Source organism: Loxodonta africana, chromosome 21 (assembly GCF_030014295.1).
Source record: "Loxodonta africana isolate mLoxAfr1 chromosome 21, mLoxAfr1.hap2, whole genome shotgun sequence".
NCBI lineage: Eukaryota > Metazoa > Chordata > Mammalia > Proboscidea > Elephantidae > Loxodonta > Loxodonta africana.
The window spans coordinates 27975383-28045820 of record NC_087362.1 but is presented as its reverse complement, the minus strand read 5'-3'; the positions used below and the strand labels follow the sequence as shown (position 1 = coordinate 28045820).

Genomic DNA, 70438 nt, shown 5'->3' with positions numbered 1-70438 from the left:
AAGCGGCCTATGTGAGTATGCCTGGCTCCTAATGGTTGCAGCTGCCAGTGCTGTGGATGGAGGGGCACATGGCTCGGTGTGGGTGTGGGGACATGTGTGGCATGAACTGAGTTTGTGAGCCTGACCATGGGTGACCCCCAGCCATGAGCTGGTGTGGCCCGTGGTGGGGCCCAAGCAACAGGACAGGCCACTGGGTGACCCGACTGTGGGCAGGGCAGGGTTGGAGGGCCTGTCCTGTGCTGAGGGTGTGTGGTGGGTTTGTTGCGAGTGTGTCTGATGGATCTGGGGTGTGCGTAGTTATGACAGGTTTGGGGTGTATGTGTGTGATGGGGTTGGCATGTGTCTGTGTTTGCACGATGTGTGTATATGTGTGATGTCCTCTGCAGTTGTGAATGGAGGTGGGGTCACAGGTGAGGGTCCTATGTGTCTGCATCTGTGAGAGGGTTGAACTCACTGGGTTTCCCCACCCAGAAGGAGCCGTGTGTGTTCATCCAGACGGGGTGAGGCTCCCGTGAGTGCAGAGCTTGTCTGTGCCTGGCAGAGGTGGGCAGCAGGCTGGAGCTGCGGCTGAGACCCCAGAGTCTCCAGGAGAGAGAGGTGCTGCAGTGGCTGGGCCGGGGTCTCCTGGGCTGCTCCCTAGAGGACCATTTGCCCTGGCCCTTAGGAGTCCTGTGAGTGGGCTAGGTCCAGAGTGGAGTGGGAAGGGCAGTCCCCATAGACACAGTTCGACACACACTCTCAGACACCCAGGTGGACAGAGTGTACCCAGTTCCTCCTAGTCCTCTCTTGGGGACCCCTTCATCAGGGGTCCCAGGGCCAACGTCAGCCCGCCCTCCAAAAACAGCCCAGGGCTCTCAGCAGGCTCCCGGTGTTTATTGGGGTGGCTTCCCAGGGTTGTTACATAGCAGATGGAGAGTCTGGCAGTTCCCCTACTTCCCCACCCTCCCACTCCACCCCAGGAGACAGGGCCTGGGAGGGGTAGGACAGGAGGGTGTCAATTACCGGAGTCTTTAATCGACACCGATTTCTGGAGAGTTCTTGGTTCAGACAGTGCCTCATGGACCACACGGCAGGTGAACTGCTGCTGCTCCCATTCAGACTTGCTGACCTCCAGGAGGCTGAAGGTGAAGAAGGCGCGGCTGGAGCCGCTAGCTGGTTGGGGCTCTGCGATGTAGAACTGGTCCGAAGGCACGAGCCTCTCATTGCACAGCCACTGCACCGAGATGTCAGGGGGGAAGAAGTTCTGGACTAGACAGGTAAGGGTGAGCCTGTCCTTGTTCCTCTGCGTCTCAGGTGGCTTGAACAAGTGGATCTCGGGGGGCAAACGCTTGCCTGTGGGAGAGCACTTGGGGTCAGCAGACCTGTCCTGACTGCCTCGCCCCATTCAGCCCACCTGGTCCCAGCCAACCCCCACCAGCCCCTGGCTCACCGGGGGTTCTGTTGATAGACCTCTCAATCTTCTTGGGCAGGTGTGGGTGGGACACTATGCAATGGTAGGTCTCACCCTCAATCCAATTCCTGGTGTCCACTGGCAGGGTGGACGTGACGCTAACTGTTGCATTGTGTTGCTTCTTGGCAGTATGTTGGTCAGCATGCACAGCAGTCCCCCTGTCCCGGGACCAGATCACTTTCACCCCATCTTCACTGGCCAGGTCCACCACCAGGCATGTGAGCTTAGGCGCCTTGTTGACATACAGGTCTAAGGGGCTGGGTGGGATGAGGTAGGCATTCACTCCTCGGGGTTCAGAATCTGAGGGCGAGAGGTGTGGCATGGAGGAGTGTATGAAACCCTGCTCCCTCTCAGACTGTGAGTGTCTGTGTCAGGGTGGGACCATACCTAGGCACCTCTGGGCAGTGGACTCATAGGACCTGCCGTGGAGAGTGACGCGGCAGGCATAGGTCTTGTCAGGAACCCACTGGTCCTGGGTGATGTTGAGCTCACTGTGGGTGGAGGCCAGCTTGCCCTCCTGCTTGGGCAGGGCCGTGGTAGGGTAGAGGCCCCGGGTCTTCTCTCCATTCACGAGCCAGGTGACGTTTATGTCCCCTGGGGTGTAGCCAGTGATGAGGCACAGCAGCTGGATGGTGAACTTGGAGTTGCCACGGGGGTCACAGGCTGTGTGGTAGAGCTTCACAGTGGGTGAGGTTATGTCTCTGAAACATGCTAGGGGCGAGAGGGCTGGGTGTGAGTAAAGGGCTAGTGGGTGCTGGGACCATGAGCCAGCTTTAACAGGGGTGTTGTTAACCTCCCTGAGCTTTGTGTCCCAGCCTATGTCCCCTTCTCTCAGTTCCCACTGCCCCCACATCCCAGCCCAGAGCCCCGAACACACTGGGGAGCTACCAGCAACAGTGGCATTTGAGCCTCTCATTCCCTGCCTCCACAGGGCAAGTCCCCTCTTCTCCCGCCCTCTGTGGGGACAAGCCCTAGGAGACTGCTCAGGTTCAGCCTGACACATTCTGGAAGTCCTTCCTCTTCTGTAATTGTGGTCCCTCTTGGTGTACTGTGATGACCCCAGCCCTTGCTCACCAGTGAAGGTCTTATTGAGGCTGGTTTTGGATGGTTCTTGTACCACGCTGCAGGTGAACTTTTGTTGGGCCCACTTGCCTGAGGCAGTCACCTGGCTCACGGTGGTATAGAGGCTGGAGGAATTGTGGAGGGTAGCAGGGAAAGTCACATCACTGCTGTTCAGGGGACCAGTGTCCCACTTCACGGACACTTGCCCCTGGATGATGCCAGTCACCAGGCAGCCCAGGGTCACGGAGTCTTTGATTTCATCTTTGCAGCAGTGGGCCAAGGGGAAGATGGTGGGGTCCTGGCTTGAGGCTGTGGGGACAAGGCTGAGGGTCAGCACTGGATGAAACTGTCACCCCCAGGTACCAGGATGACTGCTCCCTGGGCCTGTGTGTTGGGTAAGATGAGGACCTGGGGCAGAGGTGGGGTTGGCTATGACATGGTGGAAGGGCTGAGGCATGTTCCTCCTGCTCCAGCCTAAGGGATCATTTTGGATCCTTTCCCCACTGTCTGATGCTGCCACTTCCCCTACAAACCCCAGTCCCAGGATGCCATCCGACATCCCCCTGTACCCCCATCAGAAGAAATTTCTTCATCACTACCTTCAGGCCACGCTCAGGAACAGGGGTAGTTCCTAGGACATACCCACCCTTGGCCCTAAGTGACTGGACTGCGAGGCTCTTCCCCTTGAGGAGCAGAGGCGCTGGCTCACTACTCAAGGCTCAGGCTCAGAGCTTGTAGACCCCCGCTGAGGCCCAGAGACCCCTTCAGAAATCACCAGGCTGTTTCATCTGCCCACCACCCATAGACCACCAATGGGGCCCAGAAACCTCCCAGGAATCATTAGGCTGTCCTCTCTGCCCACCCACCTGTAGACCCTCATTGGGGCCTGGAGGCCCCCCCCCCCCAGGAATCACCAGGCTGTTTCTTCTGTCCACTCACCCATACAGCCTCACTGAGCCCCAGAAACCCCCACTAGGATTCACCAGGCTGTCCCACATAGACCCCCATTAAAGCCTGGGAACCCATAAATCTCTTTCCTAGGGATCACCAGGCTGTCCTCTCTGCCCACCTACACACAAACCTCGGTTGGGGACTGGAGACTTCCCCACCAGGAATCACCAGGCTGTCTCCTCTGCCCATCCACCCGTAGATCCCACTGGGGCCCTGAGAACCCCCAGGAAACACCAGACTGTCTCCCAAACTCCACCCACAGACCCCCACTGGGACCTGGAAACTCAGAAACCCCCTTTCTAGGAATCACCAGGCCCTTCCCTCTATCTACCAGCCTATAGATCCCTACTGGAATCTGGGGACCCAGAGACCCCACCAGGAAGCAACAGGCTGTCCACTTTGCCTACTACTCATCGATCTTCATTAGGGAGCAGGGGCCAGAGATATCCCTCAAGAATCACCAGGATGTCCCTTCTCTGTCCCTACCCCAATGTCCTTGTAGGCTTACTGTAGACAGGTCCTACTGCTGCCACTCTGGGCCTCCTGTTTGCTGAGATCCTTGGGCTCAGCTTCTTAGTCCCCAGACTCCTCTGCCTTGGTTGGTTCCTTCATCTGGCCCTCGCCTGATCAGCCAGGACTCCTGGTGCTCTACCTTCCCCTACTGGCCTCCAAAGGGACCCCGACTACTGACCTCTCAGGAAGGGGCAGACCTGGCCCTGACACCTATGTATAGAGGGCAAAGTCCTCACCAGCACCCACCATAAGTCCCTCCCCAAATAGCACACTGGTTGGTATACATGCCTGGCCCTCTCACTTGGCCTTAGAGCTCCAGATCCACTGGCCCATCCTAATCCTGATTCCCAGCTTAGCTCAGTATTGAAGTTAGTTGCAAGTTTTTTTTTTTTTTTTAATCACAGTACAGCTCTATCCACCCGGCTCAGCTCTGTCCAGCCGAGCCCAGCCAACCCGAGCCCAGGCTTCTCAGCTCAACCAAGCTCAGTGCAGTCCAGCCCAGCCCTGCTTAGCCCAACTCAAACCAGGCCAGCTCAGTTTAGCTTAGTCCAGTTCAGCCAAGGCCAGTTTAGCCCAGCCTGCCCCACCCTGGCTCTGTCCATGAAGCCCCGTTGAGCAGAGTCCTTGCCTTATAATAGTCAAAAATGGAGAAGACAAGCCAATTCAGATGAGTCCTGCTCCCCACAGCCTAGCCTAACCCAGCCTAAAAAGCCCAGCTGAACTCAGTTCTGTCAAGCTTAGCTTAAGTCAGTCCAGCTTGATCCTGCCTATCCAATTTAAGTCTAGCCCATCTCAGCTCAGTCCAGCTCAACACAGATCAGCCCAACTAACCAGAGCTCTGTCCATTCAATTCAGTCAATTTTATTCAAGCTCAATCTAGCCAAATCAGTCCAACCCATTATGGCCAGTAGGCTCAGGCCAGCCCAGCTCAGCCCAGCTCAGCTAACCCGGCCCAACTCACCTCAGTCCAGCTCAGTTCAGCCCAGCTTAGCCCAGCCCAGGCCAGACCTGCCTAGCTCAGGGCAGCCCAGCTCAGCACAGCCCAGCCCGGCTCTGTCCAGCTAAGCAGAGTCCAGATGACCTTGTCTTAGGAGAGTCAAGCCAACTCAGCTGAGTCCTGCTTCCCACAGTCCAGCCCAGTCCAGCTCATATAGACCAGCTGAGCCAGATCAGTCAAGTTCAGCTCAAGGCAGCCCATCTTGATCCTGCCTGGCCCAGGTCAGCCCAGCCAGCCCAGTTTAGTCCAACTCAGCATAGATCAGCCCAGCTAACCATAGCTCTGTCCACTCAACTCAGTCAACTTCATTTAAACTAAGCCTAGCCCAGCCTAGCCTATTACAGCCCACAGACCCAGCTCAGTCCACCTCAGCTAGCACATCCCAGCCCAACGCAGCTCAGTCCAGCCTAGTTCAGTCCAGCTTGACTCAGCCCAGTCCACCCCAGCCCAGTCCACCCCAGCCCAGGCCAGCCCAGCCCAGGCCAGCTCAGCCCTAGCCAGCCCAGCCCAGCCCAGGCCAACTCAGACTAGCCCATTTCAGCCTAGTCCAGCCCAGTTTAGCCCAACACATCCACACTCTGCCCATTCAAGCAGAGTTCAGCTCAGCCTAGCCCAGTGCAGCACAGTCCAGCTTGGTTCAGCCCAACTTAGCCCAGCCCAGGCCAGCTGAGCCCAGCCCAGTCCAGCTTGGTTCAGCCCAGCTCAGATCAGCCTAGACCAGGCCAGGCCAGCTCAGCCCAGCTCAGCCGAGCCAAACCAGGCCAGCCCAACCCTGCCTGGCCTAGGCCAGCCCAAGCCATCCCATTTCAGCCCAAGCCAGTCAGCTCAGCTCAGCCCAGCCCAGCTCATCTCAGACCAGGCCAGCACACACCAGCCCAATCAGGCCAGCCCAGCTCAGCCCAGCTCAGCCCAGCTCAGCCCATCTCAGCCCAACTAGCTGAGTCTAGTCCAGCTAGCTTAGCCCAGAATACCATAGTCCAGCCCAGCTAACCAAGCCCAGAACAACACAACCCAGCTCAGCCTAGCCCAGGGCAGCCCAGTCCAGGCTAGTTTAACCCAACCAGGCCAGTACAGTTCAGTTTAGTCCAGCTTAGTCAAGAATAAACCAGTGTAGTTCAGCTCAGACCAGGTAGACCAGCAGGGCCAGGAATGGGTCTACTCCTACACAGTTGAGCCCAGGTTCTTCTGACTCACCCAGCTCAGTCCAGCTCAGCCCAGCTCAGCCCAGCACAGGTTAACCCAATTAAACTCATATGAGCTCATGCCCAACTCAGCCTAGCTCAGCCAAGTTCAGCTCAGCCCAGTCCATCCTGGCTGTGTCCATGAAATCCAGCTAAACAGAGTCCAGAAAATCTTGACCTAGGACAGTTGAGACCATGGAAGACAAACCAACATAGCTGAGTACTGTTCCCCACAGTCCAGCCTAACCTAGCCAAAATAGCCTAGCTGAACCCAGTTTAATCAAGCTCAGCTCAAGGCAGTCCAGCTTGATCCAGCCTGGCCCAGGTCAGCCCAGCACAGCCCAACCGAGTCTAACTCTGCTCGGCTTAGCTCACCTCAGCTCAGCTTAGCTCAACTCTGCTCAGCTAACCATAGCTCTCTTCATTCAATTCAGTCAACTTTATTCAAGCCTAGCCTAGCTTAGCTTAGTCAGCCCAGACTAGCCTATTACACAGCAAGCAGGCTCATTTTAGCTCGGTCAAACCAGCCAAGGCCAGCCAGGCCAGTCCAGCTCAGGCTAGCCCAGGTAAGCCCAACTAAGCCAAGCTCAAGCCAGCCCAGACCAGCCCAACCCAACCAGGCCAGCCCAGTTCAGCCCAGCTCAGCCAAGAATAACCCAGGGTAGTTCAGCTCAGACCAAGCAGACCAAGACAGTCCATTTCAGATCATCTAGCCCTATCCAATTGTGTCTAGACTTCTTCTGACTCAGCCCAGCTCAGCTTAGGTCAGCCTGGCTCAGCTCAACCCTAAACATTTCATCGAGGCCTCAGCTCAGCAATTCCTGCACCAGCTTCACCTTGCCCTGCCTAGCCAGCCCAGACTAGCCCTCCCAGCTTAGGAAAGTCTAGCTCTCTCAGCTCAGTCCAGCTCTGTTAAGCATGGGTTAGAACAGCCCAGCTTAGTCCGGCCCAACCCAGTTGTCTATAGCCCATTTCGCTCCACCTAGTTCACCCTAGCTTAGCTCAGCCAGGCAGAGTCCAGCTTCTCCCAGCTTGGTCCAGCCTAGCCCAGGACAATTCATTCCAGGATAGTCCAGTACAGCCCAGCTCAGTCAGGCATGGCTGAGGACTGCCCAGATTGGTCAGTTTGGCCCATCTGAGCCCAGGGCAGCATATCTCCCTTCGCACAGCTCAGTCCACTCTGGTAGTCATGCTGAGCCTAGCCAGACCAGGCCTGCCCAGCTGGACTCAGTCCAACCTGTTATTAGTTAGTATGAGTCAGCCCAGCCAGGCTCAGCCTAGTCCATTCAGATCAGCCCAGCACAGAAGCCATAGCTCAGGCCTGCCTCCATTATGCAGTTCAGCACAGGGACAGCTCCCTGCTGCTACACCCCTTGCGAGGACTCTGGGCAGGCAGGCCCCTGTCCCAGATTGTTGTAGACAGATCCTCCCCTCACTGTCCCAGCCTAGCCTGGGCCCTGCAGGACCTTGGAGCCATCCTTGACAGCCTCCCCCTTGGGCCCTTTCCTGTCCTATCAAGGCCTTGGCCCCTTGCTCTCTCCAGGTTAGCATTAGGCAGTCTCCTGACTCCCTGCTGCCCTGGGTCCCCATACAGGGGAGGAACAGCGGAAGGACCAGCAATGACCAAGAGGCTCAGTCCACATGAGGGGGCAGCCTGGGTGTCCGCTCTCTCTCCAGCGGCAGGAGGTCTGGTCCTCACTGCCATTTGCTCCAGCCCCTATGTCGAGCTCCCAGAAGGCCAGAATACCTTAGGTGCAGGGTCCTAGGGCCTGAATCCCAACTGGCTGTGGCTGTCCGCTGGCTCCTTGGATACTCTGCAGACTCCTGCCCTGGGGGCGGCTCCCAGACAGAGCCAATTGTTAGAAACCCTTGCTGTTATTTTTACATCCAGAGAAGAGGGCCTTGGGGCAGGGTGCTCTGCCTCAGTGCGCTCAGCTAAAAATGGGGCGGGAACCCCCGGGGGCTCAGCAGCCCTGGAAGTTCCCTTTTCTCTCTGTTCTTGGGAAGTCAACTGAGGGCGGTGGGGTCCAGGTAAGTCTTGTTGCTGGAACTGCATGGGGGTCCTGGTGAGGCACCCCTCTTTGCTTCTCTGCCCATGCCACTCTTGGCCTCTTACCCCAGATGCCGGGTGTAGACTTGGTGGTCTTGGCAGCAAGCACAGATAGACATCACCCCAAAGCATGGAGGCCTGCCTGCAGCCTGGATTAACAGAAGGATCTGTCCTGGCCACATCTGCTCCTTAGGAGACTGCAATGAAAGGGTGGGGCCACTTCTTACACTAGGAAATCGGGCACACAGCAGTGTGTGTCCCAACCTTGGATGCTCAGTGCTCCTGCTGGTGTTCCTGGTGTGAGGCTGCCTCTAGGAGAGGCTCTGGGTGTGAGTTAGCTGGGGGTCAATCCACTAGGGTCAGGTAGGCCCTGGTCCCCCACTGGCTCCTGGTGCACCCTGTTAGCATGTGGCCTCCTCCATCGTCCTTTTATAGGCCCTCAATTTACTGTCCAGTGGCCTGAGAGTCCCAGTTGGGTGAGCTCTGCCGAAGGCACAGAGATGGGGGTAGAGAACATCAGGGCTGGGAGGGGAATGGGGGCTGGCTGGGATCCACAGGAGCCTGGGCCTCAGGGACACTTCTGTGTCGTGGTACAGCAGAGACTCTGCTGTGCGGTGCTGGGGCCACAGGAAGGCTGGACTTGGTGGCCCTCCTGGAGGCCCCCACTGCCTCAGGCCTGGATCTGTATGGAGGCTGGACTGGCATGAATTCTCCACTAGTATCTGGTGAGCGAAATGATGGTGGGTCTGGGTTCTCCTTCAGTGTTGCTGATGTGCTGAACGCCTTGTACCTGAGAGCACCCAGGGCTGTGTGCATCCTTGTTTGACTGCCCAGGGAGACCTGCCAGGACTGGTGGGCGAATGTGGGATCAACAAGGGCTCTGGAGGAGGGTGGGCAGCTGGGCATTGTCTGGAGCCTGTTTCTGGGCCTGGTGACTGAGCAGAGACAGCTTTTTCAGGCCTGCCACCTCGGTAGGGGTGTCCAGGCCCCTCAGGAAACTCCAGAAAGGCTACCTGCTAGATATCAGGGGCTGGGTGGGACTGACCCAGTGCACTGACACAGGCCGGGGAAACTGAAGCTGGGGAAGCCAGGGCTCAGCCTGACCTGTCTGCTTCTCTGGGCAGGCTGTCCTGGCTTGTGCCACCCTGCCCCCATCCCCACCCCAGTGACAGATGCCACGTGGGAGGGCACATGGGGAGCATTGAGTTCCCTGGAAGGACTCATGCTTTTGAGAGAAACCACAGAAGGAAGGGCACAAAGCCAGCTGGGAGTGTCTTCTGCCCAGTCTGGGCCCAAGGCAGGGATGCCAGGGCCCCAGCATGCACATGTGTGTAGCTCTCAGAGGGGGTGGGAGCCCCCAGCACCTCCCTCCTTGTTCTCCCTAGGCCGAGGGGCATGGGGGCAAGGCCTCAATGCCCAGCAGCCTGCCCCAGGGTCTCGCCTGACATCCTGTTACATATAGGCTTCTGGGGGGGGGGCGGGTATTGTGAGTGGCAGTGGGTGGGCCCTAGGGAAGGGGGTTCAAATTTCTACTCTGGTGCTTTTGGGACCCTTCGTTCCTGGAGGAGAATGCTGTTCACCTCTTTCCTGTTCCCATCAGGCCCAGGCTAGCCCCTCAACTCACTCATATTCTGTACCTCCTTGGGGCTGTGTGCTTGCCCAGACTCCAGGAATTTCCTTTCTGCCCGCTCCCTTCCAGTCCAGGGAGTGGGCCTTGCTGCCTCCTTCTTGCCCAGTGTCTGTCTGGACTAGTCCAGCAGGCACATAGCCCAACCCTCCTTGCCTTTCTGTTCTGGCCTCGTCCACACCCAGTTCTGCCCCAGCTCTGTGAGTGCCTAGTGCCTGGGCCTGGCTTTGTGTCCAGCTGCCCCACCCCTGAGGGGCCACAGTGCTGCTTCTTCACTTCAGCATCTCCAGACAGATTCTGCACCTAAACGTGTGCCTACGCATGTGTGCATGTTTGTGTGTGCACATATGTATGTGCGTGAGTGCATGTATGTGCGTGTCTGCCTTTCTACCCCAGCTCTTGAATGGCCCCCTGACCTAGGAGGAGGGGCAGGATGTAAAAGGGAGGTATGCTTCCCTGTTGGCATGTGGCTGACATGGGTGGGTGCCACTGTCCTGGGATGTCCACATGAGCCCTCCCTGCTGGCCACCACTTAGCAGAGGACATGGCAAGGCACAGATCTGGGAGACTCGGTTTGGGAAGGGCCGTCAGCTCAGCCTGCCTTGGTTCAGGGTGCTCTTTAAGCTAGCTGGCTTAGGTGGGCCCAAGGGCAGGATCTGACCTGGGTTGGGAAGTCCAGGGGGTGAAGGCTTTGGGAACCAGCAGGATCCTAGGGGGCCTGATCAGACAACATGGGCAATGGGAAGTTGCTCATTCCTGCCTTCCTGCCATTTCCTGGCCTCAATTCCTCTCTACCCCAAGGCAGGCTCAGCCTCCTGCCCCTTATGTTGTTCACTCAACTCCAGCTCCATGCCTGCCTTCCCAGCAAGGACACCCTTGCCAATGGGTCATTATAATTTTGCCATTCTGAAGAGTGTAGCATGTCATCTATTCCTTCTAATTTAAATTCTCCAATTACTGATGAGCTTGAGCATCTCTTCAGAAACTTGGGGGCCATTTGGTCTTCTATTCTTTGGTGTTGCCATGTTTCTACTGGTTTTCTTGGTGTTTCGCTGCCACTTAGATTGTATATCAATATACTGGTTGCCAGTTGCTTTTAAGTCAGCGCTGACTCATGGTGACCCCGTATACAACAGAATGAAATGTTGTCCAGTCCTGCACCATCTTCACCATCACTGTTATGCTTGAGTCTGTTGTTGCAGGCATTGTGAATTTTGAGGGGCTTTTTTTTTTTCATCTTCCAGCTCTATATCAGACAGTATTCTGTTGTGATTGATAGGGTTATCCTTGCCTAATTTTTAGAAGTAGATCACCAGGCCTTTCTCCCTAATCTATCCTGGTCTGGAAGCTACACTGAAAATTCCCCATCATGAGTAGGCTTGCTGATATTTGACATACCTACTGGTGGCATGGTTTCAAGCATCACAACAACATGCAGGCCACTAAAATAGGACAAATTGAAAGATGAATGGTGGATCAATATACATACTTAGGCCTATTTCTAAGCTCTTTTTTTCTTTTCGTCTGTTTGTTCATGCACTAGTACTATGCTTTCTGTTTATCATACTTTCTGTTTTATTATGGCTTTGTGTATGTGTTAATGTTTAGTGGACAGTCTCCCTGAAACCCTCCCTCCTTTGTTTTTTTTTCAAAAATGTCTAAGCTGTATATGGATCTCAAAAAAAAAATTTAACTGGAGTTTTGATTGAGAGTACATTGTTGTTGTTGTTAAGTGCCGCCGAGTCAGTTCCGACTCATAGCGACCCTATGTACAACAGAACGAAACACTGCCCTGTCCTGCGCCATCCTTACAATCATTATGCTTGAGCTCATTGTTGCAGCCACTGTGTCAATCCACCTCACTGAGGGTCTTCCTCTTTTCCGCTGACCCTGTACTCTGCCAAGCGTGATGTCCTTCTCCAGGGACTGATCCCTCCTGACAACATGTCCAAAATATGTAAGACGCAGTCTCGCCATCCTTGCCTCTAAGGAGCATTCTGGCTGCATTTCTTCCAAGACAGATTTGTTCATTCTTTTGTCAGTCCATGTATATTCAACATTCTTCGCCAACACCCCAATTCAAAGGCGTAACTCTTCTTCGGTCTTCCTTATTCATTGTCCAACTTTCACATGCATATGATGTGATTGAAAATACCATGGCTTGGGTCAGGCGCACCTTAGTCTTCAGAGTGACATCTTTGTTCTTCAACACTTTGAAGAGGTCCTTTGCAGCAGATTTGCCCAATGCAATGCGTCTTTTGATTTCTTGTCTGCTGCTTTCATGGCTATTGATTGTGGGTCCAAGTAAAACGAAACCCTTGACAACTTCAATCTTCTCTCCATTTATCACGGTGTTGCTCATTGGTCCAGTTGTGAGGATTTTTGTAAAAAAAAAAAAAAATTTTTTTTTTTTTTATGTTGAGGTGTAATCCATACTGAAGGCTGTGGTCTTTGATCTTCATTAGTAAGTGCTTCAAGTCCTCTTCACTTTCAGCAAGCAAGGTTGTGTCATCTGCATAACGCAGGTTGTTAATGAATCTTCCTCCAATCCTGATGCCCAGTTCTTCTTCATATAGTCCAGGTTCTCGGATTATTTGCTTAGCATACAGATTAAATAGGTATGGTGAAAGAATACGACCCTGACGCACACCTTCCCTGACTTTAAACCAATCTTGATCTATGTAAAGGTTCCTCATGAGCACAATTAAGAATTCTGGAATTCCCATTCTTCACAATGTTATCCATAGTTTGTTATGATCCACACAGTCGAATGTCTTTGCATAGTCAATAAAACACAAGTAAACATCCTTCTGGTATTCTCTGCTTTCAGCCAGGATTCATCTGACATCAGCAATGATATCCCTGGTTCCACATCCTCTTCTGAAATCGGCCTGAATTTCCGTCCTTTCCCTGTCGATATACTGTTGCAGCCATTTTTGAATGATCTTCAGCAAAATTTTGCTTGCGTGTGGTATTAATGATATTGTTCTACAATTTCCACATTTGTTTGGATCACCTTTCTTGGGACTAGGCATAAATATGGATCTCTTCCAGTCAGTTGGCCAGGAAGCTGTCTTCCATACCTCTTGGCATAGAAGAGTGAGCACCTCCAGCACTGCATCTGTTTGTTGAAACATCTCAATTGATATTCCATCAATTCCTGGAGCCTTGTTTTTCACCAATGCCTTCAGAGCAGCTTGGACTTCTTCCTTCAGTACCATCGGTGCCTGATCATATGCCACCTCTTGAAATGGTTGAACATTGACTAATTCTTTTTGGTAAAATGACTCTGTGTATTCCTTCCATCTTCTTTTGATGCTTCTCGCGTGGTTTAATATTTTCCCCATGGAATCCTTCACTATTGCAACTCAAGGCTTGAATTTTTTCTTCAGTTCTTTCAGCTTGAGAAATGCCGAGCATGTTCTTCCCTTTTGGTTTTCCATCTCCAGTTCTTTGCACATGTCATTATAATACTTTGTCTTCTTGAGAGCCCCTTTGAAATCTTCTGTTCAGTTCTTTTACTTCATCAATTCTTCCTTTTGCTTTAGCTGCTCGATGCTCAAGAGCAAGTCTCAGAGTCTCCTCTGACATCCATCTTGGTCTTTTCTTTCTTTCCTGTCTTTTCACGGACCTCTTGCTTTCTTCATGGATGACGTCCTTGATGTCATTCTGCAACTTGTCTGGTCTTTGGCCACTAGTGTTCAATGCATCAAATCTATTCTCTAGATGGTCTCTAAATTCAGGTGGGATATACTCAAGGTCATATTTTGGCTCTTGTGGACTTGCTCTGATTTTCTTCCGTTTCAGCTTGAACTTGCGTATGAGCAATTGATGGTCTGTTCGACAGTCAGCCCCTGGCCTTGTTCTGACTGATGATATTGAGCTTTTCCATCATCTCTTTCCACAGATGTAGTCAATTTGATTTCTGTGTGTTCCATCTGGTGCGGTCCATGTGTACAGTCGCCGTTTACGCTGGTGAAAGAAGATATTTGCAATGAAGAAGTCATTGGTCTTGCAAAATTCTATCATTCGATCTCCAGCATGGTTTGTGTCACCAAGGCCATATTTTCCAACTACTGATCCTTCTTTGTTTCCAACTTTTGCATTCCAATTGCCAGTAATTGCCAGTGCATCTTGATTGCACGTTCTAGCAATTTCAGACTGCAGCAGCGGATTAAAATCTTCTATTTCTTTATCTTTGGTCCAAGTTGTTGGTGCGTAAATTTGAATAATAGTTGTATTATCTGGTCTTCCTTGTAGGCATATGGATATTATCCTATCACTGACAGTGTTGTACTTCAGGATAGATCTTGAAACGTTCTTTTTGACGATGAATGCAACACCATTCCTCTTCGAGTTGTCATTCTCAGCATAGTAGACTATATGATTGTCCAATTCAAAATGGCCAATACCAGTCTATTTCAGCTCACTAATGCCTAGGATATCGATGTTTATGAGTTCCATTTCATTTCTGACGATTTCCAATTTTCCTAGGTTCATACTTTGTACATTCCAGGTTCTGATTATTAATGGATGTTTGCAGCTGTTTCTTCTCATTTTGAGTCGTATCACATCAGCAGATGAAGGCCCCGAAAGTTTTACTCCATCCATGTCATTAAGGTCAACTCTACCTTGAGGAGGCAGCTCTTCCCCAGTCATCTTTTGAGTGCCTTCCAACCTGGGGGGCTCATCTTCCAGCACTGTATCAGACAATGTTTTGCTGTTATTCATAAGGTTTTCACTGGCTAATGCTTTTCAGAAGTAGATTGCCGGGCCCTTCTTCCTAGTCTGTCTTAGTCTGGAAGCCAGGTGAAACCTGTCCTCCATGGGTGACCCTGCTGGTATTTGAATACCGGTGGCATAGCTTCCAGCATCACAGCAACACACAAGCCCCCACAGTACGACAAACTGACAGACATATGATATCTTTACCGTGAAATGCCATTCCATCCTTAAGCACAATGTATCTCTCCAATTATTCAGATTTCTCTTATGTCCTTTAATAGAGTTTGAAATCATTTTCCATAAAGGTGTTGGGCATCCCTTCCCAATAGTGTCACGTTTTCTATTATATTTTCCTACTAGGCTTCTGCCGACATGGAAGAGTACAGTTGCTTTTGCTAAGTACGTCTTGCTTTTGGAAATCTAGTTGATTTTTCTCATTAGGTGTAGTAGATTGTCCGTTGATTCTGTTGGGGTTTCCATGTAAATGATAATATCATCTTCAAAAAATGACCACATCTTCTTTTTTAATTCTTACAGCTTTTTTTTTTTTTTTTTCCTTGTCATGTAGCATTGGCCAGGATCTCCAGTAACATATTAGGTGAGTATTTTTTAAACTGTTTTGACCACAACTCTTAGTATACATACTCTGTATATTTATGTAACTGAAACACAATTTTCCTGAGAAATATCTACCCTTATTATGCACAATGCATACATTTTCCTCTTCCATTTTGTTTTATAAAAAAGGCTGGCCGTAACCTTAATATGACTTCACAATCCGCAAATATATTAGTTCACATATTTGAAAAACCCTGTGGTAATAGACCAGCAGTGATAGGGTGCATCCTTATCTTGTCTCTGATCTTACGGAAATACCTTGAAGTTTCTCCATTAATCTGTTTGCTGTAGTTTTTCCACTCATTTCTTACAGTTTTTGGATTAATTAATTAATTAATTAGAATTTCCTCCTAATTTCTCTATTGGCTTTTTAAGTAAAGCTCTTTGCATTATGATTTCAGTGGTTGCTTTAGGGAATAAAACATGTATCCTTAGCTTATCACAACCTGTTTAGACTTAATATTTTATTAATTCATATAAGTTGGAAGAACCTTGAAAAAGTATAGTGTTAGGGATTGAATTATGTTCCCCAAAACTGTATGTCAACTTGGCTAGGCCATGATTCCCAGTGTTGTGTGGTTGTCCACCATTTTGTCATCTGATGTGATTATCCCACGTGTTGTAAATCTTAACCACTCAGAAGTTAATGAGGCAAGCTTCGAGGCAGTTATGTTAATAAGGTAGAATTCAATCTCATTGTGCTTTAGGTGAAGGTTTACAGAGGAAATTAGTTTCTCATTAAATAATTAATACACGTATTGTTTTGGGACATTGGTTGCCAACCCTGTGATGTGTCAACAATCTCCCCTTCTGGACCACGCGTTCCCCATTTTCATTTGCCCAGCTTCCCTCTCCCCTCCTGCCTTCTGGTCCTTGCCCCTGGGTTTGTGTGCCCATTTAGCCTCCTATACACGATTGAGCTACATGTATTATTGCTTGTTTTATAAAGCCAAAAAAACAAACCTGTTGCTGTTGAGTTGATTTCGAGTCATAGTGACCCTAAAGGACAGAGTAGAACTGCTCCATAGGGTTTCCAAAGAGCTCCTGGCCATTCAAACTGCAGACCTTTTGGTTAGCAGCTGTAGCTCTTAACCACTACATCCTCAGGGTTTCCGTTGGCTTTAGAGACTTGTCTAATCTTTGGCTGAAGGGTGAACCTCAAGGGTGACTTCAGTACTGGATTCAAAGGGTGTCTGGGTGCTATACTCTTGGGGTTTCTCCAGTCTCTGTCAGACAAGTAAGTCTGATCTTTTTTTGTGAGTTTGAATTTTGTTCTATATTTTTTCTCCAGCTCTGTCTAGGACCCTCTATTTTGATCACTGTCAGAGCAGCTGAATACCATCTAGTTGTGCTGGACTCGGTCTGGTAGAGGCTCTGGTAGTTGTGTTTCATTAGTACTTTGGACCAATCTTTCCCTTGTGTCTTTGGTTTTCTTCATTCTCCCTTGCTCCAGACAGGGTGGGACCAGTAGACATATCTTAGATGACCACTCACAAATTTTTAAGGCCCCAGACACTACTGACCGAAGCAGGATGTGGAACACTTTCCTTACAAACTATGTTACGCCAGTTGAGCTAGATGGCTCCAAGATCATGGTTCCCAGCCCTCAGCCCAGTAACTCAATCCCTGTGGGAGTTTGTATGTGTTTATGAAGCTTCTATGACTTTGCCTTGGTCAAGTTGTGCTGGTTTCCTGAGTATTGTGTACTGCCTTACCCTGTACCAGAGTTACCATTTATCTATTGTCTAGTTAGAGTTTTTCCCTTCCCACCCCTCACCTCCATCATAATCGTTAAAGTTTGTTTCCGTGTGTAAATCTTTTCATGAGTTTTTATAATTGCAGTCTTATACAATATTTGTCCTTTTATGATTGACTTATTTCACTCAGCATATGCCCTCCAGGTTCATCCATGTTGTGAGATGTTCCACAGGTTCATCGTCATTCTTTATTGTTGTATAGTATTCCATTGTATCTATGTACCAAAGTTTGTTTATCCATTCATTTGTTGATGGACATTTAGGTTGTTTCCATCTTTTTGCTATTGTGGATAATGCTACAATGAATATGGGTGTACATACACTCATGTGATGGCTCTTATTTCTCTAGTTTATAGTCCAAGGAGTGGGATTACTGGATTGTATGGTATTTCTATTTCTCGCTTTTGAAGGAACTGCCATATTGTTTTCCAAAATATTTGTATCATTTTGTGTTCCCACCAGCAGTGCGTAAGTGTTCCTAATACATAGTGCAGTACAACCTCTCCAACATTGGTTATTTTCTGTTTTTTTGATTCATGCCAGTAATGTTGGGGTGAGATGGTATCTCATTGTAGGTTTGGTTTGCATTTCTCTAATGGCTAGTGATCCTGAGCATTTCCTCATGTGTCTGTTAGCTGCCTGAATGTTTTCTTTGGTGAGTGTCTGTTCATACCCTGGTTTATGTGGCCCTTTTGTCTCTTGGGCTAATATTTTCCTTGTGTCTTTGGTGTTCTTCATTCTCCTTTGCTCCAGGTGGGTTGGGTCCAACTGATATATCTTAGATGGCTGCTCAAAAGCTTTTAAGACTCCAGACACATCTCACTAAAGTGGGATGCAGAACATTTTCTTAATAAACTTTGTTATGCCAGTTGACCTAGTTGTCCCCCCAAAAGATGGTTCCCAGATCCCTGTGACGGCTACCCTGTTCTTAGAAGTGTTTGGTTGTGTTCAGGAAACAGCTTTTTTCTTCAAGTACAGTTGTGCTGACTTCCCCTTTATTGTGTGTTGTCCTTCCCTTCACCTAGGTTCTCTTTTTACTCTTTTGGTGGAGTCTTTTGATGAGCATAAATATGTAATTTTTAGAAGATCCCAGTTATCTAGCTTACCTTCTGGTGTTTGTGTATTGTTAGTTATGGTTTGTATTCTAATTATACTGTTTATTAAGGCCTTTGCATTGACCCTATTTTTTTTTCTAAGATCTTTATAGTTTCGATTTTATATTTAGGTCTTTGATTTATTTTGAATTAGTTTTTGTGTGTGTTGTGAGGTAAGGACCCTGTTACTTTTTTTGTGTGTGTGTGTATTGACATATGGTTTTGCTAACACAATTTATTTAAAAGACTATCTTTTCCCCCATTTAATGAACTTTGGACCATTATCAAAGATTAAGTGACTGTAGGTGGGTGGATTTACAATGGGGTTCTCATTTCTGTTCCATTGGTCAATGTGTCTGTCGTTGAACCAGTTCCAGGCTGTTTTCACTACTGTAGCTGTATGTAAGTTCTGAGGTCAGGTAGTGCAAGGCCTTCTACTTTGTTCTTCTTCAGTAACGCCTTACTTATCTGGGGTCTCTTTCCCTTCCATACAAAGTTAATGATTAGTTTTTCCATCTGGCTAAAGAATGCTGTTGCTTTAGGATCGGGATTTCATTGTATTTGCAGATTGCTTTGGGTGGAATTGACTTTTTCACAAAGTTGAGTCTACCTATCCTTGAGCATGGTATGTCTTTCCATTTATATAGGTCTCATTTGGTTTCTTGCAATAGTGTTTTGTAGTTTTCTTTGTATTGGTCTTTTATGTCCCTGGTTAGATTTATTCTTAAGTATTTAATTTTTTTTCAGGGGCTATTGTAAATAGTATTGCTTTCCTGATTTCCTTTTTATACTTCTCTTTATTTGCGTATAGGAACTCAACTGATTTTTATTTGTTTATCTTGTATCCTGCTACTCTGCTAAATCTTTCTTTTAGTTCCAGTAGTTTTCTTGTGGAGTCTTTTGGGTTCTCTAAGTATAGTATTATATCATCCACAAATATAGTTTTACTTCTTCCTTACTAATTTGGATGCTCTTTATTTCTTTTTGTTGCCTTATTGCTCTAGCTAGGACTTCCAGCACAATGTTAAATAGGAGTGGTGTTAAAGGACATTGTTTTAGTTATCTAGTGCTACTATAACAGAAATACCACAAGCAGATGGCTCTAACAAAGGGAAATTTATTCTTCCACAGTTTAGGAGGCTGGAAGTCCAAATTCATGGTGCCAGCTCGAGGGGAAGGCTTTCTTTCTGTGTCAGCTCTGGGGGAAAGTCTTGTCATCAATCTTCTCGTGAACTACTAGCTTCTCAGTGCACAGACCCGGGTCCAAAGGACACACTCTGCTCCTGGCAATACTTTCTCAGTGGTATTAGGTCCCCTGTCTCTCTACTCACTTCCTCTGTTTATATCTCAAAAGAGATTGACTTAAGATACAACCTAATCTTGTAGGTTGAGCCCTGCCTCATTAATATAACTGCCTCTGGTTCTCCCTCATTAACATCGTAGAGGTAGGATTTACAACCCGTGGAGAAAAACACGTCAGATGATAAAATGGTGGACAATCACACAGTAGTGGGATCATGGCCTAGGCAAGTTGACACATATTTTGGGGGGACATAATTCAATCCATGATGTTCCACGCTTGGGCCCCAAATATTCATGTATTTGCCACTTGTAAAACATTTTCACCCCATCATATCATAGCACAAATCTTAATTCACCTCTAAGTCTAGAAATACAAGTTATCTGCTTGCAAAGTGCAATGATGGAACAGGCACAAGATAGAAAATCAATCAGATCACAAAACCTGTGGCAACTTTGTCAGGCAGTGATTCCAAGCATTATGTTATTGTCTACAGTTTTGTCATCTGGTATGATTTTCCTAAGGGTTGTAAATCCTACCTCTATGATGCTAATGAAGCAGTATTAGAGGCAGTTATGTTAACGAGGCAAGACTCAATCTATAAGATAAAGTTGTGTTTTAAGTCAGTCTCTTTTGCAATATAAAAGAGAGAAGCAAACTGAGAGACAGGGGACCTCATATCACCAAGAAAGTAGTGCCAGGAACAGAGTGTGTCCATTGGACCTTGGGTTCCTCTGCTGAGAAGCTCCCAGTCCAGGGGAAGATTGATGACAAGGACCTTCTTCCAGAGCTGACACAGAGAGAAAGCCTTCCCATGGAATTGATGCCCTGAATTTGAACTTCCAGTCTACTAGACTGTGAGAAAATAAATTTCTGTTTTTTAAAGCCCTCTACCTGCGATATTTCTGTTATAGCAGCACTAGATAACTAAGGCAGGCATACTTGTCTTGTTCCTGTTCTCAGGGGGCATGTTTTCAGCCTTTCTCCGTTGAGAATGATGTTGGTGGTTGGTTTTGTATGTTGTCCTTAGGTGCTGTCGAGTCGGTTCTGGCTCATGGTGACCCTATGCACAACAGAACAAAACACTGCCTGGTCCTGAGCCATCCTTACAATCGTTGTTATGCTTGAGCTCATTGTTGCAGCCACTGTGTCAATCCACCTCCCTGAGGGTCTTCCTCTTTTCCACTGACCCTGTACTCTGCCAAGCATGATGTCCTTCTCCAGGGACTGATTCCTCCTGACATGTCCAAAGTATGTAAGATGCAGTCTCACCATCCTTGCCTCTAAGGAGCATTCTGGCTGTACTTCTTCTAAGACAGATTTGTTCATTCTTTTGGCGGTCCATGGTATATTCAATATTCTTCTCCAACATCACGATTGAAAAGTGTCAATTCTTTGGTCTTCCTTATTCATTGTCCAGCTTTCACATGCATAAGATGCGATTGAAAATACCATGGCTTGGGTCAGGCACACCTTAGTCTTCAAAGTGACATCTTTGCTCTTTAACAGCTTGAAGAGGTCCTTTGCAGCACATTTACCCAATGCAATGCATCTTTTGATTTCTTGATTCCTGTTTCCATGGCTGTTGATTGTGGACCCAAGTAAAATGAAATCCTTGACAAGTTCAATCTTTTCTCCGTTTATCATGATGTTGCTCATTGGTCCAGTTGTGAGGATTTTTGTTTTCTTTATGTTGAGATGCAATCCATACTGAAGGCTGTGGTCTTTGATCTTCATTAGTAAGTGCTTCAAGTCCTCTTCACTCTCAGCAAGCAAGTTTGTGTCATCTGCATAACACAGGTTGTTAATGAACCTTCCTCCAATCCTGATGCCCCATTCTTCTTCATATAGTCCAGCTTCTCGTATTATTTGCTCAGCATACAGATTGAATAGGTATGGTGAAAGAATACAACCCTGACACACATCTTTCCTGACTTTAAACTGAAGAAAAAATTCAAGCCTCGAGTTGCAATAGTGAAGGATTCCATGGGGAAAATATTAAACCACGTGAGAAGCATCAAAAGAAGATGGATGGAATACACAGAGTCATTATACCAAAAAGAATTAGTCAGTGTTCAACCATTTCAAGAAGTGGTATGTGATCAGGCACCGATGGTACTGAAGGAAGAAGTCCAAGCTGCTCTGAAGGCATTGGTGAAAAACAAGGCTCCAGGAATTGATGGAATATCATTTAAGATGTTTCAACAAACAGATGCAGTGCTGGAGGTGCTCACTCTTCTATGCCAAGAGGTATGGAAGACAGCTTCCTGGCCAACTGACTGGAAGAGATCCATATTTATGCCTAGTCCCAAGAAAGGTGATCCAACCAAATGTGGAAATTATAGAACAATATCATTAATACCACACGCAAGCAAAATTTTGCTGAAGATCATTCAAAAATGGCTGCAGCAGTATATCAACTGAGATGATCATATGATTCTTTTGCTTTATTTACGTGGTGGATTATGTTGATTAATTTTCTAATGTTGAAACATCCTTGCATACCTAGTATGAATTCTACTTGGTTACAGTATATTATTTTTTTTATATGACACTGAATTCTATTGGCTAAAAGTTTTTATGCAAGGTGTTATTCAGTTTCCACGTATTTGATTTTTTTCCCCTAACTCCTACTGTTATTAATTTCTACTTTTATGGTGCTGTGATCAGAGAAGATACTTTGTATTATCTCAATGTTTTGGATTTTGTTGAGGGTTGCTTTGTGGCCTAAGATGTGGTGTATTCTGAGAATGTTCCATGTGTGTTGGAAAAGGATGTATTCTTTGGTGCCGTTGAGTGGAGTGACTATATAGATCTATGAGGTTAAATTAGATGATTGTGGCCTTTTGATGCTCTGTATCTTTGTTGAGTTCTTTCTGTATATATTCTGCTCTTTAACAAGAGTGTTGTGTTAAAATCTCCTGCTATTACTGTGTGTCATGGATTGAATTATGTCCCCTCAAAAATGTGTGCATCATTTTGGCTGGGCCATGATTCCCAGTATTGTGTGTTTTTACTGTATGTTATAAACCCTGCCTCTATGATGTTAATGAGGAAGGATGGGTGGCAGTAGTGTTAGCGAGGCAGGACTCAATCTGCAGGATTGGATTGTATCTTGAGGAAATCTCTTTCATGATATTAGGGAAGTTTTCTGCCTGCAAATCTTCAGTGATCCTCACTGTTCTCTGTTTTCTCCCCCTGTTCTGGAACTCTGATCAAGTGCACATTTTTGCTCTTGATTGTGTCCCCTGTTTTTCTTTATTTCTTTTCATTCTTTGATTTTTCTTCCAACAAAGTGGTATCCAAGGATTTGTCTTCAATTTCACTGACCCTGTCTTCCATTATTTTATGTTTTCTCCTAAAACACTTGATTGCATTGTCCATTTCTGAAATATCATTTATTTTTTGGGTTTCTAATTGCTGTTTTTATATGATTTCTAGTTGTTTATTTATTTTGACATTTTGTTCCTGTAGTGTTTTCCTGAATTCTTCCATTGCTTTGTCTGGTGTTCCCTGATTTTGTCTGTATTTTCCATGGTTTTGTCTATTTTTTCCTTATTTTTGTCTGTATTTTCTTTCATTTCTTTCCTAAACTCTTGGAGAGTCCTGAATATTAGAGTTTCAAGTTCCCTATCAGGTAGTTCCAATGCCTTTTCTTCTACCAGAAGGCCATCTGGTGTTTTATTTTGGTCACTTTCTGGAGATATCCTGTTCTTTTTTAAGACATGTTTTGGTGTTTTCTGCCATCTTTGGGACATTCAGGAATCATTTTCTTTGTTGATTGCAGGTTTGTTTGTTTCATCCTGATATATATATATATATATATATATATATATATATATTTAATTTGGTCATGTCTGGGCACATGGGCTGTGCATGTTTCATTGCTTGCTCATCCGTGGACATGATACTTCTCATCCCCTTGACCAGCTGTGCAGGGCCAGGCACTCAACTATGGTGCAGCAGGGTACGTCCAGGTGTGTGGGGGGAAGGTGAGGATGGGTCATTTGCAGCATGACCTGGGCCAGAGGGTGGGGCTGGGGAACACCATAGGGTGGGTTTCAGGGGCCTAGGATCTGGGGGTCCATGCTGGTGCTGCTTAGGGGTGTAGTGCTCAGTGTGGTGTAGATAGGCAGGAGAGAAGTAAGATGTAATGTGTGGAGTGGGTACTTTGTCTTCTGTTAGAAGCTTGGTGAAGTTGCCATCCTGTACTCTCTATCTGGGGTTCTTGGTGGCTGAGGTTCAAGATGGTGAATCCATGCTTCATTAGTTGGCAGGAGACCACCACTTCATACCGCTCCTCCTCTTCTGTTCTCTGTCAGTTTCTTTTTCCATTTGGTGCTTGATAGAATTCTTTATCACTTCTTTTGATGCTTAGGGTTCCAGGATGGACCTTTGTTTCTGTTTTACTTAGATTTTCAGGTTTTGCTGCACAGGGATAGCATGGTGCTTCTGTCTATAGTGCCATATTGGCCTCTGTCTCTAGGTTGTATCTTGAGTCAATCTCTTTTGAGCTATAAAAGAAAGAATTGAGCAGAGAGAAAAGACTCCTCATGCCACCAAGAAAGAAGCACCAGAAGTGGGCTACATCCTTTTAACCCAGGATCTCTGTGCTAAAAAGCTCCTAAGCCAGGGAAACGTTGATTGCAAGGGCCTTCCCCCAGAGCTGGACGTGAGAGAAAGCCTTCCCCTGAAGCTGGTGTCCTAAATTCAGACTTCTAGCCTCCTGAGTGTGACAAAATAAACTTCTTTTTGTTAAAGGCTTCCACTTGTGGTATTTCTGTTATAGCAGCACTAGATAATTAAGACAGAAATTGGTTCCAGGAGTGGGATGCTGCTCTAACAGATACTTAAAATTTGGAAGGGGTTTTGAAACTGTGAGTGGATAGAAGCTGGACGAGTTTTAAAGTGCCTGATAGTTAAAGTCTTGCTTGCCTTGAAGAGACTCTTGGTGGAATTATAGACATCAAAGACAATTCTGGTGAGGATTCAGAAGGAAGCGAGGAGAGTTGTAATGCTGGAGATGGTGCTGATGGACAGAAGCAGCAGCAGAGAAACAGGAACAGCAGAACCAGGAGACTGGCATGAGACAGCATGGGAGCTGGCCCACAAAGCAAGAGAGCTGAATGGCTTTTCACAGGAGGCTTCCTGCAGAGTGGGGTGCCTCCAGGCACTCATTGATGGAATTAGGTTTGCTGACACATGGAGCAAGAGAGCTGAATGCCTCTCGGCTGAGGCTTATTGGCAGAGTGGGGTGCCTCCACATGCTTATTGGTGGAGCTAAAGAGCTTTGGGACAGTTGTCCGAGCAGGGCAGATGCAGGGCCAGTCCAAGGTCCCAAGGTGCCAAGAGCCCAAGGAACCAGGAAGCAGAAGCTGAGAAAATAAAGAGCACAGGAAGCAGAGCAGAACAAATAGCATAGGGTAGAGCCACAACTACCGGGTTCTCAAAATGTGGGGCCACTACCTCCTGGATTGCAGAGTTCGATCTTCACCAACATGGCTCTGGAGTGGGGCTACTATTCACAAGTGCCAATGTGTTGGGGCCAGATCCACTGCCCAAAACTGAGGGGACAGATCTGCCATGTCCCTGGGGCCTGCCAGCTATGAGGGGTTGAAGTCTTCCCTCAGATGGACTAGGACAATGTGGCTGCTCTAAGCCAAAGCAGCAGAGTTGTCATTCAATTGGGCCTGGAAGGTGGAGCTGAAGCCCAGGGCCCAGGGGTCTCCACACAGAATCCAGAGAGTGTGTCCAACACCCAGAGTCTGGAGGGCAAGTCCATTGCCTAAGTGGTTTCAGAGAACAGAGGAGTATTTTTAAGCCTTGAGAACTAACGTAACATGTTCTGCTGACTTGCTTGTTTCCCTTTATCCCTTCTTTCCCTCCAATTTCTACCATGTGTAGTAAAATATCTGCCTTGTGTTTGTTCTATCATTGTACTTTAGAAGAAGATGATTTGTATTCTAGATTTCACAGATGAAAAGGAATTTTGCCCCAGGATTGAATTTGGACTTAGAGTTGATTTAAGATTTTTGGGATGATATGATGGGGTGAAGTGTTTTATATGTAACAAGGAGATGAATTATTGGGAGCCAAAGGGTAGAATGCCACGGATTGAATTTTGTTCCCCCAAAATGTGTGTCAAATTGGCGAGGCCGTGATTCCCAGTATGGTGTGGTTATCCATTCTTTTGTGATTTTATGTGATTGTCGTATGAGTTATAAATCCTAACCTCTATGATGTTAATGAGGTAGGATTAGAGGCATTTATGTTAATGAAACATGACTCAATCTATAGGATTAGGTTGTATCTTGAGTCAATCTCTTTTGAGATATAAAACAGAGAATTGGGCAACAGAGAAGTAAGGGAATTTGTGTCACCAAGAAAGAAGCACTGGGAGTGGAGTGCATCCTTTGGGCTTGGGGTCCCTTGCTGAGAAGCTCCTAGACCAGGCAAAGATTGATGACAAGGATCTCTTCCCAGAGCTGACACAGAGAGAAAGACTTTCCTTTGAGCTGGCACCCTGAATTTGAACTTCTAGCCCTCCCAGACTGTGAGAGAATAAATCTGTTTGTTAAAGCCATCCACTTGTGGTATTTCTGTTATAGCAGCACTAGATAAGTAAGACATATAGTTTCACTTGTGGACTCATCTTTTGTGCTATTGTCATATGTTTTTCTTCAATACATATTATAAACCCCACAAAGCACTGTTATAATTTTCACTTTAAACAATCATCTTTTAAAGAAATTAAGAGGAAAGAAACAAAATATAATTATTTATATGCACATATTTCATATTTCTTGTGCTCTTCATTCCTTCTTGTAGATCTGAACCTCCATTTGGTATTACAAAGACTTTCCTTTAGCATTTCCTTTACTGCAGGTCTGCAGGTAACACATTCACTCAGTTTTTGTGTATCTTACAATGTTTATTTCACTTTCATTTTTGAAAAATATTATCACTGTATATATAGCACTTTAAGGATGTTATTTCATTGTTTCTGGTCGCTGGTTTTTCCAATGAGGAAAATCCCAAAAACCAAACCCGTTGCTGATGATTCCATTCTGTCTCATAGTGACCATATAGGACAGAATAGAACTGCCCCATAGGGTTTCCCAGGCTGTAATATTTATGGAAGCAGACTGCCACGTCTTTCCCCTGAGGAGTGGCTGAGGAATTCGAACCACTGACTTTTCAGTTAGCTGCCGAGTGCTTTACCACTGTGCTACCAGGGCTGCTATTTCCAATGAGAAGCCAGATATAATTTGTTCCCCTGTATGTAATGTGTCGTTTTCTCTAGCTGCTTTCAAGATATTCTCTTTATCCTTTTTTTTTTTTTTTTTTATCAGTTTGATACAATGTGCCTAGGCACAGTTTTCTCTCTCTTTATGTTTGGAGTTGGCTGAGTTTCTTGGATCTGTAAATTGATATTCTCACCATATTGGGAAACTTTTGGGCTTTATTTCTTCAAATGCTTGTCTCCTTTTGTAACTCCAGTTTCACATATGTTAGAATGTTGTCCTACACATCTTCGAGTCTTTTTTTTTCATTTTTTCCCCAGTATTTTTCTCTCCGTTCTTTGGATTGGATTATTTCTATTAACTCACCTTTGAGTTTCCTGACCTCTCTTATGCCTTCTCCAATCTGCTGTTAAGTTCATCAGGTGATTTTTTTTCTTCTCAGAAGTGTACTTTTCAGTTCTAGAACTTTCACCTGGTTCTTTTAAATAGTTTTGGTTTCTTTGAGGATATTCCCATCTAGTCACATATTATGACCATATTTTCCTTTAAGCTTTTAAATATATTTAAAACAGCTGTTTTAAGGTTCTTGAATGCTAATTGGGCCTGCACCTGGATCATCTTTGGGTTTTTTCCATTTACTACTTTTTCTTTTGACTATGGGTCACATTTTCTTATTTCTTTGCAAATCTCATTATTTCTGAATGCATATTGAACATTGTGGATGCTATACAGTACAGACTATGGATTTTGTAATCTTCTTCTGAAGAGTATTGACTTTTATGCTAGGAGGCAGTTAATTTGACTGAAGTCAAACTCTAAAATCTGTCTGTCCTGTGGTTGGCAGGAACAAAGTTGTTCTGTCAACACTCCAGTATTTTTTTTTTTTTTCTCTGCTGCACTCTTTTGACATTTCTCCTGTACATGCACAGATAAGGGATAGGTAACAGTTTGAGAGGGCTTTATATAAAGACTTTAGAGTTCCCCTCCTGCTGTTGTTAGGTGCCATCAAGTCAGTTCCTACTCACAGCAACCTTATGTATAACAGAAAAAACACTGTCCAGTCTTACGCCATCTTCACAATTGTTGTTATGCTTGCGCCCATTGTTGTAGCCACTGTGTCAATCCATCTCATTGAGGGTCTTCCTCTGTTTTGCTGACCCTCTACTTTACCAAGAATGATGTCCTTCTCCAGGGGCTGATCCCTCCTGATAACATGTCTAAAATATGTGACATATAGTCTCACCATCCTTGCTTCTAAGGAGAATCCCATTTGTACTTCCCCAAGACAGATTTGTTTGTTCTTTTGGCAGTCCATGGTATATTCAATATTCTTCACAAACACAACTCAGAGGTATCAATTCTTCTTCAGTCTTCCTTATCTATTGTCCAGCTCTTTCACATGCATGTGAGACAATTGAAAACACCATGGTTTGGATCAGGCACACCTCAGTATTCAAGGTGATGTCTTTGCCTTTAGACACTTTAAGGAGGTCTTTTGCAGTAGATTTGCCCAATGCGATGTGTCTTTTGATTTCTTGACTGCTGCTTCCATGGGTGTTGATTGTGGATCCAAGTAAAACAAAATAGTTGACAACTTCAATATTTTTTGTATTTATTATGATGTTGGTTATTTGTCCAATTGTGAGGACCTTTGTTTCCTTTATGTTGAGGTAACCATTCCCACCTTGTCTTTGTTGATTGAGTGCCAACACTTGGCCCCTACCACCTAGGTGTCCAATCAGCCCCATTGTAGTTAGGTGTCTTCGTTCAGTCAGGGCAGTTCCCACTGTGAAATCTGTCTTACATAAATTAGCAATCACAGGGGTCTTCAAGGATGCTGGGGCTCCCTTCACAAATTTGTTCCTCAGAGTTGTGGTAAAAGGTGTGTTCTCTGGGCATTCCATGTGTGGATCTGTGGGTCTAAGCTGATAAATCCACTCTAGTATGCCAATTTCCCTGAGCCTTTGGATACCTTCTTCTACAGTATACCAAGGCAGGTCTGGTATTTCAACTTGATTTAATGTAGGCCACCATGTAATCTATGCTTCAGCAACCCAATCAAATAAACTATTAGACCCTTTCCAAACTTCTTGAGTTGAAACATTGAATGAAGAATCTGTGCTTAGTGATCCCACATCAATAAACTCAGACTGATCCATCTTTATATTCCTTGCATTATTATCCCACACCCTTAATAGCCATTCCCACACATAGTCCCCTGGTGTCTGTACATATTAGAAAAGTCAAGCAGTTCTTTTGGAGTGCAGCATACTTCCTCCTGGTTCACACTTTGTGCTTCACCCTTTGGAGCTCTCTGAGATTTAAGTCCAGTTATACGTCTAGAAGCCAAAATCGGTGGGGAAATGTTTTGAGAACATTCAGTTTTGTCTTGATAAATCTCCAGGCAATGACTCAGACAAAGGTGTTTTAGATGCAGCTGGGTTAATCTCATTAGATGGAAATGGATAAGCTAATAGTTTCACTGGGCAGGGTGATTTAGTAGACAAACATGGAATAATCTCTTCAGATGGAAGTGAGAGGGCTGATTCTGTTGGCAGGAGAGTATCAATGGAATTTAGGGACTCGTGTCTCCAGCTTCCTGATTATTTACCTATATGTCCCCATCCCGAGTTTCAGGATCCCATTTCTTCCCAATAAATGTTGGCATTTTAACTTTAGACACCTCTTGATGCTGGCAGTTGAGTTGCATTGTAATTCAGCCAGACTCTGGATTTGGTTTTCTGCAATGCCAGCTCTGTTACTACAAGAAATAAGGCTTTATTTCAAGGCACAAGTGGAAACTTTGAGGTCATTTATGTGGCACTTGAGCTTTAACTCTGAAGGCCTGAGCTCATCTTTTTCTTTCACCAGTTACTAGTAAAAGTAGGACAAAACAACCAGCTTCCTTATACTTCTCCTTTTCATTGTAGAGCATGTCACGCATGCATTTACGCAAAGCCTCACCTTTCACCAATACCTGATCTATTGTTGGTGATATTTTGCATATTTGAATTGTCATCTCATGCCATGGATTAGTAGTGCCCTCTTTGTTACTGGGAGCGAAGTCGTCAACATCTTTAAGACTAACCACACTTGAGAACCAATTTAGAAAACTCATCCTTACAATTTTGTTTCTCTCGAACGGCTCTTGGAACCAAATGTATTAGACTGGGATTACTAGAGAAGCAAAAGCAGTAAAGCGTGTAAATATATACAGAGGTATTTATATCAAGGACTTGGCTCACACAGTTGTAGAGGCTGGGACATCCCAAATCCACAGGTCAGAATAGTGGCTTCTGCTGATCCATGTAGCCGAAGGGGCTGGCAAACCCGAGATCAGCAGGTCAGAGAGCAGGGCATTGCTCACAGGCTGTGAAGATCAGCACATCTCAAGACTGGCAGGCAAGAGCACAGTTAAGTTGCTAGCTCAAGCCCCAAGAACCAGAGATCAGATGAACAGGAGCCAGATGCAGGATCCAGAACATGCAAAAAGCCCCCAAGCCTTACCAGAATGTCCACTTACATTTGGATTCAGGCCACACACCCCTGGAAAACTTCTCTGAACTGATTGGCTACTCACAGCAGATTCCATCATGGGGGTGATCACGTATCAAATATCAACAGGTACGTGATCACATTATATGACTGCCAAAACACTGAGAACCATGGACTAGCCCTGTTGACACATAATCTTAACCATCACAAGGTTTTTCTTGTATTCTCTGCTTTCAGCCATTATCCATCTGACATCAGTAATGATATCCCTGGTTCCATGTCCTCTTCTGAATCCAGCTTGCATTCCTGGCCGTTCCCTGTCAATATACTGCTGTGACCGCTTTTGAATAATCTTCAGCAAAATTTCACTTGCCTATGACATTAATCATATTGTTCGATAATTTCTTCATTTGGTTGGATCACCTTTCTTGGGAGTAGGTGTAAATATGGATCTCTTCCAGTCAGTTGGCTTTCTCCTTTTATGTACAGTAAAATTGTGAAAGCCAGAACTTGTGTAAGGTAGAAACCTGTCAAAGGAGGAGAGCTCAAATATTTTCCACTAAAACAAGTGATGGAAAAGTGGTAAGACTTTACTCTGTCAAAGGCAGAAAACCTAGGAGACCCAGAAAAACAAGGCAGTGCCGTTGAATTTCAGCTCTGTTAGGTTTCACTGTATATCTCACCTTAACTTGGCAGCTCTGGAAATGCAGCCCAGAGTTTCATTATCTGACTCCTTTAGCCAGTAAGGCCTCAGTGTTCTGCTTGAGCTCTGGCTGCACTAGGCTGTGCGGAGTGGAGAGTGCCTTCAGACAAATATTGAAAGGAAAGAATGCTCTCCAGTGCCTGCCTGCATTTGATCATGTTCCATGCCTTCAAATATTTGTTTTAAAAATAGTTTTCCCAGAGTTTATAACTGTTCTCTGTCAAAGGGTTAGCTTGTGCTACTCCACCATTGTTGGAATTGGAACTACTTTCTCTAGTGTGGTTTTTCATTTTCATTTCCCTGATGACTACTGTGGTTCACCATCTTTTTCGTATGTGTCATGGCCTTCTGGTTATCTTTTGTAAAATACCTGTTCAATCCTCTGGCCCGCTTTTCTATGGAATTGTTTTATCTTTATAATTGATTTGCAGGAGCTCTGTATATACTCTGGATATATTTTAGTCAGTTACCTATGTCTGTAGATGAAAATTGTAAAAGACTTTGAAGTGGACCAAAAGAATACTGGGTGTCTTCAGGGAAAAACAAGGCATTGTCTTTCACATGCTTCCAGGTTATCTGATTCTGTGCGGGCTCTATGCCTGTGTTTCATTGTCTTTGAGCTACTTCACAACTATATAGGTTATAGATAATTGATAGCAATATATATTCTGTTTGGTGGAGGGACAATTCAATCTTCCCCTCCTTCCATGGAAAAAAAACAGATCATTTGTATTTATGAATTTATTTTAGCATTCCTGATTTAACTACGTAAGTATAGGTTTTGAATTCTACTTTGAACTGGGTGTAACATCGTAAAGAGTTAAATACAATTTTTGAAATGAGTTCATTGTGTATCTATACGACAGTCTTGACTATACGCTTATGAAAAATTATCCTTTAATGTGTTGTAAATGTTTTATCCCGTGTGATCCTACCCAATCTCAGTGTCTAGCAGATTTAGTCTCCTTTGGCCCAAAAGGACAGGAGACCAGGTGTTCATGAGCAGATCTGAGCTCGACCACATTCTTCCTCTGTGGGTCTTGTTCAAGGGCACTCCCTTGAGAAAACCTTCTCTAACCCCATGTACTGGGTTCAATTCTTTCTGTTATGTGACCTTATAGGCTCCCATACTTTTCATTCATAGCACTTACCTCAATTGTACTTAAATAATTGTGGAATTACATACTTGATCCCTGCCTGTGTCCCCACACTCCAAATTTCTTGAAGGCAGAAGCCCTGTCTGTGTACCTGATGCCTAGTGGTACCTGGTGCCAAATTGCCATTTGTGAATATTTGTTTAAGAAACAGATGGTGTCTTCACAGAACTTCCTAGGGCCCTCTTTCCTCTCTGAGCTGGAGGAATCTCCTTTGGGTTTGACTTTTAGTGGTTAGGTTGAGCCCTGCCTTTCCCCTTGGGCAGGAATGAGATCAGGATGGTTTTATGGAATGTTCTAAAAGGCAGTGTGGGGTAGTAGAAGACATATGAACTTTGGAGTCCAAATACCTGAGTTCAAGTTCTTGCTTCTTACCCACAAGTAGGATGGTGAAGCCTCTTTAAAGTCTTCGTTTCTTCACCAGTAAGATTGAGACAGTGATTCCTACTTCTTAGAGGGTATTATCAACATGAAATGAGAGAAGGGTTTCTGTTGTGGATTAAATTGTGTCCCCTAAAAGGATATGTTGAAGTCCTAACCCCTGTACTTGTAACTGTGATTTTGTTTTAGAAAATAAGGTCTTTTAAAAAATATATTATCAGTTAAGTCACACAAGAGTAGGATGTGTTGTAGTCCTAATCCCTTCTGAAAGGTGTCTTAGAAAAGGGAAGAAGTTACACAGAGACAAGGAGACAGAAGAAGGATGAGGCAGATATGGTAGCAAGCTAAGGATTGTCATGGGTTTCTGGCAGCCTCTAGAAACTAGGAGAGAGGCATGGAGGGAGCCCTTGGAGGCAATCGACATGGTCAAGACCCTGCTTTGGACTTCCAGCCTTCAGAACTGTGAGATAAATTTGTATTCTTTGAAGCCACCCATTTTTTGATATTTTTTATGATAGCCCTAGGACAGTAAGACAGTCTCGGAAAACTCTGAAAAGTCAAAACACTGTGCAAACATCAGGCATAGTTATTACATTTTATGGCTTATTCGAGTTACTTCAAGTACTGGAGAAGCATTTTGATGATGCTTTTGCTAGGACATGCCATTGTAACAAGCAACCCCCTAATGAAAATGGCTTGCAGCGTAATCGCTTTATTTCTCTCCCATTTCTATGTCTTCTACAGTTGTCTGTGACTCTGTGTAGCTCTGCTGTTGGTGCATTCCTTGTTCTGGAATCCAGGCTGAAGGAGAAGTGCTTCCTGGAACATGCCATTCTCAAGCAAGAGAAAAGGAACAATGGTGGAGCCACGCTTTGGGAACAAGGTGGGCCACCAAGGCCAGTGTCAGTGGTGGCATGAGTATCCTCCTCTCAGGGGGATAGCATGCTCACAGTAAGTAGGGGGCAGTGAATAGTGAGGAGCAGTACTGTGATTTACCATCAGGATGAGGATACAGCTGGAGAGCTCAGCACAGTCTGCCTGAGAGCCAATGCGTCTGCTTGGTCTTGTGCATTTTTTGTGCATCATGCCTTCCCAGGTCTGTCTTTGTATTCCCTGGTGCCGCTGGACTTCTTTTGGTGTGGCAATTTCTCATATCCTATGTGGACTAGCTCTTACCTCCCCTCTGGTCTCTTTCCTCTGGCCTGACCATCCGTAGCCTGCATTTGAACAGAGCTTGGGGGGTGGCCATATGTCGGGGAAGGTTACTAGCCTCTAATCCAGAGGTCCAGGTACAGACTCACCACTCCACATTCCAGTGGGGTGACTTTGGTCACGTCACTGACCTTTGCCATCTACCCAGCCCTGGCCACATCCATAGCAGAGCCTGGGCTGGACCCTGGGATACAACATGAAGAAGGGGCTAGGATGTCAGTGCTCATTTCTCTCCTCTTCCTGCCCATACTGCAGTTCTGCAAACTCGAATGCACGCTTAGATGCCATCCTTGGACTTCACCCCATGGACATTCTGCATGGCCTGGCCATCAAGTGCAGGAACTGAGCCATGGTTCCCAAGGGCACTGTGGAGGTCAGAGTGGCAGCCTTTGCTTCATGCAGAGCTGCAAAAAGGGGGTGCCCATGCCCAGCATTCTAGATAAGGTTTGAGGGCCAGGACCTTCTCTGGGAAGACAACTCTCTGGACTTCTCTCCCCTCTGCCTGTGTCTGGGTTTGTCCAGCCTAGACTTGGTGTCCGTGTGTATATGGACCAATGGCAGCTTGGGAGCTTTCTCTACAGCTAGGATAGGTCTGGCAGGTGGTGCACTACTTTGTTTGCAAGGGCTGTTGGGCCAGGAAAGAAGGAGAGATACAGGACCTTTTGCCCCTTGCCCACAGCTCCACAACATGGAAGCCTTACAGTTTAAAGGGCTACATCACTTAATGAGTACAACCTGTTCTGCCTCAGGCTCCCTGAAGCTTGGCCCTAAGTCTAATCCAAGGACCCTCTGGTGGTTTTATGGGGTGAATTGTGTCCCCCCAAAAGTTACATTGACTCTGTACATGGGAGAATTCTTGTTCTTACTGTCATGTCAGCCCCCAACTCATGGTGAGCCTGTGTACAATGGAACAAAGCGCTGCCTGGTCTTCCTCCACCCCCGCGACGAGTTGTGGATCAAGCCATTATAATTCACACAGTTTTCATTGGTTGGTTTTCAGAAGTAGTTCACCAGGTGTTTCTTCTTAGTCCATCTTAGCCTGGAAGCTCCGCTGAAAGCTGTTCAGCATCCTAGCAACATGTAAGCCTCCACTGACAGATGGTGCATTTGCAGGGAATTGAACCCAGGTCTCCTGCATGGAAGGTGAGAATTCTACCACTGAACCACCAATACCCTTCCCACCTTCTCCACCCTCCCTCCCCCCAAAAATAAACAAACAAAAATTATATTGCGGCCTTAACCTTGTACCTGTGAATATGACCCTGTTTGGAAACAGGGTATTCTTTGTCATGTAATGAGGTCATACTGAGTAGGGTGGGTCCTACACCTGACCATTTCTGACTAGCGTCTTATAAATAGAGCAGGATAGACACAGAGATACACACTGGGGAAGACAAACACCAAGGAATGCCAAGGAGCTCCTGGGGTTACCAACAAAGATGGACACCCTTCCTCTCTTAGAGTGTTGCCCTGATTCTAGCCTCCAGAACTGTGAGAGAATAAATTCTGTCTCTTCGAAGCCTCCCAATTGTGGTATTCCTCTTAAGGCAGCACTATGGAAGACAAGTGGCAAGGACCCAATCAGTGCCATGGTCCCTGCTTCCCACCCACAGCCATTCTAGAAGTTGGGCCTAGACTCTTATAGCTGCCCCTCCTGGCCTCCCTGTCTTCAGAGCAGCTCGCACGCAGCACCATCCAATGAGCCCCTCCATACCCCTTCCCCGCATTAAATTACCTGCACCTCCCTATAGCCTCCAGGACATGGGTCAGCGAGTCAAAGATGCTTTTGACCCAGCTCTTGGATGGCCCTTTCTTGGTCATCTCACCTGGTTCTGGCCTCCATCCAGCACAGCCCCAGGCTTCTCCATCAGCGATGGCCAAGGCTAGACACCCCTCCTGTGCAGTTCCTTGGGGCTCTGCTCCCGAAGCCTCACCTGCCTCTCTGAACAGCCTTCTCGAACCTCCTGGAACCTACTGGATCCATCTGTCTTGGGTGTTGAGATCATTAATCCTGGCCTGCTCTCCTCAACCTCCTGGGACCACGAGGGTTGGCTGGGGGCCTTGTCCCACACAGTGCCAGCCACAGTCCCTTCAGTGAGGGTGAAGGCTGTCCTCAGACCTCTTGTCCTGCCTACACCACAGAGCAAGTGGGCAGGCACATCTAATACCTCCCTGGCTGCGAGGTGGAAGTCTGCTGGAGAAAAATAGACACCGATGCTGGGGACACCCAAGGGACCCTGGCCAGTGGCAGGAGCTGAGTGAGTGCAGGGTGCTCTGGGACTCATGGCTGGCTAATCTCAATGCTGTGGCTGGCACTTGAAGGGCTCAAAGTGTGTCACCATAGAAAGACTACCAGCATGATAAATCATACGACTTAAGGCCATTTTATTGTAAATAAAAAACAAGAACAACACATTTACATGAAAGACAATCAATGAAATTCAGAAAATTAAAAAGAGATATGAAGCTACAAAGCTGATGGATGTGGCATTTCTTTGGTGTGGTTTGCTTCCATTTGCATCATTCTTCTTCCCACTTGAATATGGGCTCAGCACTCTGGTTCCTTTGTGGTGTGACTCTGCTGAGTATTTGCTGGAAGGGAAGATGGGAGACAGGGAGCCCAGAGGGGTGGCAATGCTTGGCCCCGGGACCTCTGTGCAGTGCCTGTGGCTGGGCTGGCCCAGCTCCCCATCAGTGTTGTTTGCCAGATGCCCACTCCTAGCATCTGGTCACTTTCCTTGCCTCCATTCTCTTTGTCTTTGGCCCCCTCTGTCCAGGGGCCCATAGAGGTGGCCTTCCAAGGCATGCCCTGACCACCTGAGGCACTGGTCACCAGGCCTCTCTCCAGGAGGCTGTCCAGCCACTGACCTCTCAGACCTGATGCCCTTCCTGATTGGCACAGATGCCCACCCTCAACCAGACCCTGCAGTGTCCATGGGTATGGCCCAGGCCTTCTCAGGTGGTCTCTCGGATGGCGGCAAGTCTGGGCCATGAGCTAGAACTGGGCTGGTGGCTGGGAGATGGTGGACATCCCGGGCCAAGCCCCTCACCTGGCCCCCAGGCAGGCAGAGGCTGGGAGCTTCTGTCCCTTGGGTTGAACCCCACTTCTAAAAGCACTGTGTGGGAAGCCAGGATTGGATGGAAAGCCCCTTCCCAACAGCCAGAGACCAACTTTCCAGTTCAAAATGAAAAGGAGCCTATTCCTCAGGCCAGGGTCATAGAAGTGATGGGGGAATCCCTGTGGCCTCCCAGGGAGGAACTGGCCAGGTGAAGGCCAGAGGAAGGGCCTTTTGGTGAAGGTTGCAGCACTTCCCAGTGAGCATCCCTGCTGGGTGTGATGGTCAGTGGCTCCCCTGCCTTGGCACATGATGTCTCCACCAAGAATCTTTGAGATTTGGTGTCTCTCTGAGCCAGGCCCAGGGTGGGGTTTGAACTCAGGTCCCTGCTCCAAATGGACATGGGGAATACTGGCCCATCCCCTGCTCCAGAATGGACATACACAGCTGACTCTGAGAGACTCCCAATGCGATGACCCCACCGGCGCTCCTTGTGCTGCTGTAAATGCTATCTAGGTATGGGGTAGCGGGACATCCAGGCTGCTGGATCTGGGGGAGAACCTGCTGTCCACCAGGTTCCCTGACAGGAGGGAAATGAGACAGAATGGTCAGAGAGCAGAGAGCAGTCAGGAGCAGTGAGATCAGAGGGCCGGGTTGAGCTTGGGTGGAGGTTGGAGCCACTGAAGCCTGTGGTGGGTTCGGCTTCTATGTGTTCCTCTCTCAGCAGCCCCTAGGCAGCCTGCCCGATCATATTCCTGTAGTCGGGGGCAATGGTCCGCTTCAGCTCCACCACCGAGGAGAAGATCCACTTGACCTGCGGGTGATAGGGTGGTGACAGTGAGCAGGCCACGCCAAGCCCCGACAGCCCCAGGCCCTGAGCCCTGAGGCTCCCTCTTTCCCTCTGCCTACCCGCCTGGGGTCCGGCTGCTCCATGCATGGGGACCCTACTGGCAGAGTAGCCCACTGTGGGGGGTGATGGCTGGAGGCTGGGGCTTGGGGGCTGGCATGGGGTAGAGGCCCTGAGGATCAGACCTTGAAGAAGGTGATGGTGGCACTGTAGCACACGCTGAGCAGGAAGAGCGTGATGAAGATGGAGATGGTGGTCCACAGCCCATCCAGCTCCCCATCCTGAGCCTCTGCACAGCTCTCCTCTGGGTGCAGCTCTGGAAAGGGGATGAGGGATCAGTGAGGGTGTCCCGGCTGTGGGGGCTGGCACAGAGACAGGAGACAGGAAGGTACAGGAGGAAGGGCCCCATCTATGCTGGGGATGGCCCTCCAGCCCCCTCACCCTCTCTTCCCTGCCTGTCCCCTCCCAGGAAGGGCTGAGCCAGCAGGGCCCCATGGTCAGCTCTCCCTGGCCATGCCTCTTCTATGGTTTCTTAGGACAGTGCTGGGGACCTCTTCCCAGCCTTGGGCACTGTCCTCAGTCCCATCCCTCTCCTACAGCTTGGATCCCAGCATGGCTGGGAACCCCTGTCCCCTCTTACAGCCCAGCCGGCTGTGAGAACCACTCACTTTTGCTTGCCCACCAGCACTGGCCTGATTAGGGCAGCATAAGGGGCCATCTTGGGACATGGCCACCCCAAGCCCACTTGCAGCCTGTCTGGGCCCCTGGCCCGCCATTGCACCTCCCTGGGTGAAAAGGTCCGGAGGGCAGGAGGGACAGTACAGCCCACCCTCCCCAGGGAAGCACGGTGCTAAGAAGTGATGTTGGGGACAGTGAAGGGCTTTTGACCCCACGTATGAGGGGGCAGGAGTGTGAGTGTGCAGGAGGCTGGTGGCAGTTTTTGTCGTCACAGAATTGAGCTTGTGGTGATGTTAGGAGAGCAGGAGTCTTGCCCCTTTGAGTAGCTCTGGAGGGTGGGTCTGTGAGGAAGCATGTGGGTTCTTGCAGGTAGGGACCTGTCTGAGTTGGTCAGGTACAGTTGAGCTGGGAGCAATCCACGGGGCACTCCTGCAACTTTGGAGGGTGTGGGATGAGGCTGGTGTGTGTGTTCATGTGACCTGGGCTTGTGCTCGCAGGCATTGTGCATTTTGCCTGTGTGAGGCCCCAGTGTATAAGGGGAGTGCTTGTATGTGTGTGTGTGAGTGTGTCCATGTGTTCATGTGTACATGCATGCCCATGTATACATGTGTGTGCGGGTGCATATGTGTGCATGCATGTCCATGTGTTTGTGTGTGTTTACTTGTGTGTTTGTGTGCATGTGTATGTACGTGTGTGTGAATATGAGTACGTGCATAAGTGCCATGCATTTGTCTGTATGTGTATGTGTGATTTTATGTGACAGTGCATGTGTACACATGTGCCCATGTATTTACTTGTGTTTGTGTGTGTGTGTGAGCTGTGGTCCATGCATTTGTGCGTGCATGTGTGAGGTGTGTGTGAAGGTGATCTGTGGGTGCTGGATTGGTGTTAGCAGGAGAGGCTTGTTTTTCATGCGTCTGAGCTCAGTGTCCATGTGTCTGGTCAGTGCCTTCCCTCTCCTGGGCAGGCCGCCTGGATCCCGAGTGTGTTGTGTGGAGTGGTTTGTTCTTAGAGCCCCAGTGAAAAAAGACGGCCTATCCTCATATCCAGGGGCCTCCACATGAACACAGAGCCACCACGGGGAGCCCCCCGCAAGGCCCTGTGGACAGGGACCCCTGGGGACAAGTCAGACACTCTCTCCACCACATAGCCTCCCTAGGTGTGTCTACCTGTTCCCTCCCCCTCTCCAGCCCAGAGTAGCTGCTGGCTGGAGGAGGGACCCAGAGAGCAGACACTGTTGGTGAAGGACCTGTCCCAGTAGTAGGCTGCCCGTGGCCAGCTTCCCCCCGGGAGGCCTACACAGACCCCTACGGTCTCCCTCAATGGTGACAGTGGAGGTCTCAGGCCCCACCTGACCCCACAGCCCGGCAGAGCCCAGGCTCACGTGGGCCTCGGAAAGAACCATGCCAGTCTTGCAGGACCCCAGGGCAGAGCTGGGTGCTTTATTTTCAGGGCGGATCGCCTGGGGGTTATTTACAGGTGAGGTTCCAGGTGTGCTCAGGGGCCCCGCCAGTCAGCGGGGGAGGCACTTGCTGGGCATGCTGGCTAGGCTCATTTACCAGGAGACAGGGAGATGGTCTTCTGGATGCGGTGGCTGGGCAGCGTCTCATGCAGCACCACGCAGGAGTAGGTGTCTCCTTGCTGCCATCTGTCCTTGGGCACTGTGAGCTTGCTGTACAGGAAGAAGGTCCCATTAGCCTCAAGATGGGCTTCAGTATTCTCATAGCTGTTCTCAGGCTCTGGCTGCTGGTTCCTCTGCCATGTAACATCAATGTCAGATGGGTAAAATCCCTTCACCAGGCATGTGAGGGTGACCTTGTCCTCGGTCAGCTCATCTTGGTGTGGGGGCAGGACATACACCTGTGGCTCATGGGGCTGCCCTGTGGGAACGAAGGTGGAGAGGGTTACTCCTGGTGCAGAGGGAGGAGTTGTCCACCCCTCCTTGCCCACTTGCTGCCTCACCTTTGGCCTTGGAGATGACCTTTTCAACAGGTGTGGGGAGGGCACTATTGTTGACCTTGCACTTGAATTCTTTGCCCTTGAGCCAGTCCTGCTGTGTGATGGGGAGTGTGCTGACCACACGGTATGTGCTGTTGAACTGCTCCTCCTGAACGCTGGTCTTGGCTTTGTGTACCTGTTTGCCATCCACGAACCAGCTGAACTCTACCTCAAGGTTGTCCTGGCCCAGGTCTACCACCAGGCATGTCACTTCGGGGGATCGGGAGATCATGAGGGTGTCCTTGGGCTTGGGGGGGAAGATGAAGATGGACGGCCCTCCTATGAGCTCAGGAGCTGGTGGGAAGAGTTGAGAGTCAGTGACAGGGCCATGGGTGCTGGGGCATGGATTGGGTTTGTCTTCCCATTGGGGCTGGATCCTCTTAGCGAGAGTGGGGTCACTTTACCTAGGCACCTGGATTTGAATTCGGAGCACACATCTGGGTGGCGTGGCACTGCAGAGAGAGCAGACAGACAGGGAGCGTTACCTTAGTGGGAAAAAGAGTGGGCATACCAGCTGGGAGAGGGAATGTTTGGCCCTCAGGCTGGGATGAGGTCAAGTTAGGCTTTCATGAAGCAGTTGGAGGCTCTGAGACCCACCATCCAACGCTGAGCTCAGGGGCTGGATTATGGGTATCCAACCTGTGTGTCCCCTGGGCCTGGCGGGTGACCCCAGAACACTCCCTTCTTGAATCTGTGGGACCTCAGGGTGGGGCATGCAGAGCCCTTTAGTGGGAGGAGACAGGCAGGGGCCACCAGCTGCCCTGCATCTCTTGGTGTGTCAGGGGCCTCAGGCTGACCCTGAACCTATCTGCTGGGGATGCAGGCTGTGGGTCCCCCACTGCAACTGTGCTCGTGGCTCACCGATCTTCTTGTCCACTTTGGTGTTGCTGGCTGGGTGGGCGACATTGCAGACGTAGGGTCGTCTGGTCCAGGGGGCGGGCACGGTCACCGTGCTGGTGAGGGAGTACAGGCCAGACGACTGCAGGACGGCCGGAAAAGTGTGTGCCCCAGACAGGGCTCCAGAGTTCCAGGACACCGTCACTGGCTCTGGGAAGTAGTTGGCGACCAGGCAGGCCAGGGCCACCTTGGATTCGGGTGTGGTCCCACAGCCGGGGGCCAGGGGAAAGACTGATGGGGCCTTGGTGGAGGCTGCAAGAGAGGGGGCCCCACATGACCATGTGCCCAGGCCGAGCCAGGCTTCCTGCCTGCCAGGCTTGTCCTCTGTGCTCACAGGCACCAGGGGTACACACCTGAGGAGCACATCTAGACACACACCTGGGTCACACAGCTGGCCATACCCACCCACTCCCACCTCAGCACCCCCTCTCTGGAGGCCCCTGGGAAGGTGCCAGGCCTGGGACATCTCTGATCTGATGTACTTCCAGGACCAGGAGCCTTGTCTGTGGCCTCGCTGACTATGCCAGTACCACAGGCTTGGCTCAGTCAGCTGGCCAGCTTTCCAAGACCACCTAGAGTCAGCTCAGCCCTGGGGTCTCCCTCCCACTTTGCTTATTCATTATTCTTAAGGTGAGTGGCACCGGGTTCCCTACCTCCTCTGCCTGACCCCAGACTGTAGGCCCTGGCTCCAGCCAGCTTTTCTATGGTCTTTCAGCCAGTGACCATCTCTGGCCCCTCTTGCCCCAGCCTGGACCTGTACTTTGGAGTGGCAGCCCCTGCCTCACCCTGTCATCACCCCAGTCCAGGGTGTTCCATCCAGAGCCTCTTGCCACTCCTGTCTCTGCCTTCTGTGCCTCCAGGTCTCCTGGAGTCCATTCCCTCCCTCCAGGAAGGCTCTCTCTGTAGCAAAGGCTGACCAGACCTTGTTTCCTACCAGTCACTGCTGGCCTGGCCCCTCCCTGTCCTGGACCAACCCCCTGGGAGCATGGTCATCCCTTTCTCTGCTCTCCTCCCCTCCACCAGCCAGCAAAAACCCCCAGCCCAGGTTCCTTCTAATCTTCTCCTCTGGGCCTGAGCTTCTGTGGCCCCCTGTGGCTCCACCAATCCAGCACCTTCACTCCCCACACTGTGGCCTACCTGTTCTTCCAGGGCACTGTCAGCTCCTTACTCACCCATATGATTCCTCCTCCTTTCATGGTCCTGCCTGAGCTAGCCCCAAGGCACCACCTCCTGCTCCCTCCACAAACCAAATTCAGCCTGTCCCTGCCTTTGCCCACCTGAGTTCACCCTGAGCCCCGCCCATCCTCAGGCCCTGCTTCCTAACCCAGCTGCTCCTGAAACTGGGCACCCCAGCCCACCCTCAGCCCACATAGGAGTCATGCACCTGCCCTTGGATCCTCTTCTTCCCTGCTTGTGCCAGTACTGTGAGCCCCAGGCAGGTCGAGTGCACGCTCTGTCCCTGAGTTCTCAGACTTCAGAAGCTCAAGCCCACCGCCTGGCAGGTCTCTGCCCTCTGACTATGGGCCCCCCGGCAGCCCTCTCTCCCTTGCCCACTTATTCCACAGGTTCCAGCAGCCCCTGCTCAGGACCCTCTGCTGGGTCAGCCAACTTGTGACCCCACCCGATAACCCCACCAGCCCTGAAACAGAGCTGGGCCCTTTGGAAGAGCCTCTGGTTTCTCCCTCAGCCCTGGGGTCTCTACCACCCAGGGTCCCCTCCCTGAACCAGCCCTGGAGCTCCTGCCAGTCCAGTCTCCTACCTCTGTCCACCTGCTCACCATTGGTCAGCTCAGTCCTGGGCTCTCCCAGCCCAAAGCACCTTGCCCTCCTCAGGGCCCTCAGCACTGACCAGCCAGAACCCCAGCTGCAGCTCCTGCAGGACTCCTGAGCCTCCTGATCTCCTGCCCTGAGACCACCTACACAGGCCCTGAGGCCAGGACCTGCCTCAGTGTCCTCAGGCCTTCTGCCCCCCTGCCAGCCCCAGCACATTCAGCCCAGACTTGCCAGGAGGTCCTCCTCTATTGACTCACTTCCCAGCACTGGGCTTCTTCCCTGGCCTGCCAGGACACCCACCCTAGGCCCAGCTCTTCAGGTGCCAAGGCCCTCAGTCTCTCCTGTCAGAGCAATCAGCTCCCACCCCCAACTCTCAGCCTCATCTCTCTGACCCCAACTCCCTGCGCCCAGCTCCCAAATCACAGCTCCTAGCTCTCAGTTTCCAGCCCTGAGCTCCTAGAACCCAGACCCTAGCTTTCAGCCCCCAGCATCTGACACCTAGCCCTCAGCTCCCAGTCCCCAGCTCCTGGCACCCAGCCCCCCCGGTACCAGACCCCAGCTTCTGGCAGCCAACTACCAGCTCTCGGCGTTCAGCTCCCAGGTCCTAACACCTAGCCCTCAGCTCACATTCCCCAGCCCTCAGCTCACATTCCCCAGCCCTGGCACCCAGCCCCCCACCCCACTATCGGCCCTCAGCTCCTAGCACCCATCTTCCAGACCCCAGCTTCCAGCCTCCAACCCCTAGACCCAAGCTCCTAGATCTCAGCTCCCAGTCCCCTGCCCCCATTCCCTAGGTCTCAGTCCCTAGCTACCAGCAGAGAGCTCTCAGTTCCTAGCAGACAACTCCTAGCTCCAAGCTCCTAGTTCCCAGCCTTCAACTCCCAGCTGCTAGCAAGCAGCCTCCAGATCCCAATTCATAGCCCCCAGCTCCTAGCTACCAGCTCTTGGCCCAACTTCTAGCAACAAGCCCCCAGCTCCTAGCCCCTAGCAACCAGCTGCTAGCACTCAGCTCCCAGCCCCCAGCTTCTAGCCGAGCTCCTAGGACCCAGCTCTTAGCCCCCAGCTCCTAACCCGCAGCTTCTAACCCCCAGCTCCTAGCCCCAGCTCCTAGAACTCAGCTCCTAGTCCACAGCTCCTAGCAACAACCTCCTAGCACCCAGCTCCTAGCCAAGCTCCTAGCAACAAGTCCCCAACTCCTAGCCCCCAGCTGCTAGCCTCTAGCTCCTAGCAATCAGCTTCTAGCAACCAGCTCCTAGGACCCAGCTCTCAGCCCCGGCTCCTAGCACCCAGCTTCTAGCCCCCAGGCCCCAGCTCCTACCCCATTCCTAGCAACAAGCCTCTAGCTCCTAGCACTTGGCTCCCAGACCCCAGCTCCTAGAACCCAGCTCCTAGCAACCAGCTCCTAGCACCCAGCTCCCAGGCCCCACCTCCTAGGAACTAGCTCCTAGCACCCTGTTCCCAGCCCCCAGATCCTAGCACCCAGCTCCTAGCCTCGAGCTCCTAGCCCCCAGCTCCTAGCAATAAGCTCCTAGCACCCAATTCCTAGCCCCCAGCTCTTAGCAATCAGCTCCTAGCTCCCAGCTCTCAGCTGCCAGCTACCACTCCCAGCCCTGAGCTCCTAGCACCCAGCCCCCAGCCCCCAGCTCCTAGCTCCCAGCTCCTAACCCCCAGCTCCTAGCACCCAGATCCCAGCCTCCAGCTCCTAGGCCCAAGCTCCCAGCCCTGAGTTCCTAGCCCTCAGCTCCCAGCCCCTAGCTCCCAGCACCCAGCTCCCAGTCCCCAGCTCCTAGGAACCATCTCCTAGCACCCTGCTTCCAGCCTCCAGATCCTAGCAATCAGCTCCTAGCTCCCAGCTCTCAGCTACTAGCTATCACTCCCAGCCCTGAGCTCCTAGCACCCAGCCCCCAGCCCCCAGCTCCTGGCCTCCACCTCCTAGTCCCCAGCTCCCAGCCCCCATTTCCTAGTTCCAAGCTCCTGGCAACTAGCTTCAAGCCCCAGCTCCTAGCCTCCAGCTCTTAGCAGCCAGCTTCTAGCACCCAGGTCCCAGCACCCAGGTCCCAGCCTCCAGCTTCTAGGCCCAAGCTCCCAGCCCTGAGCTCCTAGCCCTCAGCTCCCAGCCCCCAGCACCTAGCACCCGGCGCTCAGTCCCCAGCTCCTAAACCCCACCTCTCAGTGCCCAGCTCCTAACCCCCAGCTCCTAGGTCCCAGCTCCCAGCCCCTAGCTCCTAGCCCTCTGCTCCCCGTCCCCAGCTTCTAGCACCCAGCTCTCGGCCCCCAGCTCCCAACCCCTAGCTTCTAGACCCCAGCTCCCAACACCTAGCACCAAGCTCCCAGTGTCAGCACCTACCAGTCAGCTCTCAGCATCACTTACCAGCCCCCAGCTCCCAGCCCCAGGGTCCCAGCTCCTAGCATTCAGCTTTTAGCCCCCATCCCCCAGCCCCTAGCATCCAGCTCCCAGCCCTAGTACTGACTTCTCAGCTACCAGCATTCACCTACCAGCCCCCAGCTCTCAGACCTAGTCTCCCAGTCCCTAGCCCCAGCTTCCATCTGCCAGCTCTCAGCTCCCAGTTCCCAGTCCCCAACTCATAGCTCTCACCTCCTAGCACTCTTCCCCTAGCCCCCAGCTCACAGCTCTCAGTCCCCAGCTCCTAGATCTCAGCTCCTAACCCCTACTCCCCAGATCCCAGCACCAGCTTTCATCACCTAGCTGTCAGCTCCCAGCTCCTAATACCCAGCATTCAGGTCCAACTTCCTACCATGCAGCCCCGAGAACCCAGTTCCTTGCCCCCAGTCCCCAGCTTGCAGTTCCTGGCCCCTAGCCCCAAACAGTTCTCCACTTCTAACACCCAGCCCCCAGCCCCTATCTCCCAGCACCCAGCTCCCAGCTCTTGGCTCTCAGCCCCAGCTCTCTGCTACTATCCCCCCAACCCCAAGTCCCCAGCATGTAGTCCTAGCTCCTAGCACCCAGTTACTAGCCCGTAGCACCAGATCCAAGCCCCTACCTCCTAGCCCCTAACAACCAGCCTCTAGCCCCAGCTCCCAGCCCACAACCCCCAGCTTTCAGCTTATAGCCCCCAGTTCCTCTCACCCTTCTACCCCCAGCCCCATTTCCCTAGTTCCCTCGCAGGTGAGCTCCTGGCCCCTGCCAGACCTCACCCTGACTTCCCCAACCCCAGCTTAGGCCCCTGATCTCCCCACTGGCAGGACCAGTGCTGATCCCCAACCATGACTGGATCCCCTTCTCCCAACCCTATATCTACTCTGGGGGGCCCAACATCTCCCTTTTGCCCCTAGGTCCCTTGATCTGACCCTTTCTTCCTGAAGCCCATCCTGCTGTCCACTCAATACCTGCCCTGGGCCCAGCCCCTGGCCCACTGAACTTGGGCACATGGACATCCACTCTGACCCCTCCTGCCCTTGGCCCTGGCTGTAACCTAGGATGCCCCTCCCTGCCACCTTCTCTGACCCTCCCCTGGGGCTCCTACTTGTTCCATGAGTCTGGACTGAACCCTCTGGCCACTGGAAGGTCCCTCCCCTGTGCTGAGCCCACCCCATCCCTGACCCCCCAATTCATACCTGCTGTTCCCCACCCTGTGTCACGCTCAGCCCCAGCTGGCTCTGCACTGTGCCCCCAGCCCAACACAGATACTGTGCAGCTCCCAGACCTCCATCCACACACCCTGGCACTGTCTCCAAGGGCCCAGGGGCCCCTACAGCCCGCCTCTGCCTGCTTTTGGCATACAGCTCTGCTGGCGTGGCCGTACCCCTGCCACCGTCCCTTGGTCCCTGCAGTGAGCAGCTCCCAACCTCATGTGGTCACCCATTCAGCCCTAGTGGCCAGTCGGTCTCCCTGACCCTGAGGGTCTGTTCCCTCCTTTGCTCATCCCAGACTCCTTGAGGCTGTTTCACTGCCCGGATCTGGCAGTTTCACCCTCTCCCCTGGCTCTGGCCCCCTGTCCTCTGCAGACCAGCTCTAACCCACCCACCCGACTCACCGAGCTAGTGCCCTGTGCTGGCCTTGGCTCAGGGGGCTGCTGGCCCCTCCCAGCCCTGGCCCCTGAGTTGTGAACTCCTCCACAGGCTGCAACAACTAAGAACGGGATTGAAACCTGGCTAGTACTGCTTGCTTCCTGAAGTTCCATTTTTGTCTGGGTGATTTCTTCCTCAGAAGCCTTGGGCGGAGTCCAGACACTCTAGAGCCTCTCATGTGGGCGTGTGGGGGAGGGGTGGTACCCTGGGACCCAGAGGAGCCCGGGGCGGGGGGCGGGCAGGTAGAAGCCCAGTCATCACATGCTGGCTATCCCCTTCTGTCCCTGACAGTATCCCCAGGCCAGTCTGGGCCAGGCAGTGACTGTGCCCCTCTCAGGCCCCCAACATCAAGTGCCTGGAGCTTAAAACCACCTGCAGGCTGAGTTCCCAGGGCCTCTCACCTGAGCCCCATGGGTACTTCCCTCTGCCCTGACCTGGGTTCAGTGTGAGCAGATCAATGCCCCAGGATGATTCTGGTCCTTGGTGCTGCTCAGACCCTCAGTCCAGCCCCAAGCCCCATCCTCTTCCACACCCTTCTGAGCTACCAGCACAACTGGCCTCAGGAGGAAAACCTTGTCATTTTGAGCCCTGCCTCTGGCTTCTGCAGGTGGCTTTCCTCCTACCTCTTTGGCACCATCCTTGGCCCATCTCTCTGACCACCAAATGGGTGCAATGCCTTAGCCAGAGGGGACTTTGACCTCAGGATTCAGTGCAAGGGGGATTTGCAGGTGCGAAACACACTGAGTCCATATCATTCCTGGTCAGCTCATCCGTATTGATAACTTTGGCAAAGCCCCTCAGCATGTTTCTTTCTTCTTAGTTTAGACCTGTGAGTGTTGTAGGGTAATGCTATTCAGCTATATGCATTCCCTTCTGACGGAATCAGCTTTACTCTTTCCTGAAGCATGCTAGGGATGAATTTGTGGTGGATTCAGGCTAAGGTACAATACCGGGAGTGGCATGACTGGGCCAGTGGCCAAGGCCAAGGCCAAGTCCAAGGAATGCCTTAGCAACAAGAAGGAAAACATCTGGGCCTGGACATGAAGTTTCTTGGGAACACTGACTGCCCAAGGATGTGGCAGAAAAACAATGAGCCTTGGTCCCAGCTCAAATGGTATATAAGCTTGTATCCCTTGCTGGGTGGTTGTGGAGCACTAAACTGGTCCAGACACTGCCCTGCGCCACAGTCCTGTAAGTAAGCTTTCCAAATAAACCATCCATATGTCATGATTGCTGGTTCCGGAGTCTTTCTTTGGTCTCTTGGAGATACAGCTTATCTTGGGTTCAGGTGCCGCTGGGTTGTTACCCAACAGTGTGCACCCCATAGAGTCCATGTCCACCATGATGCCCAGGTTTCTAGAAGATCTGCTGGCAAAGCTTGCATGTGGTGTGGAGGCCACCTTCTTCTGGTTCCAATCCTGTCTTACCTCCCTGGGTTCTCCCAGGACTGCTCTTGAATTATAGTGGTGCAGGCTGGTCTCAAGGAAAATCGACAACTCTTGAGGTAATTACAGGATTCACAAACACCAGGTGGCTTCTGTCCTTGGACCAAGGAGGGGAAAAGCTGCTTTGGCGAGTGGCGATTTGGACATTTATGGTACTGGGCTTTATCAGGATCTGCAGAAATGTCACCGTTCTGGTTCTCAAGGTCACATTCTTTCCACACAAATTCTTTCACATGAGACACCTGGTGAGGCTGTGAATTAATTCATTTGGTGTTGAGACGTGGCAAGCTGTTGTGGCAAACTTTGGGTCTGCCTTCCAGAAACATTTCCCCCTACCCTGCCCCACAATCACATTCATCCTGTGGTCATGAGAGAAAACAAATGCTTTTAGGGCAATGATGGGCCCCCTTGCCCTCTGTTCTTGTCTCTAGCTGAGAGCTTGGAGTTCTGAGGTCATCCTTCTCATTCTGTAGGCTCCAATGCAGTGATGAAAGGCCAGCCCACTCCACAGTCCTTGCAACTCTAATTTTAGTAAATATTTGTTTAAGAAACAAATAGATGGTGTCTTTATAGAACTTCCAAGGGCCCTCTGTCCTCTCTGAGCTGGAGGAATCTCCTTAGGGTCTGACTTTTAGTGTTTTGGTTGAGCCCTGTCTTTCCCCTTGTGCAGGAATGAGATCACGATGGTTTTATGGAATGTTCTAAAAGGCAGTGTGGGATAGTAGAAGGCATATGAACTTTGGAGTCCAAATACCTGAGTTCAAGTTCTTGCATCCTACCCACAACTAGGGTGCTGAAGCCTCTTTAAAGTCTTTGTTTCTTCACCAGTAAAATTGAAACAGTGACTCATACTTCTTAGGGGGTATTATCAGCATGATATGAGAGAAGGGTTCCTGTTGTGGATTAAATCGTGTCCCCTAAAAGGATATGTTGAAGTCCTAACCCCTGTACTTGTAACTGTGATTTTGTTTTAGAAAACAAGGTCTTTTAAGAAATATATTGTCAGTTAAGTCACACAGGAGTAGGATGTGTCGTAGTCCTAATCCCTTCTAAAAGGTGTCTTAGAAAAGGGAAGAAGTTAGACAGAGACAGGGAGACAGAAGAACAATGAAGCAGCTATGGTGGCAAGCCAAGGATTCTCATGGATTTCTGGCATCCACTAGAAGCTAGGAGAGAGACAAGGAGGGAGCCCTTGGAGGCAGTCGACATGGTCGAGACCATGCTTTGGACTTCCAGCCTTCAGAACTGTGAGACAAATTTGTATTCTTTGAAGCCACCCATTTTGTGAGATTTTTTATGATAGACCTAGAAGACTAAGGCAGTCTCAGAAAACTCCGAAAAGCCAAAACACTGTGCAAACATCAGGCATGGTTATTGTCATATTTTACTGCTTATTCGAGTTACCTCAAGTACTGGAGAAGCATTTTGACAATGCTTTTGCTAGGACACGCCATGGTAACAAGCAACCCCCAAATGAAAATGGCTTGTAGCGTAATAGCTTTATTTCTCTCCCATTTCTATGTCCCCTGCAGTTGTCTGTGACTCTGTATGGCTCTAGTGTCGGTGCCTTCCTTGCTCTGGGATCCAGGCTGAAGGAGAAGTACTTTCTGGAACATGCCATTCTCAAGCAAGAGAAAGGATCAATGGTGGAGCCACACTTTGGAAACAAGGTGGGCCACCAAGGCAAGTGTTAGTGGTGGCATGAGTATCTCCCTCTCATGGGGATAGCATGTTCACAGCAAGTAGGGGACAGTGAATAGTGAGGAGCAGTGCTGTGATTTACCATCAGGATGAGGATACAGCTGGAGAGCTCAGCACAGTCTGCCTGAGAGCCAATGCGTCTGCTTGGTCTTGTGCATTTTTTGTGCATCATGCCTTCCCAGGTCTGTCTTTGTATTCCCTGGTGCTGCTGGGCCCCTCTTGGTGTGGACATTTCTCATATCCTATGTGGACCAGCTCTCACCTCCTCTCTGGTCTCTTTCCTCTGCCCTGACCATCTGTAGCCTGTATTTGAACAGAGCTTGGGGGATGGCCATATGTTGGGGAAGGTTACTAGCCTCGAATCCAGAGTTCCATGTACAGACTCACCACTCCACATTCCAGTAGAGTGACATTGGTCATGTTGGGGAAGGTAACTAGCCTTGAGTCCACAGGTCCAGGTACAGACCCACCTTTCCACATGGCAGTGGATGACATTGGTCATGTCAGTGACCTTTGCCATCTACCCAGCCCTGGCCACATCCATACCAGGGCCTGGGATGGACCCTGGGGTACAACATGAAGAAGGAGCTGGGATGTCAGTGCTCTTTTCTCCCCCTTCCTTGCCCATATTGCAGTTCTGCAAACTCAAAGGAACATTTTAGATGCCATCCTTGGACTTCACACCACGGATTTCCTGCATGGCCTGGCCATTGAGTGCAAGTACTGAGCCAGGGGTCTCAAGGGCACTGTAGAGCCCAGAGAGTGGCAGCCTTTGCTTCATGCAGAGCTGCAGGAAAGGGGGTGCCCATGCCCAGTGTTCCAGGCAAGGTTTGAGGGCCAGGGTCTTCTCCAGGTGGAGAAATCTCTGGACACCTGCCTGTGTCTGGATTTGCTCGGCCGTGTACTGGCCTCGACTTGGTGTCCAAGTGTGTGAGTGGACTGATGGCAGCTTGGGAGCTCTCTCCACAGCTGAGATAGGGTTGGCAGGTGGCGTACCCCTTTGTCTGCAAGGGCCCTCAGGCCAGGAAAGGACACACCCCGGGCCCTTTGCCCCTCCCTCACCAGCAGCTCCACAACACAGAAGCATTACAGTTTAAAGGGCCACATTACAGTTTAAAGGCAGCACTTACCGAGCATAACCTGCTCTGTCTCAGGCTCCCTGAAACTTGGCCCTGAGTCTAATGCAAGGACCCTCTGGTCATGTTATGGGGTGAATTATGTCCCCCCAAAAGTTATGTTGACTCTGTAAATAGGAGAGTTCTTGTCATTCTTTGCTGTCATGTCAGCACCCAACTCATGGCAAGCCTGTGTACAATGGAACCAAGCCCTGCCTGGCCTTCTCCCACCCGCATGACTGGTTGTGGAGCAAGCCGTTATAATCCACAGAGTTTTCGTTGGTTGATTTTCAGAAGTAGTTCACCAGGTGTTTCTTCCTAGTCCAACTTAGCCTGGAAACTCCGCTGAAAGCTGTTCAGCATCCTAGCAACATGCAAGCCTCCACTGACAAACAGGTGGTACATTGGTCAGAAACTGAATCCAGGTCTCCTGCATGGAAGGTGAGAATTCTACCACTGAACCACCAATACCCTCCCCAACCTCTCCACCCTCCCTCCCCCTAAGAAAAAAAATTATGTTGAAGTCTTAACCCTGTGCCTGTATATGTGACCCTGTTTGTAAACAGGGTATTCTTTGTCATGTAATAAGGTCATACTGAGTAAGGTGGGTCCTACACCTTATCATTTCTGACTGGTGTCTTATAAAAAGAGCAGGATAGACACAGAGACACACACAGGGTGAAGACAAACACCAAGGAATGCCAAGGAATTGCTGGGGCTATCAACAAAGTTAGGTCCCCTTCCCCCCTTAGAGCTGATGCTCTGATTCTAGCCTCCAGAACTGTGAGACAATAATTTCTGGCTCTTTAAAGCCTCCCAGTTGTGGTATTTCTCATAAGGCAGTACTATGGAAGTAAGCCAAGTGGCAAGGACCCAATCATGTCAGTGCCATGGCCCATGCATCCCACCCACAGCCATTCCAGAAGTTGGACCTGGACTCTCATAGCTGCCCTTCCTGGCTTCCCTGTCTTCAGAGCAGCTCCCATGCAGCACCATCCAATGAGGCCCTCCATACCCCTTCCATGTGTAAAATTACCTGCATTTCCCTACAGTCTCCAGGACATGGGTCAGCAACTCAAAGGTGCTTTTGATCCGGCTCTTCGTTGGACCTTTATTAGTCATCCCACCCAGTTCTGGCTGCCTTCCAGCACAGCAGGGGCTTCTCCCTCAGTGATGGCCAAGGCTAGACATGCCTCCTCTGCTGTCCTTTGAGGCTTTGCTCCCCAAGCCTCAGCTGACTCCCTTAACAGCCTCCTTGAACTTCCTGGAACCTACTGGATCCATCCATTTCAGGTGCTGAGGTCATTATTCCTGACTTGCTGTCCTCAAACTCCTGAGCCCACGGTGGTTGGCTGGGGGCCTGGGTCTATACAGTGCCAGCCACAGTCCCTCCAGTGAGGGTGGAGGCTGTCATCAGACTCTTTTGTCCTGTCTATACCACAGAGCAAGTAGGCAGGCAAATCTGATGCCCCCCTAGCTGCAAGGTGGAAGTCTGCCGGAGAAGAAAGGACACCGATGCTGGGGACACCAAAGGGACCCTGGCCAGTGGTGGGAGCTGAGTGCATACAGGGTGCTCTGGGACTCATGGCTTGGCTCATCTCATTGCTGGGGCTGGCACTTGAAGGGCTCAAAAGGTGTCACCATAGAAAGACTACCACCATGATAAATCATACAGTTTAAGTCCATTATATTGTAATTAAAAAACAAGAACAACACATTTACATGAAAGAAAATCAAGGAAATTCAGAAAATTAAAAAGAGGTAAGAAGCTACAAAGCTAATGGATGTGGCATTTCTTTGGTGTGGTTTGCTTCCATTTCTTCTTCCCACCTTAAGATGCGGGCTCAGCACTCTGGCTCCTTTGTGGTGTGACTCTGCTGAGTATTTGCTGAAAGGGAAGATGGGAGAGAGGAATCCCAGAGGGGAGGCAATGCTTGGCCCTGGGACCTCCATGCAGTGCCTGTGGCTAGGCTGGCCTGGCTCCCAGCATCTGGTCATTTTCCTCTCTATTCTGTTTGCCTTCGGCCACCTCTGTCCAGGGGCCCAAGGAGGTGGCCTCCCATGGCATGCCCTGACCAATTGGGGCACTGGTCACCAGTCCTCTTTCTAGAAGGCTGTCTGGCCACTGACCCCCAAGATCTGATGCCCTTCCTGATTGGCACAGTTGCCCACCCTCACCCCAGGAGCCCTGCCCTTGCACCTTCCAGACACTGCAGTGTCCGTGGGTATGGCCCAGGCCTTCTCAGGTGGTCTCTTGTGTGGTGGCGAGGCTGGGCCTTTAGCTAGAACTGAGTTGGTGGCTGGGAGATGGTGGGTATCCTGGGCCAATCCCCTTGCTTGGCCCCCATGCAGGTAGAGGCTGTGAGCTTCTGTCCCTTGGGTTGAACCCCATATCTAAGAGCATTGTGTAGGAGGCCAGGATTGGATGGAAAGCCCCTTCCCAAGAGCCAGAGACCAATTTTCCAGTTCAAAATGAAAAGGAGCCTATTCCTCAGGCCAGGGCCGTAGAAGTGGTGGGGGAATCCCTGTGGTCTCCCAGGGAGGAACTGGCCAAGTGAGGGTTGGAGGAAGGGCCATTCAGTGAAGGTTGCAGCATTTCCCAGGGAGCGCCCCTTCTGGGGGTGATGGTCAGTGGCTCCCCTGCCTTGGCGCATGATGCCCCCACCAAGGATCTTTGAGATTTGGTGTCTTTCTGAGCCAGGCCTGGGGTGGGGCTTGTACTCAGGTCCCTGCTCTAAATGGACATGGGGAATACTGGCCCATCCCCTCCTCCAGAACGGACATGCACAGCTGATTCTGAGGGTCTCCCAGTGCAATGACCCCACCGGCGCTCCTGGTGCTGCTGTAAATGTTATTTAGGTATGGGGTAGCAGGGCATCCAGGCTGCTGGGTCTGTGGGAGAACCTGCTGTCCACCAGGTTCTCTGACAGGAGAGATATGAGATAGCATGGTCAGAGGGCAGTGAGGTGTCTGGAACGGTGGGGTCAGAGGGCAGGTTGGGGCTTGGGTGGAGGTGGAGACACCTGAAGCCTGTTGTTCGGTTTGGCTTATGTGTTTTGCTCTCTCAGCAGCCCCTAGGTAGCCTGCCCGATCATATTCCTGTAGTCGGGGACGATGTTCCGCTTCATCTCCACCACTGCGGAGAAGATCCACTTGACCTGCGGGTGACAGCGTGGCAACAGTGAGCAGGCCACCCCAGGCCCCTGTGGCTTCAGGCCCTGAGCCCTGATGCCCCCTCTCTCCTTCTGCCTACCCGCCTGGGGTCCGGCCGCTCCATGCATGGGAACCCTACTGGCAGAGTAGCCTGCTGTGGGGGGCGATGGGCTGGGGGCTGGGGACTGGCACAGGGTAGAGGCCCCCAGGATCAGACCTTGACGAGGGTGACGGTGGCACTGTAGCACACGCTGAACAGGAAGAGAGTGATGAAGATGGAGATGGTGGTCCACAGCCCGTCCAGCTCCCCATCCTGAGCCTCTGCACAGCTCTCATCTGGGTGCAGCTCTGGGAAGGGGATGAGGGATCAGTGAGGGTGTCCTGGCTTTGGGGGCTGGAGCAGAGATGGGGGACAAGAAGGTACAGGAGGAAGGGCTCCATTTATGCAAGGGATGGCCCTCCAGTCCCATCACCCTGCCCTCCCTGCCTCTCCCCTCCCAGGAAGAGCTGAGGCAGTAGGACCCCATGGTCAGCTGTCCCTGGCTATGCCTCTTTTATGGTTTCTCAGGACAGTGCTGGGGACCTCTCCCCAGCCTTGGGCACTGTCCTCAGTCCCATCCCTCTCCTACTGCTTGGACCCCAGCATGGCTAGGAACCCCTGTCCCTGCTTACGGCCCAGCCAGCTGTGAGAACCACTCGCTTTTTCTTGCCCACCTGCTCTGGGCTGGTCAGGGTAGCATAAGGGGCCATCTTGGGACATGTCCAACCCAAGAATCCCTGTAGCCTGCCTGGACCCCAGGCCTTCCATTGCATCTCCCCTGGGAGAAAAGGTCTGGAGGGCAGCCTGCCCTCCCCGTGGAAGCACAGTGGTAAGAAGTGATGTTGGGGACAGTGAAGAGCTTTCACCCCATGTGTGAGGGGCTGGAGTGTGAGTGTTCAGGATGCTGGTGACAGTCTTTGTCATCACGGATTGAGCTTGTGGTGATGTGAGGAGATCAGGAGTCTTGCCCCTTTGAGTAGCTCTGCAGGGTGGGCCTGGGAGGAAGCACATTGGTCCTTGCAGGTAGGGACCTGTCTGAGTTGGTCAGGTACAGATGAGCTGGGAGCAATCCACGGGGCACTCCTGCAGCTTTGGAGGGTGTGGGATGAGGCTGGTGTGTGTGTTCATGTGACCTGGGCTTGTGCTCGCAGGCATTGTGCAGTTTGCCCTGTGTGGGGCCCCAGTGTATAAGGGGTGTGCTAGTTTGTGAGTGTGTGAGCATGTCCACGTGTTGTGTGTACATGCATGCCCATGTATGCACGTCTGTGGGTGCATGTGTGTGCTTTTAAGGGCATGTGTGCCTGTGTTTTTGTGTGTGTTTACTTGTGTGTATGTGTGCATGTGTATGTACTTGGGTGTATATGTGTGTGTGTGAATATGAGTGACTGCGTGTGTGCCATGTGTTTGTGTGTGTATGTGTGATTGTATGTGAGAGTGCATGTGTACTCATATGCCCATGTGTTTATGTGTGTATGTGTGTATATGTGTGAGTGTGCACTGTGGTCCATGTATTCCTGCATGCCTGTGTGCGGTGTGTGTGAAGGTGATCTGTAGGTGCCGTAGTGTTGTTTAGCAGGAGAGGCTTGTGTTTCACGGGTCTGAGCTCAGTGTCCAGGTGGGTGTCTGGTCGGTGCCCTCCCTCTCCTGGGCAGACCACCTGGAACCTGAGTGTGTTCTGTGGAGTGATTTATTCTTGGAGCCCCAGCAGAAAAAAAGGGCCCATCCCCATATCCAGGGGCCTCAGTGTGAACGCAGAGCCACCGTAGGAGCTCCTGCAAGGCCTTGTGGACAGGGACCCCTGGGGACAAGTCAGACACTCTCTCCACCACACAGCTTCCCTAGGTGTGTCTACCTGTTCCCTCCCCCACTCCAGCCCAGAGTAGCTGCTGGCTGGAGGAGGGACCCAGAAAGCAGACACTATTGGTGAAGGACCTGTCCTTGTAGCAGGCTGCCCATGGACAGTTTCCCCAGGGTGGCCTACACAGACCCCTACGGTCTTTCCCAATGGTGACAGTGGAGGTCTCAGGCCCCACCTGACTCCACAGCCTGGGAGAGCTCAGGCTCATGTAGGCCTTGGAAAGAACCATGCCAGTCTTGTAGTACCCCAGGGCAGAGCTGGGTGCTTTATTTTCGGGGTGGATGGCCTGGGAGTATTTACAGGCGAGGTTCCAGGTGTGCTCAGGGCCCCGGCAAGCGGCAGTGGGGGTGGCAATTGCTGGACGTGCTGGCCAGCGTTCATTTACCGGCAGACATGGAGACGGCCTTCTGGATGCGGTGTTCGTTCAGTGCCTCGTGCAGAACCACGCAGTAGTAGGTGTTTCCTTGCTGCCAGCTATCCCTGGGCAGTGTGAGCTTGCTGTACAGGGAGAAGGTCCCATCAGCCTCGAGCTGGGCTTCAGTGTTTGCAAAGCTGTTCTCAGGCTCTGGCTCCAGGTTCCTCTGCCATGTAACATCAATATCAGATGGGTAGAATCCCTTCACCAGGCATGTGAGGCTGACCTTGTCCTTGGTCAGCTCATCTCGGTGTGGGGGCAGGGCATACACCTGTGGCTCATGGAGCTGGCCTGTGGGGATGAAGGTGGAGAGAGTTATTCCCAGTGTAGAGGAATGGGTTGCCCACCTGTCCTCGCCCACCTGCCCTCGCCCACCTGCTGCCTCACCTTTGGCCTTGGAGATGACCTTCTCAACAGGTGATGGGAGGGCAGTATTGTTGACTTTGCACTTGAACTCTTTGCCCTCGAGCCAGTCTTGGTGCGAGATGGGGAGTGCACTGACCATGCGGTACGTGCTGTTGTACTGCCCCTCCGGCTCGTTCGTCTTGGCTGTGTTCAACTGTTCACCATCCACGTACCAGGTGAACTGGACGTTCAGGTCTTCCTGGCCAACATCTACCACTAGGCACGTCACCTCGGGGGTTCGGGAGGTCGTGAGGGTGTCCTTGGGCTTTGGGGGGAAGATGAAAACGGAGGGTCCTCCCAGGAGCTCAGCTTCTGGTGGAAGAGCTGAGTATCAGTGACAGGGCTATGGGGGCTGGGTGTGGGTTGAGTTTGTCCTCCCATTGGGGCTGTCTCCACTTAGCAAGTGCGGAGCTTGCTTTACCTGTGCACTTGCATTTTCCTCCCACTTTGGGTGGCACTGCAGAGAGAGCAGACAGACAGGGAGTGTTACATTAGTGGGAAGGAGGGTTGGAGGAGAGCTGAGGCCGAGAGATGGGGGTAGCAGCTAGTTGCTCTGACAGGAGAGACTGAGAGCCTTGGCACCTGAACAGCTGGGCCTAGGGTGGGTGTCCTGGCGGCCGAGGGAACAAGCCCAGTACTGGGAAGTGCCACCGGGCAAGTCTGGCTGAATGTGCTGGGGATGGCAGGGGGCAGAGCAACTAGCTGCTACCCCCATCTCTCGGCCTCCCAGCTGAAGGAGGGAATGTTTGGCTCTCAGACAGGGACAAGGTCAAGTTAGCCCTTCCATGCAGCAGTTGGCGGCTCTGAGACCCACCATCCAATTCTGAGCCCAGCGACTGGATTATGGGCATCCAGACTGTATGTGCCCTAGGCCTGGTGCGTGACCCCAGAAGACTCCCTGCTTGAATTTGTAGGATCCCAGGATGGGGTAGGCAGAGTCCTACTGTGAGAGCAGGCAGGCATCTCTTGGTGTGTCAGGGGCCTCAGGCTGACCCTGAACCTGTCTGCTGGGGATGCAGGCTGTGGGTCTCCCACTGCAACCATGTCATGGGTCACCAATCTTCTTGTCCACCTAGGTGTTGCTGGCCGAGTGGGCGACGTTGCAGATGTAGGTTTGGCTGTTCCAGCCGCTGGCGGGCACGGTCACCATGCTACTGAGGGAGTACAGGCCGGATGACTGCAGGACGGCCGGGAAGGTGTGTGTCCCAGACAGGGCTCCAGAGTTCCAGGACACCGTCACTGGCTCTGGGAAGTAGTTGGTGACCAGGCAGGCCAGGGCCACCTTGGATTCGAATGTGGTCCCACAGCCGGGGGCCAGGGGAAAGACTGATGGGGCCGTGGTGGAGGCTGCAAGAGAGGGGACCCCACATGACAATGTGCGCAAGCCGAGCCAGGCTGCTTGCCTGCCAGACGTGTCCTCTGTGCTCACAGGCACCAGGGGTATACACCTGAGGAGCACATCTGGACACACCTGGGTCACACAGCTAGCCAGGCCCACCCACTCCCACCTCAGCACCCCGTCTCTGGAGGCCCCTGGGAAGGTGCCAGGCCTGGGACGTCTCTGATCTGACATGCTTCCAGGACCAGGAGCCTTGGCTGTGGCCTCGCTGACTATGCCAGGACCACAGGCTTGAATCGGTCAGCTGGCCAGCTTTCTAAGACCACCTAGAGCCAGTTCAGCCCTGGGGTCTCCCAGTCCCTTCCTCCCACTTTGCTTATCCATTAGCCTTCAGGTGGGTGGCACCAGGTTCCCTACCTCGTCTGCCTGACCCCAGACTGTGGGCCCCTGGTCCAGCCAGCTTCTCTATGGTCTTTCAGCCAGTGACCATCTCTGGCCCCTCTTGCCCCAGCCTGGGCCTGTACTTTGGAGTGGGAGCCTCTGCTGTACTCTGTCAGGACTCCAGTCCAGGGTGTTCCACCCAGAGCCTCTTGCCAGTCCTGTCTCTGCCTTCTGTGTCTCCAGGTCTCCTGGGGTCCATCCTCTCCCTCCAGGAAGGATCTCTCTCTGTAGTGAAGGCTGCTCAGGCCTTGTCTTATGTCAGTGACTGCTGGCCAGGCCCCTCCCTGTCCTGGACCAATTCCCTGGGAGCATGGGCATGGCTTTCTCTGTCCCACTCCCCACCCACCAGCCCAGCCCAGGCGCCGAGCCCAGGCTCCTTCTAGTCTGTTCCTCTGGGCCTGCGATCCTGTGGCCCCCTGTGACTCCACCAAGCCAGCATCCACACTCCCCACACTGTGGCCTACCTATGCTTCCTGGCCACTGTCTAGCTCCTTGCTCACCTAGACGCTTCCTCCTCCTTGCATGGTCCTTCCTGAGCTAGCTCCAAGGCACACCTCTTGCTCCCTCCACAATCTAAACTCAGCCTGTCCCTGCCTTTGCCCACCTGGCTCCCAGGTCTATCAGTTCAGCCCGAGCCCTACCCACCCTCAGGCCCTGCTTTGTAGCCTAGCAGCTCTGGAAACCAGGGCACCCCAGCCCACCCTTAGCCCAGGTGGGAGCCCTGCACCTACCCTTGGATCCTCTTCTTCCCTGTTTGTGCCGGTACTGTGAGCCCCAGGCAGGTCGAGTGCACTCTCTGTCCCTGAGTCCTCAGGCTTCAGAAGCTCAAGCCCACCCCTCCCAGGCCTGTGCCTTCCAACTATGAGCCCCCCTGGCTGTCCCCTCTCCCTTGCCCACTCGTCCCACAGGTTCCAGCAGCCGCTGCTCAGGCCCCTCCGCTGGGTCAGCCACCTTGTGACCTCACCCCATGTTGCCACCACCCCTGAAACAGGGCTGAGCCCTTTGGAAGAGCCACTGGCTTCTCCCTCAGCCCTGGGGCCTCCGCTGCCCAGAGTCCCCTCCCTGCACCAGCCTTGGATCTCCTGCCAGACAAGTCTTCTGCCTCTGCCCACCTGTTCCCCATCGGTCAGCTCAGGCCTGGCCCCTCCCAGCTTTCCCAGCCTAGAGCACTTCGCCCTCCTCAGGGCCCTCAGCACTGAGTAACCAGAACTCCTTCCCCAGCTCCTGCAGGACTCCCGCGCCCCCTGCTCTCCAGGCCTGAGACCACCTACACAGGCCCTGAGGCCAGGACCTGCCTCAGTGTCCTCAGGCCTTCTGCCCCCCTGCCAGCCCCAGCACATTCAGCCAGACTTGCCAGGTGGCACTTCCCAGTACTGGGCTTGTTCCCTCGGCCGCCAGGACACCCACCCTAGGCCCAGCTGTTCAGGTGCCAAGGCTCTCAGTCTCTCCTGTCAGAGCAACTAGCTGCTACCCCCATCTCTCGGCCTCAGCTCTCTGACCCCAATTCCCTTGCAACCAGCGACTAAATCATAGCTCCTAGCTCTCAGTTTCCAGCCCCCAGCTCCTAGAACCCAGTCCCTAGCTTTAAGTCCCCAGCAGGTAGCACCCACCCCCCAGCTACCAGCCCCTAGCTCCTGGCACTGAACTACCAGCTCTCAGCATTCAAGTCCCAGGCTCCAGAACCCAACCCTCAGCTCCCAGCCCCTAGCTCTCAGTTCTGAGCAGACAGCTCCCAGCCCCTAGCTCTCCGTTCTGAGCAGACAGCTCCCAGCCGCTAGCTCCTAGCTCCCAGCTTTCAAGTCCCAGCCTCCCGACCCCTATCCCAGTCCCTGCTTCTCAGCTACCTGTCCCTGGCCCCTAGCTCCTAGCCTCTAGCTCCTAGCACCCAGTTCTCAGCTCTATCACCTACCTCTCATCTTCCACTATTCACTCACCAGACTCAGCTCCTACTCTTTATCTTCTAGCCCCTAGCATTCAATTTCTAGCCTCCAGGTTCCAGCCCTCATCTCCTGGCTCCTAGCCTCCAGTTCTCAGCCCTCAGCCCCCAGCTCCTAGCCTCCAGTTCCCAGTCCCAGCCCCCAGCTCTCCCCTCCCAACGTGAGCCCCCATCTCCCAGCCCCAGCTCTTAGCAACCAGTTCCTAGCACCCAGCACCCAGCTCCCAGTTTCCAGCTCCCATTCCTAGCACCCAGCTCCCACTCCTAGCATGTATCTCTCAGCTCCCAGCATTCACCCACCAGCCCCTAGCTCTCAGCTTGCTGCCCCCGCCCCCAGCTCCTAGCACCAAGCTGCTAGCACACAGCTCTCAGCTTGCATCTCCCAGCACCCAGCTCCTGGCAACCAGCTTCTAACACCCAGTTTCTAGCACCCAGCTCCTAGAAACCAGCTCCTAGCACCCAGTTTCTAGCAACGAGCTCCTAAGACCCAGCACCCAGCCCCCAGCCCCCAGCTCCTAGCAACGAGCTCCTAGCCACCAGCTTATAGCACCCAGCCCCTAGCACCCAGTTCCCAGCCTCCAGCTCCTAGTACCCAGCTCCTAGCCCCAAGCTGCTAGCAGCCAGCTCCTAGCACCCAGCTTCTAGCACCCAGCTCTTAGCCTCTGGCTCCTAGCCCCCAGCTCCCAGCCCTGAGCTCTTAGCACCCAGTTCCTAGCCCTCAGCTCCTTGCCCCAAGCTGCCAGCACACAGCTCCTAGCCCCCAGCTTCCAGCCACCAGCTCCTAGCCCCACTCATAGGAACAAGACCCCAGCTCCTAGTCCCCAGCTCCTAGCACTCATCTCCCAACCCTGAACTCCTAGCAACCAGCTCCTAGCCCCCAGCTCCTAGCAGCCACCCTCTAGCCCTCAGTTCCTAGCAACCATCTACCAGCTTTTAGCCCCTAGCTCCTAGCAATCAGCTCCCAGCTCTCAGATCTCAGCTACCAGCTACCACTCCCAGCCCTGAGCTCCTAGCAGCCGGCCCCCAGCCCCCAGCCCCTAGTCTCCAGTTCCTAGCCCCCAGCTCCCAGTGCCCAGCCCGCAGCTCCTATTCCAAGCTCGTGGCAACCAGCTCCAAGCCCCCAGCTCCTAGCCTCCAGCTTCTAGCAGTCAGCTCCTAGCACCCAGTTCCCAGCATCTAGCTCCTAGGCCCCACATCCCAGCTGTGAGTTCCTAGCCCTCAGCTGCCAGCCCTCAGCTCCTAAACCCCAGCTCCCAGCCCCCAGGTTCTAACCCCAGCTTCTAGCACTCAGCTCCTAGTTTTCTGCCCCTAACCCCAAGTCGTAGCACCCAGTTCCTGTCCCCCTGCTCTCAACTGCTAGCTTCTAGGCCCTAGCTCCCAGCTCCTAGGGATAAGCTCCCAGTGTCAACACCTACCACTCAGTTCTCAGCATCACTTACCAGTCCCCAGCTCTCAGCCCCAGGCTCCAAGCTCCTAGCACTCAGATTTCAGCCCCAGCCCTCAGCTCCTGGCTACCAGCTCCCAGCCCTAGTACTGACTTCTCAGCTACCAGTGTTCACCCACCAGCCCCCCAGCTCTCAGACCCAGGCTCACAGTCCCTAACCCCAGCTCTCAGCTGCCAGCTCTCAGCACCCAGTTCCCAGGCCTCAACTCACAGCTCCCAGCTCCTAGCACCCTTCCTCTACCCCCCAGCTCACGGCTCTCAGCCCCCAGCTCCTAACTCTCAGTTCTTAACCCCTATTCCCATATCCCAGTTCCTAGCACCCAGTTCCTAGCCCCAGCTCCCAGCCCCTAGCATCCAGGCCTTAGCCCCCAGCTCCCAGCCCCTAGTACCCAGCCCCAAGTCCCTAGCACCTGGCTCCCAGCTCCCAGTTTCTAGCTCCCAGTACCTAGCCCCCAGCCCCAGGCTCCCAGTCACCACCACCCAGCTCCTAACACACCACTCTTATCATGTAGCTCCAAACCACTAGGACCCAGTTTCTGTGTCCAGCCCCTAGCACCTAGCACTCAGCTCCTAGCTCTCAGCTCTCAGCTCTCAGCTCTCAGCTCTCAGCTCCCAGCTCCGAGGCCCTAGCCCTCAGCTCTCAGCTACTGGCTACTAACACCTGGCTCTCATCTCTAAGCCCCTAGCTTCCATCTGCCAACTCTAAGTACCTAGCCCCCAGCTTGTATCTCCCAGCTCCCAGCTCTCAATCTCCAGCCCCTATCCCCAGCCTCCAGCTCCTAGCACCCAGCACCAGCTTTCAGCCCCTAGCTCTCAGCTCCCAGCTCCTAATACTCAGCATTCAGCTCCAACTTCCAATCTCCTACCATCCAGCCCTCAGAACCCAGTCCTTGTCCCCAGTCCCCAGCTTGCAGCTCCCAGCCCCTAGCCCCAAGCCATTAGTTCTCCACTTTTAACACCCAGCCCTCAGCCCCTATATCCCAGCCCCTAGCTCTCACCTCCTATCTCCCCAACCCCAAGCCCCTAGCACATAGCTCCCAGCTCCTAGCACCCAGTAGCACCAGATCCAAACCCCTACCTCCTGGCCTCTAACAACCAGCCTCTAGCTCCAGCTCCCAAACCACACTTCCCAGCTTTCAGTTTGTAGCCCCCAGTTCCTCGCACCCGCTACCCCGGCCCCATTTCCCTAGTTCCCTCCCAATGAGCTGCTGGCTCTTGTCAGGCCTCACCCCAACTTCCTCAACCCCAGTTTTGGCCCCTGATCTCCCCATTGGCAGGATCAATGCTGACCCCCAAACATGACTGGATCTACTCCTCCCAGCCCTGTATCTACTCCTGGGAGCCCGACATCTCCCTTTTGCCCCTAGGTCCCTGGATCTGACCCTTTTTTCCTGAAGCCCATCCTGCTGGCCACTCAATGCCTGCCCTGGGCCCAGTCCCCCACCCTCTGAGCTTGGGCACAGGGACACCCACTCTGACCCCTCCTGCCCTTGGCCCGGGCTGTAGCCTAGTATCCCTCCCTGCCACCTTCTCTGACCCTCCCCTGGGGCTCCTACTGGCTCCATGAGTCTGGACTGAAGCCTTTGGCCACTGGAAGGTCCCTCCCCTGTGCTGAGCCCACCTCATTCCTGAGCCCTGGCTTTGCTGTGTTGCCTGTGCCCTAAGCCCAACTCAGACACTGTGCAACTCCTGGGCCTCCACCCACCCATCCTGGCACTGTCTCCAAGGGCCCAGGGCCCCTTGCAGCCTGCTTTGCCTGCCTTTGGCATCCAGCTCTGTTCGAGTGGCCGTGCCCCTGCCACCGCTCTTTGGTCCCTGCAATGGGCAGCCTCCAACCCCATATGGCCAGCCATTCAGCCTGAGCTGCCAGTTGTTCTCTGAGCCTGAGGGCCTGTTTTCTGCTCTGCTCATCCCAGAATCCTTGTGGCTGTTTCGCTGGTCAGGTCTGGCAGAGCCCACCGATGCCCCTCCACCCTCACCTTTAGCTCTGACCCCCCTCCTCTGCAGACAAGCTGCTCCCTGCCCACCTGACTCACCGAGCTAGTGCCCTGCGCTGGCCCTGGCCCAGGGGGCTCCTGGCCCCTCCCAGCCCTGGCCCCTGAGTTGTGAACTCCTCCACAGGTTGCAACAACTAAGAACGGGATTGAAACCTGGCTGGCACCGCTTGCTTCCTGAAGTTCTCCTTTCGTCTGGGTGATTTCTGCCTTGGGGGCAGTCCAGACACTCTAGAGCCTCTCACTTGGGCGTGTGGGAGAGGCGTGGTGCCCTGGGACCCAGAGGAGCCTGGGAGGGGCAGGTAGAAGCACCAGGTATCAGGCACTGGCTACTTCCCCCCTCCCCCCAGGATCCCCAGGCCAGTCTTGGCCGGGCAGTGACTGTGCCCCTCTCAGGCCCCCCACATCGAGTGCCCAGACTAAAACCCACCAGCAGGCTGAGGTTCCAGGGCCTCTCTCCTGAGCCCCATGGGCACATCCCTCTGCTGTTACCTGGGTGCAGTGTGGGCAGATCAGTGCCTCTGGATGATCCTAGTCCTTGGTGCCGCTGAGACCCTCAGCCCAGCCCCAAGCCCCATCCTTTTCCACACCTGTCTGAGCTACCAGCACAACTGGCCTCAGGAGGAAAACCTTGTCATTTTGATCCCTGCCTCTGGCTCCTGCAGATGGCTTCCCTCCTGCCTCTTTGGTACCATCCTTGGCCCATCTTCCTGACCACCAGATGGGTGCAATGCCCTGGCCAGAGGGGACGTTGGTCTCAAGATCCACCCAAGGGACATTTGCAGACACTAGAGAAACACACTGAGTCTGTATCATCCCTCGTCAGCTCATGCATGTTGATACCATTGGCAAAGTCCCTCAGTGAGTTTCTGTCTTCTTAGTTCAGACCTGTGAGTGTGCATCCCATAGAGTCCATGCCCACCACTAGGTCCAGCTTTCTGGAAGATCAGCTGACAATTCTTGCATGTGGTGTGGAGCCCACCATCTTCTGGTCCCAACCTGTCTTGACTCCCCGGGCTCTCCCAGGACTGCTCCTGAATTATAGCGGTGTGGATTGGTCTCGAGGAAACATGGCAACTCTGGAGGTAATTACAGGATTCACAAGCACCAGGTGGCAATTGTCCTTGGGCCAAGGAGGGGAAAAGCTGCTTTGGCCAGTGGTCATTTGGACATTTATGGTTCTGGGCTTTATCAAAATCTGTAGGAATGTCACCATTCTAGTTCTCAAGGTCACATTCTTTCCAGACAAATTCTTTCACATGAGACACCTGGTGAGGCTGTGAATTAATTCATCTGGTGTTGAGACTTGGCAAGCTGTTGTAGCAAACGTTGGGTCTGACTTTCAGATACGTTCCCCCCTACAATCACATTCAACCTGTGGTTATGAGAGAAAATCAATGCTTTTAGGGCAGCGATGGGGCCCCTTGCTCTCTGACCTTGCCTCTAGCTGAGAGCTTGGAGTTCTGAGATCATCCTTCTTATTGTGTAGTCTCCAATGCAATGATGAAAGGCCAGCTGCTCCTCAGTCCTTCCAGTCCTCATTCCTAAGCTAACATTGTCTTGCAACAGTATCTGTCTCCCCAAAGGCTCGCTGTTAATCGCCACTTCATTTCAGGCAAATGTAGATGATCATTTATGTGCCAGATTTGCCACAGTCTGCCGGGACTGCCCCTGTCTCCTTTCCACTGATGAGCATTTCCTCCAAAAGACGTCATAATTAATTAATCAGATAAGCAATCTCAGTTCCCATCTCTGGGGTTCTGCCTCCTGGAATTACTTTGTTGCCCATTACTTTGTAAAACAGAATTGAATCAAGGAAACGGAAGACCCTCCAGGTGTTTCAAAGAGTTAGGGACGAGACATGGTGAACCAAATGCGCACAACCTTGTTCCATGAGCTAGGGGAGCGAAGATCGGGAAAAAGCACTGCCGTCCAGAAACGCTGAGGCTCAGGATTCCCAAGGAAGCAAGTGGTCAACTGCCTGCCACACCGAAGTGGGTGATTCCCAGGAGGCTGCTCAAAATTGCCATAATGGTAAAAATGATGGCCACTGGGGTGCGGTACACTTGCTCAAAATCTGAAAGAAAGACCGCATATCCACTTTTCCTTGTGGTGTGGGTCAGATCACACTATGGGGTTGACTGCTGGCATGATTGTGTGCACACGTCCCATAACAAAAAGAAGGTGAAAGCGAGTCCCATCATCAACACTCATTGGTGATTCTGTGGTAGAATTCTCACTGTGCATGTGGGAGACCCAGGTTTTATTCCCAGATAGTGTACTTCATGTGCGGACATCTTCCATCTGTCAGTGGAGACGTTCCTGTGGCTATGATGGTGAACAGGTTTCAGCAAAGTTTCCAGACTAAGGCAGGCTAGGAAGAAAGGCCTGGAGATCTACATCTGAAAAGCAGCCAGTGAAAACCTTATGGATCCCAATGGTCTGATCTGCAACCAGTCATGGGGATGGACTGGGCAGCATTTTGTACCATTGCGCTTGGTGTTGACATGAGCTGCTACAACAACAGAAACCTGCAGGCAACCTTGTCATGGCTGGAACAACACAGTGAGTGGAAAGTTAATGACCTGAGTTGCCTCACTATTTGGAGGCCCTGGTTAAAGGTATGAGTCTCCAGGAACCTTCTAGCTCTGGAAGATGCTTGCAGGGGGTACAGGATTGCCTGGACCAGCCCTTGTATTCGGGATGCTCTTCCACAGACTGCAACCAACTTCTGTTTGTCCACACTGTGCCCCAAGGGGCTCTAGGCCCTCATCAGGTTCACGTATGCCTCCTGCTTGAGTCCAAGTCCAAAAATAGAGTTAGGCTGTTTGTAACCATGATCATGAGCTGTGATCACAAAACCTTGTGTCTTCTAAGAAATAAGCCCAACCCAGTGTATCTTAAAAGGAAAGCCCATAAGAACCACTGGGCAGGATCCTAAATCTCCAACACGCTCTCAATCTCACTGGCCTGCCTTTAAGGCCATCAGGCAGGTGGATGGGTGGGGGGTGGAAGAGAGAAGGCCGTAGGGTAACCCCTTCCTGGGAACCGCTGTCCTAATCAGCCATAGAAACTGGAACATGCTCCAACGGTGCAGGGAATTTAGATGATTTTGACTAAGATTCAAAACATATTTAAGAGATTTATTTTGTGCTGATACAAATCAGGATAACAACTGAGGACCCCTTCCCTTTAACTGAGATACTTCCTTTGAGCCACCAACCCCAACCCAGTTTTCTACCCTAACCCCTAGGAATGTAGGACATACGTTTCCAGCTTTTGAACCCTTACTTTCTCTTTTGACAACTCATGCAAAGTGGTTGGTATTGTTTTGACAAAATCCCTGTGCTGTGCTATGTTTAATCTCATAACACCCTTAAGCCAGTTCCTGGTCATGGTGAGTGTAAACATCTGCCTTTCAGGCTGAGTGGATGCACATCCCCCCAGCTTAGCTAGAGGGTAGCTCTGGATATGTACCTCCTGTCTCCACTGGCCTCAGTGATAGGGCCTTGGTCTAGCTATTTTCCAGGACAACCCATGCCCCTCAAAGTCATGCCTAGAGGTAGACAATAATGTGGGGTTCCGGGATCCGACAGACTTAGAAGGAACATGGAAAATCGGTTTCTGTCTGATTCCATGTCCCCATTCAGTGACAAAACATTCTAGAAGTGCCAAAGGAGATCAGTTAAAGGATGTTCTCCCAGTATGCAGCATTGGAGGTTCAGCGGTAGAGTTCTCACCTTGCATGTGGGAGACCTGGATTCGATTCCCAGCCAATGCACATCATGTGCAGCCACCACCCATCTGTCAGCGGAGGCTTGCATGTTACTATGGTACTGAAGAGATTTCAGCAGAGCTTCTAGACTCAGATGGACTTGCAATAAAGGCCTGGAGAAGGATTTCTGAAAACCAGCCAATGAAAGCCAACTGTGATTTGGAACCAATTATGGATGGTGCAAAACTGGACAGCGTTTTGTTCCGCTGTGGACGGAGTCACTATGAGTTGAGGGGTGACTCCATGGAACCTTACCACAACCTCTCCCAGTGTTCCTGTCCAATAACTGGAATAGACTGTCCCAACATGGGGAGGCCTAGTGTGCTCTGCACAGGGTAGTCTGACATCCCCTAGCCTGCCGGCGAGGAAGATCAAGGCATCTCTGATGACAGCCTCCATTTCTTCTATGCTGTCAGCTCTGGTAACCCCTGTCCCCAGCACCTCTCTCCAGGTGCAACCCTTAGACTGTTCCAGCTGCCAGATACTCTGTTCTCCAGGTGTGGTGCCAGGAAATGCCTGGCTCGGCCAACATCCACAGGTTGGCTCTGGAGCTGTCTCTATAAAAGGTTTCACTCCCTGGCTGCTGGAAGGGGTGTCAGGTCAAGGGGAAGCTGGCAGGAGGTCAGAGGGAGGGGGGACACCAAGTGAGAGGATTTACATGGGCTCTCTCCCTCAGTGAACTGGCTCTGTTTTGTCAAGGTGACCTCCAGGCTTCAGCAACTGCCCCTCCCTTCCTCCTCTTTCAGGCCAAGTGTGTTGGTACCAGCTCTGGAGTCTGCAATGGTCCTGCTGGTATTTCTGCCCACACAAGTATCAGAGGGTGTCCTATAGGAAATTGATGTTTGTGGATGTCCGTGTGACCTTGCAAGGAGACATTGCCCTTCAAGGACTCCTGGAGAGAATGTGGGGCATGGATGCAAAGGTCTGCAGGGTCTGACCCCCTGGTATAGGCCATCACTTTGAGCCTGGGTGGGGGGACGGAAGGGGTTTGGTCCTGATGGGAGTTTGCATGGCCAAATGCTATGAGCCAGGGTCTTTATAACATGAAAGCCATCCCACCTCCCTATCCAAGCGGGGTGCTATGACCAGGGGACCATGGATACTCATGCAGGTGGCCCCTCCAGTCGAGCTGTGTGGGTTGCAATGGGAGGCAGAGCCAGCATTGATCTTGTGATCTGTAGGTGTCTCCTCCCATAGGGGTCACAGGCTCCCTGCCACTGCTGTACCCCACACCTCTGGCAGCTCATTGTCACCCAAGAAAGAGCCCACTTGATCAGAAACCAGCAAGGAAATCCCAGGAGGTGCTCTGTGAGAGGCTGGAGGTCCCACTGACCAGATGGGTACTTGCCCTGGAGTGGGAAAGGTGCTGGGATCCAGGGCAGGGTGAATGGAGCTTTTGGCAAGTGTTGGGGATTATGGAGATAATTCTACAGGACTGTGGGACCAGGAGGGTAGAAGGAAGAAAATGGAATGTTTCCATTCCTGGACCACCAAATGTAGTATGTGATTGACAGAGTTGAAGATTGTCCAAACGAGCCTGCCGTGTCCTGCACCCTGGGCGTGGTGGTGTCTTAGTTCCACAGTGCTGCTGTAACACAAATTCCACAACTGGGTGGCTTTAAGGAAAGGAAATTTATTGTCTGACCATTTAGGACTCTGGAAGTCCAAATTCAGAATGTGGCTCTAGAGGCCAGTTCTTTAACTATTTCTGCTTCTAGTAGCTGCCAGCCATCCTTGGCATTCCTGAGCTTCTGAATGCATCTACCCCTGTTGTCAGGTAGTCTCTGTGTTCCCTTTGTCTCTGTGTCTAATCTCTGAAATGATTAATTTTAGGGCTCATCTAACACTGGTATGACCTCAACTGATAGATCGATTACATTAGACTGCATTATGAAAGGTGGTTACATTATATTAGATTAGTTGTATAGGGGCTAGGATTCTAACACATATATATTTTTTCCATTGTACTATATTGATGATTGATTTTTTAAAAAAATATGATTTAGGTGAAAGTTTACAGAGCAAATTAGTTTCTCATGAAACAGTTAATACAGAAATTGTTTGTTGACATGGGTTGCTAACCCTGTGATGTGTCAACCCTCTACCCTTCTCCACCCCATTCTTCCAGTTTTCCTGTCCCTTCCTGCCTTCCTGTCTTTGCTTCTGGGCTAGTGTGTCCATTTAGTCTTCTATACATGATTGAATTATGAAGCATGTCCCTCACATGTGTTATTGTTGGCCCTATAGACCTGTCTAATCTTTGGCTGAAGAGTGGATCTCAGAAGTGGCTTCAGTATTGAGTTAAAGGGGTGACCGGTGGCCATACTCTTCAGGTGTCTTCAGTCTCTGTCAGGCCAGCAAGACTGATTTTTGTGTGTGTGTGTGTTTGTGAATTTGAATTTTGTTCTGCATTTTTCTTCGGCTCTGTTTTTGGGCCCTCTATTGTGCTCTCTGCCCGAGCCGTGAGTGTTGGTAATCTGGCACCATCTAGTTATTCTGGGCTCAGGCTGGTGGAGGCTGTGGTTCATGTGGTCCATTAGTCCTTTGGATAATCTTTCCATTGCGTTTTTGCTCTTCTTCATTCTC

The 70438-nt window shown here is 51.1% G+C and overlaps 3 gene segments (V, D, J or C); all 3 read right to left on the bottom strand.

Moving 5' to 3' along the window:
- Nucleotides 1–852: 852 nt before the first annotated feature.
- Nucleotides 853–3071, bottom strand: LOC135228394 (immunoglobulin heavy constant epsilon-like). The segment is given in 5 exon segments: nucleotides 853–1332; nucleotides 1430–1750; nucleotides 1838–2161; nucleotides 2525–2821; nucleotides 3017–3071. Coding segments are annotated over 5 exon segments (1335 nt in total).
- Nucleotides 3072–35870: 32799 nt separating this feature from the next.
- Nucleotides 35871–41456, bottom strand: LOC135228393 (immunoglobulin heavy constant gamma 1-like). The segment is given in 7 exon segments: nucleotides 35871–37384; nucleotides 37603–37733; nucleotides 39655–39975; nucleotides 40058–40387; nucleotides 40498–40545; nucleotides 40955–41242; nucleotides 41369–41456. Coding segments are annotated over 7 exon segments (1290 nt in total).
- Nucleotides 41457–52614: 11158 nt separating this feature from the next.
- LOC104846695 (immunoglobulin heavy constant gamma 1-like) lies at nucleotides 52615–64527 on the bottom strand. The segment is given in 7 exon segments: nucleotides 52615–54210; nucleotides 54423–54553; nucleotides 56489–56809; nucleotides 56906–57235; nucleotides 57345–57380; nucleotides 57738–58270; nucleotides 64120–64527. Coding segments are annotated over 6 exon segments (939 nt in total).
- Between the last annotated feature and the right edge of the window lie 5911 nt (nucleotides 64528–70438).